The 71,360-nt window shown below is 44.2% G+C and overlaps 4 protein-coding genes across 6 annotated transcripts in view; 1 reads left to right on the top strand and 3 right to left on the bottom strand.

Annotated features, from left to right (window-relative positions):
- Positions 1–1,419: 1,419 nt before the first annotated feature.
- LOC119405390 (phospholipid scramblase 1) lies at positions 1,420–6,293 on the bottom strand. The gene is made up of 4 exons (XM_037672228.1): positions 6,044–6,293; positions 4,118–4,335; positions 3,102–3,428; positions 1,420–1,491 (listed from the first exon to the last, which is right to left on the bottom strand). The coding sequence occupies exons 1-4, from the start codon at positions 6,291–6,293 to the stop codon at positions 1,420–1,422; spliced, it is 867 nt and encodes a 288-aa protein (XP_037528156.1).
- A 21,545-nt stretch (positions 6,294–27,838) lies between these two features.
- LOC119404735 (cysteine protease ATG4D) lies at positions 27,839–40,013 on the bottom strand. The gene is made up of 5 exons (XM_037671402.2): positions 38,847–40,013; positions 35,037–35,455; positions 33,726–33,802; positions 31,595–31,740; positions 27,839–29,109 (listed from the first exon to the last, which is right to left on the bottom strand). Exons 1-5 carry the CDS (start codon positions 39,623–39,625, stop codon positions 28,935–28,937), a joined length of 1,596 nt encoding a protein of 531 aa, XP_037527330.1. The 5' UTR covers positions 39,626–40,013; the 3' UTR covers positions 27,839–28,934.
- A 262-nt stretch (positions 40,014–40,275) lies between these two features.
- LOC119405389 (small glutamine-rich tetratricopeptide repeat-containing protein beta) lies at positions 40,276–52,763 on the top strand. Of its 2 annotated transcripts, XM_037672227.2 has the most exons (10): positions 40,276–40,368; positions 41,842–41,993; positions 42,464–42,582; positions 44,822–44,897; positions 45,500–45,599; positions 46,447–46,551; positions 47,659–47,791; positions 47,936–48,040; positions 52,533–52,570; positions 52,673–52,763. In XM_037672227.2, exons 2-10 carry the CDS (start codon positions 41,894–41,896, stop codon positions 52,743–52,745), a joined length of 849 nt encoding a protein of 282 aa, XP_037528155.2. In that variant the 5' UTR covers positions 40,276–40,368; positions 41,842–41,893; the 3' UTR covers positions 52,746–52,763. The 2 variants fall into 2 exon arrangements, with proteins under 2 accessions (XP_037528155.2, XP_049274951.1); XM_049418994.1 differs by lacking the exon at positions 47,936–48,040.
- Positions 52,764–60,050: 7,287 nt separating this feature from the next.
- The window catches only part of LOC119404734 (ubiquitin carboxyl-terminal hydrolase MINDY-2), a 14,864-nt gene continuing 3,554 nt past the window's right edge, over positions 60,051–71,360 (bottom strand). The window contains exons 2-10 of one of the 2 annotated variants that reach the window (XM_049418993.1): positions 71,270–71,360; positions 70,251–70,397; positions 69,369–69,475; positions 68,024–68,214; positions 67,356–67,498; positions 67,011–67,177; positions 64,464–64,583; positions 62,058–62,208; positions 60,051–60,599 (exon numbers count right to left, since the gene is read on the bottom strand). The exon at positions 71,270–71,360 is cut by the window's right edge and continues 160 nt beyond it. In XM_049418993.1, the coding sequence (XP_049274950.1) occupies positions 60,585–60,599; positions 62,058–62,208; positions 64,464–64,583; positions 67,011–67,177; positions 67,356–67,498; positions 68,024–68,214; positions 69,369–69,475; positions 70,251–70,397; positions 71,270–71,360 (1,132 nt within the window). In that variant the 3' untranslated portion in view covers positions 60,051–60,584. The remainder of the gene's footprint in view (positions 60,600–62,057; positions 62,209–64,463; positions 64,584–67,010; positions 67,178–67,355; positions 67,499–68,023; positions 68,215–69,368; positions 69,476–70,250; positions 70,398–71,269) is intronic. The other variant, XM_037671400.2, reaches the window with a different exon arrangement.

The raw sequence follows: 71,360 nt of genomic DNA, 5'->3' as shown, positions 1-71,360 counted from the left end.
GAACGCCATAGCCTAATCTGGCCCCGTTCGCATCGCCTTCTCAATCGCTAACCTGTCTTCGCTTATTGACACCTCAACCGTACTTCAAGGAAAGGAACGTTTGTGCGCGTAACATGGGCCGTTTCAAACTATGCTAGGATGCCTACTGCGAGTACAGTTGCGAAGTGCCCACTACAGCATAGTTTGTTTTGTTTTACGCATAGAGTTTCCTATAAATACACTAGAGGGAACTCTGGCGCTAGTGTCTATGGGAGCTGCAACGCATGGCGCTTCAGCCAGCATGGGAATGATGGGTAGTACACGGATTTGTCTAAGCTTCGTTCTTTCGGCTCCGTTTGGCTCCGCGTCGCCTGCATCCGCTTTGTCGCAAAACGAAGTTCAGCAAAAGTCAGCAGTTCCACTTCACTACTTTAACCCGTTTAGGCTCACCATTTCAAATCTGGTCACGAAGTTCACAACGATCCATTTTTTTTATCCGAAATAAAACCAAAACACAACAATAAAAAAAGCCACAAGTGCGTTCGAAGCCCGCAAGCACGAAGACTAGGCAAATCCGCGTACTACTCATCATTCCCATGGTGGCTGAACGATTGCAGCGCCAGAGTCCCCTCTAGTTAATTTGAGGAAACTCTATGGTTTTACGAATTGGCGAAGTACTCACTAAGCGTTCGTAAGGCAGCACACGCACCTGCGCAGCTGCACACTTTGTTGATGCTTTTGCTGCTGATGATGATTAATTATGCCTGAGCGCGTTGTAATGGGTAGGCCTTTGAAACACCCATTCGTTGCACAATTCACAGGTTTTGACGCCTGGCGCGATTCTACGCTTCTGACAAGCAATATTAGATGTGTTAACGTGTCTCCTCGCACTATATAGCACCTGTGTAGGGTTTTTTTTTCTCTCAGTTTCAAGCACTGGCACGGCTTTGTGGTAGAACAGTTGCCTGCCACACAGAAGACCTGGGTTCGATTGCCACTCGAATCGAAGAATTTTGTTTGCATATATTTCGATTTTTCGCTCACAGCCAACGACGTCGACACCGACGCCGATACCGATGCCAACACCGGAATTACTGCGAAACGAGCTCTTTAACGCTATCGCGTCAAAAAAAATAAAAAACAGAGGGGGGGGGGTGCCACAGGTGAAGCTAGCTTACGGTGCTTTATGGGATAAGGCCGGCCTTGCCAGTGCGCGTAAGGCCTGCACTATAAGAAAAGTACACATTTTAAAAAGTATATACTTAGTTGCGGCAGATTTTTTTTAGTCTTTCACTATACGCCTCGAAAACGTGTTTCACGCCCGAATGGCCAACCTATAGTTCACATGACGTCGATGATGGAGCCATACTGGCCCAAAAAGAAGCTCGGTACAACGCCTGGTAAAGGTGCGGTGACGTCATCGAAGGACGGCGAAATACATTAGTTTATTACGTTCCCGGGAAGATCCGGCACATTTGGACCGCCGGCGCCGCTCTCGAAGAAGATGAAATCCTGCGAATGATACCGAAATTTCACGCAAAGCACGCGAGAATTTTCAAAATCATTTTTCTTAACGCAGTTTTAAAACTTTTCGGCACAGCGACATACCACAAAGTGCCTCTATATGTCGCACCTGTAAGTGTAAATAAACATAAATATCAACGTATATACGATTTTATTTTAATTAGTGCATTCAGATTTTCGACAACCAAAAAGCCCCTTTAACTCTAACTTCTCTGCAATAACTGTCTAATTGGGGAGAAGCCCACATCTGCAATTTTCTGTTTTACAGGAAAGACAACTGTCAGAAGCACGCATGTAGACTGGAACGTCACCAATGATAACCATGGTAATGATGGACGTTACCAGATGTTGTTATTGGTTGATTAAGGCTTGTGGAAAGCCCCGTATTACGTCACATCGACAGGTTGTCTCGGGCCTACTTGACGACTAATCTGTTTTACAACAATGAGCCAGTGCCGCCCTTTGTATTTGGCTTCTGAAAGGTGCTGCTGCCAATATAGTAGAATTTCTTTGATACCACTCGTAATACGTTTCTCAGGATAATGTGCCCTTTGTTTGCCACACGTTTGCACATAAATAGCACGACTGCAGAAGTTGATATCTTTATTGGTATTTCTAAAGCTCGTAGCTTTATATCACAGTGTATTAAATAACAGTCGACCCACGAATAAGGTGCGACACGCCCACAGCAGTGCATATCCTGCGTCAACAGTGCCGATAAATCGCCACCAGCCGAGAGCGGAGAAGGTCGCTGCCACACCGACGACTTGAAACGCCACACGAACCTTTACTATTGAGTTTGTTAACGAGCACGGCCGTCTTCATATTTTTTGAAGCCCGCTTTGGATAATACGGTATTCGCTTTATACGCTTCGTACTCCGGTTCCCGTATCAACGAGATATTTAGCAACACTAATTAGCGGCTCAATCTTGTTCCATATGTGTCGTATACTACTGCAATGAACCTTGCGTAAACGAACTTCTAGATTTTGATTATCATAACAATGACGATGCAGAGTTAGTCCAACTAAATGTTGCATGCCAATGAAATGGACTTTCTGAGCGCTAACCACTCCACGAAACCCTCTAACTTGCTCTTTAACTTTTGACCACGTCATATATATATATATATATATATATATATATATATATATATATATATATATATATATATATATATATATATATATATATATATATTATATATATATATATATATATATATATATATATATATATATATATATATATATATATGTAGATATTTCTCAATAAAAATCAGTTGATAGTTTTCGCTGTGCACGTGCGCTCCGTTCCTTGTCTCCGTTTTTCGTGCTACTTTCTACAATGATGCAGTACCAGCTCGCCAAACAAGCTGCTCTTCTAAATACCCCCCTTCCCCTCGGGTCTCCCCCTCCCCCGCATAAATGGGAAACCTACGCCTTTGCCCCCGACTACGGTATCGGTGTTTCTCACAGCAAGTTGGTTACGTTGGAAAGTTAGATGCAATAAATAAATAAATAAATAAATAAATAAATAAATAAATAAATAAATAAATAAATAAATAAATAAATAAATAAATAAATCGAGTCATTTACGATCAGGAACAGAGCGGCCAACAGCATGGCCTTCAACCTGACGTCCAGGTCTATGGGAAAGGTCACCGTGAAGTTGTCGATGTCCGTGAACGCCTCGCGGAGCACGCCGCCCCAGTTCTTCGACATCGTGCCGATCTTGACGTGGCCGTTTCTGGTGAAGATGTCGAAGACGACGTCGTTGCAGAACACGGCCGACGTGCAGAAGGGGCCCTCGATGGAGAGGACCGCATTGCCGGCGCTGTCCAGCACCGAGAAGCGAGGCAGCAGGCTGATGTCCTGCAGGATCGAGCCGATGACGGTGCCCGGTGGAGCGTGCACTTCCATCAGCTGCATGCACAGAGTAGGGTGACCAACCATCCCGCGACTCGCGGGACTGTCCCGAAAGAGGTACGAAAATGTGGGCAGCTTGCACTGGTGCTGCGAAGCTGGATTAAGGGCGGAGCTTGTGGCCGACCTAGATGATTAGCAAAGTCTTAATTAACACGATGCTAATTAGTACACCCGTAATTAATATAATCATAATTAGCATGAGCTTAATTAGTCAGTGACCTGTAAGTGAGTTACCTGTAAGTGAGTATTCTTTTGGTTGCCGAATTTTTATGCAGATATCAAGAACTTTGTTTCGTGTCGCAGCATATTACAGTGATGCAGAGAGTATTTGCACGGACAAGCATTTGAACCTAATTTGTATCAGTTAGTCCGTTTCCCTTTTTCAGAGAAGGTAAAATATTGCAAGAGGAAATTTCTCGCCACTGGTTAAATAATAAATTACTCTAGCCTCCCCCCCTCCCCCACCTTTACTTCCCTCCAGGTCAACGTGTCTCGCATTTCGCTGGTAGGAAGGTGCTCACCCTAACATAGCGATCTCTGGCCTGAAGACTTCATCCGCTAGCGCCCCCCCCCCCCCCCCCCCCGAGTCCCCCCAACTCTTTAGGGGGAAATATCCTGGTGCTGCCCCCGAATAGATGGCAACTTTCGCGCTACACTTGGCGTCATCGTGAACCCGCAAGAAATACCTGTAGGCAACACAAGCAAAGGCAGGAGGTGCAACGCAGCGGTCGGAATAGGCGCATCACTTCGACGCTGCGGTAGTCGAACAGCGGCATCTCGAAGGGCCGGCAGTTGCCGCAGCAGCAGCGGCTCGCCAGGTCGCTCTCTTCGATGGCCATGAAGACGAACTGGCCCATGCTATTCTTCACCACGTACCGGTTCTGCTGCTCGTACGGCACCAACACTGCGCGCGCGCCACCAGTGACAGGAGACGAAAACATCGCCGTTAGTAATTGACAGTTATTCTAGCTTGGATTCTGCGTGAAAAAAAAAAAGCATGGTATGATTATAAGGCACCCCGTAGTGAAGCACTCCGGAAATTTCGACCATCAGGTGTTGTTTAACGTGCACCGACATCGCACAGCACAGGTCCTTCTAGCATTTTGATCTAATCGAAATGCAATCGCCACAGCCGAGATCGAACCCGCGACGTCCAGGTCAGCAGCCAAGTACTGTAACCACTGTAACTTCGCGGCGGACAAAACGTCGACGTTGTAGCCGTAAACGGTAAAGGAACTCCAATTACTTGATAGCCCTCCACGTCCTTTCATTGCGATTTTCCGTTCACACCCTATCTATTTATTCCATCGATTAGGCCTTGTTTGTCCTATAAAAATACGAAAAACGTGTAATTGACCTTTCAAATCCAGGCACTAGCTCCCTGCCTTCTCACCCAGGTGGCATCGCGCTAATCACCTCTCCCCCCCCCCCCCTCACTTCCTCCAGCTCCCCATTTACTTAGGGTGACGACGTCTATAAGATCACCCCCGCTCTGGCAGAAAAAGAAAAAGAAAAGAAAAAAAAAACTCGCAGGGTCCCTCATGCATTCGCCTAAGACGACTCGAAGGCGAAAGCCATCTTCTTAATTTTCTTCTCAGTCGATGCATTGATTCTCCCCCACCCCTCTTCGAATGCTTTCTGCGCCTAACGTGGTTTTGCACTGCCTCCAGGATCGGAGGAACCTCACCTGGTTTTGCACTGCCTCTGTGATCGGCCCTCCTGTGACCAAGCTACGATGTAATGTGACGACGTCATCATGTGACGCTACGCCACGTGACGTCATAATGACGTCACAAATTATGGCGATCTGTGCCGTCATGATGTCATCATATGATGATTTTATTTCATTACTAGTGTTGTACTCAACGCCGCGGGACGGCGACGTCACCGGTCAATGCTCGCGTTTGATGAGGCATCTAAGGCTTTCACCTTAAAGAGAGGAGGGAGGGAGGGAATATAACGCCCTGATTCGATACATTGGGTGGCAGATACCGCTGGTGTCTTAATGAATGCGAGGTTCGTGACAGTACGACGAAAAAAAAATCCCTTTCGCTCTTTTTGGCGACTCCTGACTTCTTACATATATAACTATCTTTAGAGATCTACGCTAGCTCTTTTTGGAAATCGTTAAGCTCTCTTCGTAGTGTCGTGGGAGGCGCGACTCTCCAAATGAGAGTTAATGTGCGTCTTTAAAGATACTTATACATTTGACAAGTCGTATCCTGGTCTATCTTTCCTCAGCATCGTCTCTTCAGAGGCTTTCGAATCTACCTGTCCTCTGCGCGGAGGTTAGTAACTCTAAACACATGCTCTGGCGGTGACCCTCGTTACGGGGGGCCCTAGTCGGCTCGCGGAAGAGGATTGGGACTCTGGCCTTACGAAGTCAAGAGTTTCTACCACAACTATACGGGCTGTCCTAGAGAACGCACGATGTGGTGGTGAGGCTAAGCCTCCCCGTCCCCACGTAGGAGCGGCCCGTAGCGTTGCTCTAAAAGAGTACCGTTTCTCAGGACACAAATAAAGTTCTTTGCCTGTCTGTGACAAGTCGGCAATCACCAGGAAGAGTGACATGAACACTTTCTTCCTTTTTTCTTAGAGTGAGGCGCTCGTACTCTCCAACACTTGCAGCTGCTGGTGCACGAGGAGTTGGTCCACGACGGCCAGGTACTCCAGACCCGGGGGGCACCCCGGAATCGGTTGCATGGCCGGCTGTAGCTCTAGCCGTGGTGCGGACGCCAGTACCAAGGGCCGAAGCCATACCGGGCGCTGACGTCCAGCTTGTGGCGGCGGCGGTGGTACTACCACCACCTGGGGCCTGAACGCCGCGGTTTGAGGCGCCGGCACTGGTAGAGCGTATGCCATCGGCGGCAGCTACGCTCCCACTCCTCTCTTCCAGGGCTGGGCAAAGATACTTTGAAATTGTATCGAGATACGATACAAGATACTCGGGCAAGAGGTATTTGAGATACAGATACAAGATACTTCCGGAACTATTGTATCCGATACGATACTTGCCATTTGTATCTTAAGATACTTCGATACATTTGCAAATTTGTTTTATAGATGTATATAATGAAGCAGCAAAGGCCTACGTACAATAGTGTTTACTTGGAAACTTCTTAAATGCGACCAACTTTGTTTAATTTTAACAAAATATCTGTTTGTATATCACACGATTTCTGTCCTTCTTGCTCGAGGTATATTACTTTCATTCCGAAACGACTTATTGGGATTTGTTTGACTGCTTAACATGACAGCTCTTCAACCGCTGCGCTCTTAGTGGTTTTTGCTTGACACTTTTGCAATTGATGGATGCCCGTGCTCCACTTGACGACCAGCTAGTGTATTGCCATTTACTTGCAAGAACGTCATTAAAAAAGCCTCCGCACGACGGCGCAAATACCATTGTACCTATAGAGCAGCAACCGCTCATTTCGCCATGGTCTATGCGCCGGTTTTTCGCTGGAAGCACGTTTGAGAGCGCTGCCGTACGGTAGGGCACGAGGGCAGTAACGTGGTCATATTGCTCGGGCTTTCATTAAACGCCGGAAGAAATTACGAGGCAGCATGTACAGTCGCGCTAATATGACTTCCAACACGGGAGCGCGTGGCCTCTTGAGTCCGTATATTGCGCATGACTTCCACTTGTTCTCATTTCCGCAACTAAATGATATTTTCTTATTTGTGACTATACCAAAGTGAGAGAACTGCTTTTAGTCATGGAAGTAAGGGCTAGTGAAAGCCATGAGTACAGTCTTTGAAAGCATATATTGAGCGCGACTGTACGTTTACACTAAAGAAATTAGATAGGTCGTTTCTGAATGCCCCCTACAACATAACGAAACGCACTATGCCCTAAAGTGACATCGTAATAACTTTTTCCAGCGCAGACTGGCACATGGGCAAAGAGAGAGAACGACACAGCGCTGGTGTTGTTCCCTCTCTTTGCCCGTGTGCCAGTCTGCACTGGAAAAAGTTATTACGATGTATCTGTACCAACTAGCTCGCCTTTCAGCATTACTCCCCACAGTGAATATAACAAATGTTGCATAATTCATCTTAGTTAATTAACAAATTAAGCGCGATATAAAAATATCCTAACGAGAGCCACATGACGGCAAACCATGTAATATTCAGCTGAGGTAAACCACTACTTTGTAAACATTTGGTTCCATTTACGTGAAACACCCTTTATATACACGATACAGGCGGCACCCCTAACAGCTCTGACAATAGAGCATGATGTACCGTCAACTCGCGTGTTATGGTCTGACAATAGAAAACTCAGTTCTAATGGAAAATAGCATAAAACGGCTCGTGAGGACGCGAATGAGAAAAACAGAGTACTTGGCATTATGTTTCTTAAATCCCCTTCCTACCATATTTAAGATTTCTTCTTATAATATCCAATAGTATAACGCAAACTCAATTTCGCCATTTTGCTAAGTCGTAAGCAGAATTTTTGTCACCAGTGTATACTCTAGGCACGCTAAGATTATTTTACATTTGTCCTTAACATCGCCATGACATGAAAGTAAATTCACATGGAATGTATATATGTAAATAGTAGCAATGATACAGACAATTAAAAAATAAGAATAAAACAGAGAACGTACGTGTTTTAGCGGCAGGTTACAAAAGATAAAATACAATAAACAGACGGGCAAAAACTATGCAGATGACTAGGTGGGATGCAAACGAAGGACAGCAAAGAGAGCACATTTGCTAACAATCAAATTATGACTAAAGAACTTTAATAATCAAGCAGGAAGAACAAAGATACAGTACGTCAAAATATTTTCTGTTACGTAAATGCTTGTTCTATTGTATCTAGCATCCGCGCCGATAGTGCGACGGCTGTTAGAATCTCATATGCATGTAAGTCAATCTCATCCATAGGCGTGCGCAGGGGGGGGGGGCGCAAAGTCAGCCCTATACATTGTAGGGGGGGGGGGGGCAAGAAGGGGGGGCGCAAAGGCAGCCGCATACATTGACATAATAGGGGGGGGGGCGCTGCGACGAACCTTCGCCCCCCCTGAAGGGGAACCCTGCGCACGCTTATGATCTCATCGTGTGTAAGTCAAGCTTACATCCACAAGATCTTTCAAATTGCTGATGTGTGAAAGCCGCGAGACGCAAAGCAGCCCTATTCTTGTGTTCTTGAGACTTTGCAACGATGCACCACGCAAGACAAACTTAGATAACGACAGTATAGCGGCATGAGAATTTATGGGAAAGACGCCGCACGCATTGCGGTACGCACGCAGCACGGCACAGTGGCTACGAACTGTCATGGCACCCACACAAATAAAGAGAAATTAAACATCGGGAAACAAAAGGTAGGCTGGGTGTAGACGTTCGCGCGCTTGTTTTTGTCGAGAATGGCTCGAGCGCCATCACGGGACTCTGCTCCACCAGGACGCGTACACCTCATCGCCTGTGCTCACTGGAGCACTCTGGCGGAAATATGAAAGATTTTCACTGTCGTTAGTTTTATTCAGGTGACTTAGTGGCAGCAATATCAGCTTGGGAACCGGAATTGAGGTCGACGTTTATTGTTTCGCACGGTGGTGTTTCTATAGCACTATCTTGCATCTTAAGATACACGATACATTATCGAATGTATCGGAAATACAGATACAGATACTCGTTTTGCGAGACGTATCGCGATACAGATACAAGATACCCAAGGAGTATCTAAGATAGTATCGAAGATACATGTATCTTCGATACCGCCCAGCACTGCTCTCTCAGAAGATCAGCGCTGTTTCCTGGATGCGTAAGTCGAGCTTCATTACACTGATTGATTGATTGATTGATTGATTGATTGATTGATTGATTGATTGATTGATTGATTGATTGATTGATTGATTGATTGATTCACATGCGGACCAACTGGCTGTGAGAGCAGTGTTCGGGCTGGGTCAGGTCCCCGACCTTCATTGTTATCGGAGATGATGTCACCAAGTATCGGTGCACAGTGTTTCATAAAATGTTTCCGAAAATCTCGTAAAACATTCGCGCATTTTTTTACGCACAGCTTATTTGGACACAGCTGCGGTATGCACTGTAATATGGTGGTTGGTTGGTTTATGGGGTCTATTGCAATGCGATATAGAGAAAGAGAGAGAGAGAAAGAAAAGTATAATACGTCAGGCACGCACGCGTCAAGTTGCGCTTGCTCCCCTTTTTCCAATAGGCCAAGGGCTCCTGAATATCTTTTTCTCTTTCGGCTAAAATAACAGTAGACAATACCCCGAAAAAAGTCACAGTTTCGCCGCAAGGGCAAAACAATAAATGCGATAGCAGCAAATTAGAATGCCACTCGAAGAACGGCAAGCAGCTCAAAACTTGCAGCGCGCTGGTCAAACACAAAACGACGCACGAAAAGAACATACACAGGACGATCGCGAACTAACAACTGTCACAGATCAACACTTGCAGTGCTCATACACAAAGAAGGACGCACGAACAGAACGCATAGGTATACACAGAACGAGCGCGTACTAACAACTGTCACAGTTGTTACTTTGTGTTTGAGTAGCGCGCTGCAAGTGTCGACTATGCACAATCAACTAGTCCATACTTTGGCTCCCTCCTTTCGCAAACGCAGCCAATGCAGCGAGCGAAGTGCCTATAGCTTCAACGCAAACTTTGTGGTGAAAGCACAAGACGTACGAACCTCCTACCTCACGAGATAAGCGCGCGAGCACGGGTGCCCTGTAGGGCTAAGGTCGGACGCGCGCACCCCAACTGCTGCGAAACACAAGCGGGGCGATGACCTTTAAACCGCGCTCTTCGCGTCATCTCGCGGGCGATAGTGAACACGCTGAAGAACCTCCGAGCTCTGCGTACCGCCAGCGGCATGAGTTTGATGCCCAGCGGTAAATGGTACATACAAATAGCTCGCGTTAATATGCAGGAGGACGTTCGGCGCGGGGCAAAATGGTCTGACGGCGGCGCGCTGCTGAGCGAGGGGGTCGCAGGTTCGGAACGGTCTCGCGCTTCGGAAACTTTTCTTCTTATTTATTCTTTTTTCTTTTTGGCTTATATATATATATATATATATATATATATATATATATATATATATATATATATATATATATATATATATATATATATGACGCTAGATGTGGTAGACGTGCTGTGGCTCAGACGCCATACCTTTTATTCTATCCACGCGCACTTCTTCCTCGTCAGCTTCTTCCAGCCATTTCTTCCTTCTTACGGCACATATATATATATATATATATATATATATATATATATATATATATATATATATATATATATATATATATATTCGGAACATGACGGCGAAGGCAAAAACTTGGCCGCGTTGTATCTGCGTGCTTCGCTGCAAATGTCGTCGAAAGACGATAGTCTTCTGCCGGCAGTACTACATGAATCCTGGTCTCATCCGCGGCCACCCGTGATGCTGTTCCCAGGACTGCCATGTGGCAGCACCATATCGTCGGCAGAGGGCTTTTTCGTGCATAGCGTCGCATTTTCAGCGAAGCCTAAGAAACACTAGGGTCTTTAGAATTAAGCACGTATGTATTTTCTAGTAAAGGAACACACCACCTAATACTTACGTATTGATGTTGCGCCTCAGATATGCGTAATATTTGCTTTTTGATCGACAATGTTCACAAGTATGAACGCAGCTACCAGTTCAAGATGGCTGGGCGTTCAGCAAGTGCTTAAACTTTGGCCGGGTGGCTGAATCGTGTGACACAGACAGACAGACAAAAATTTCTGCGTTCAAGTATCCCAAGAAAGACTATCCTCTTTAAAACCCGCTGTGTCCATACAATTGCTATCGCAAATCTCCCCGAAGGGAACGCTGATGGGATGCGAAGCAGCAGCGTTGCGCATGGGTGGCGTCACGGGTTGAACGGCGCTAACGCGGGTGCTGCGGTGAGCGCTGGAAGATCCGTTTGAACCGAAACTCGGTGTAGCGTTTACTGGTGTAAACGTTTGTTTGAAACGCGGACACGGGAGGCGAGCGGCCGTCGGAGCCGGCAGCTGCGGCACTCCGGTGGGTGAGGGAGAGAGTGACGTACGCGCGCACCTGGGCAGCGCCCTCTAGAATATTTTTCTAGGTGGCATTGACCTGGGAGGGAAGCGTGCGAGGGGTGCGTGACGTCAACGCCCAGCTGCGGCGTGACCTACTTGGCAGCGCTCCAACACCTGCGCCGAGGGAAGCGCGTTGCCTCGCGTTTGTGCGGACGGAAAGCGTTACACAGGCTAGTCAAAGAGCTGCTACGCATCTAAAAAAACGGAAAATTCCCTGCATGGTACATCACTGCTCACAACGCCGCCTCGGAAACGCTTCGCAACGTCCACAGGTCAACACCTTCCTTGAAAGACAATGCACGTCATCTGTCAAATCGCCCGTACAAATGTCATCTCGGGCTTGTGATTGTACATTTGCGCTGTTCGGTTAACAGATTTGGGCTGTGTGCGATGTATTACTATCTTTAAACCGTAACTTGTTGTACTATACGGTATGAAGGGACCTAAGAAAAAATGAGCTGTGGTTGCAGTCAGTGCTTTTGCGGATGTTGCATAATGAGGCTTGATGGTGCGGAGCAATTTGCGAAACTGGCTCCGTTGGTCGTGCGTTATTGGCATCTTCATGAAATCGCACCGGGGCGCCCCGGTGCACCGTTTCGTCCAATCATCGTAGCGCATTGGTGCCCCGGTGCGCACCGGGGCGATTTCTCCAAATCCCGGTATCTGTTCATTGGCTCTCCGAACTTAGCTCCGTTTCCCTATTCAACCAGCCACGTCTCTTCGTATTTTAGGTATATTATACACCCACTATGGCATTTGTGACTCCGTTTGGTCAACCGCTCTCGAAGAAGTAAGACAAAAAATTCAGGACGCACGGGATTTCGACTTTCCGCTTCTCGAGCGAAGGTACCTTGCGCAGACTGTATTTTGCGGTCGTACTTGGTACCTCTGTCACGTGGTGCAGCCGCCTTTACGTATCGTGCGATCGCTGCAGTCGGCATTGTGTTCCTTTTTTTGGTCAGGTGGCACTGAGTTGGTCTCTCGCGCGGCACTAGGACAGCAGCGCGCCCAGGGAGGCTTTGCTTTCCCTTCGGTGTCTATACGCTGCCGGCTGCTGGCACTGCGCTTCCTGTTGCGCCTTGTACAAGGGGAAGAATCGCCCGCGCGCACTCTTGCGTATTACTTTCTGGGCACTCACCTCCGGCATTTGATGCCTAATATGTATCTTAACAGGGGCCCTCAATCAATAACACTCCCTGCATTTTATGCAACAGCTGTTGCATTTTTTCGCCATGTCCAGTTGACCTGTCCTGGAGTAGATGTGCAGGACAATCCTATTGTTAGCACAACAGCTGCTTTGTTGCTCCCGTTAGTTCCTCCGGCTCGCCGTGCTCGCTCTAGTCGTGTGTCTTGGAGCGCGCTAACGGCATCTTTTCTGCCTGGCCACCTGCGGGACTTCGTGTGGCGCCTGGGGTGGGGTGTGCTTCCCACTCTCGACCGCCTCGAGCGGTGGAGAATGGTCCAGTCCGCAACATGCCCGAACTGCTCCCTGCAGGAAACAAATCAGCATGTTCTGAAGCAATGTGTTATTGCTCGTATTTTCTGGAGGGCCGTGCATGTTGGATTTCGCGGGCTCGGAGTAAATCGCTTCGTTTCTTCTGGGCGTTGTTCTCGAGGCCGCTTCGCCTGCCTTCTCGTTGTTGCCGGTGCTTTCTGTCTTTGGCGCAACCGCTGCGAGGCGGTTGCAGCAGGCCGTCGCCGTCGCGCTCTCTTCCCGATCCTAGAGCGACTGTACTCGGAGCTTCTGTCTGTTCTGTCGGAGGAGCTCTTCTTTCTCGGCGAGGAGGAATTCCTCCGACAGTAGTCTTGCCCTTTTGTGTTGGTCTGTGACAGACGCGTGAAGCTTGTCTTTCGGCCTCCCTGGTTCTGGTAGGCTGATGTCTCGTTTGGTGCCGGTCGAAATACCATGTAAATACGCAAAATGTACATATTCACGTTTTATTTGTGCTTTTTGTTTGCCATGTAATGTACATATGTATATCCATCTTTTTGTGACAAATTTGTGTGTGTGTATATATGTTTGTGAAACATCGATTGTACGTGTTGCCTCCGTCATTTCGTGTTTTGTTTCCATGTAACTGAAGTTTGTTTTGTCATTCTCGTAAACGTATGTCTAGCAAGCAAATGTTACGTTGAATTGTTATTGATGTTAACCGTCTGTGATAATAAATTTTTCTAAACACAACTCTTGTTCGTGGTTTTCGTAAATGAATGTCCGGTAAGGGAATATAGCACTCCGAAGCAATCCCATTTTTTTTTCTAAACAACATTTGGAAATGCAATGACAGCTTACTGGTACGTGCTACTCCCACAGTAATGTACTTGGAACTGCGAAACGTGCAAGATTTTACATGCGTAAGCATTTCTTTTATGCCGACTCAACGAGAAGGCTATCCGTCACTCTGTCACGTAAGACGATCATCGCCATAAAGAAATAAATCAATGAACCAAAATAAATTTTCTTATCCGGGCTGGGCTTGAACTCGCGCCCCTACGCTCCGAAGCCGAGTGTCTTAACCACTGGGCTACACTTTATTTTTTATTGGTGAGCTACACAACCACGCTTGCAGAATGTGAATGTGTCTGGGACTCTAGCTATATAAATGCCTTGTAGCTGCGGTGCAAAATAAACGCAAGAAGAAAGAAGAGAACGCGTTCTGCATAGGTTGGATTTCGTGGTTGTGGAATAAAAACCCTTTGAAGGACCTACAGGATTGTACACATCAGAAAAATTTCGACATCGCGAAAATTTAACGGCAAACTGGCGTTTCGGTTGCCGCGGGATGCGCCTCATGAGGGGACGCTGACGAACGCTGGAAGGAAGATTAAGGACGCCAAGCCGATGCCGCTCGAAAGCAGCGTTCTAGGGGCGGCCACATAGTAATAGCTGAGGTTTAACGTCCCAAAACCACGATATGATTACGATGGACAGCGTGGTGGAAGGCTCCGGAAATTTCGACCACCTGGGGTTCTCTAAAGGGGCCCTGGCTGCAACACTTATTCAAGTAATCAGTGAATGGCTTCACTAAAAGAGCGCATTGCCTCACGAATCGATTGCCGCAAAGAATTTTTAGAATCCGTCAAGTACGAGTGGAGTTACAGGGATTTGTCGCATGCTTCAAGCGCTTTCTCTCTCCTCTCGATCGTACCAGCGAGAGCGCTGAAATTTATGCAGGGAGGAGGGGGGGGGAGACAAGGGGGCAAGAAGATGTGTCCGTTCGACAGCGCGCATCATGACCTTGAGCACTTTCGTTTCGTTTTTTTTTTTTTCTTCGAACGCGTGGCTTACTTTCGGTGTGATCGCGAGCGCGTGCACGGGCACGTGGCGGCATCCCGTGGCGGCCACGGTAACTATGCAGCTCACGGCGCTCAAATCAGCCAATGGCCGTGGACATTGGGTTTATGGCGCTGTCATTTTGGTTTATGGCCTCATTTGTAGAGAGAAGAGGCAACGATTTCTAACTGACTTTGAGAATTAATTGTAAATTCCAGGCCGCGTGTCGCGTGTTCTCAGGAGCTTCGACTACCGATCGGCAGAGTTTTCTGACCAAGTTGAAAAAGTGTTGCAGGGTCCCTTTAACGTGCACCTAAATCTAAGTACACGGGCCTCAAGCATTTTCGCCTCCATTGAAAATGCGGGCGCCGCGGCCGGGATTCGATCCCGCGACCTTCGGGCCACAACCTACAATAAAACGCTACGCTTACGTGACCTAGACAACTCCCAAACGGGATTCTGTGGGAATTTTGTTTTTTCTTTTTCTAAACACGACCTGTTCAAGGGCAGCTTACCGCTCTCGAGCAGTAGGGCGAATCAAGATCAGAACAGATATGCCCTGGTCACTATTCGCGATTTTGATGAAACGTACTTTAAACGCAGGTTTTGGACACGGAACAACACTTCCCAAGTTAGTATTGTGAACAAAAATTTTTAATGTCTAATAAAATATATACAAATTTCGGCCGCTTGAAAACACTTTTCCGTCAATTTCGCAGTTTTTGAAATTTCATCGCACTTAGCGAAAAAATGAAACACTTTTTGACGGCAACATTTTTTTTCCCAGCACAGTAGAAGTGAAATTCAAGCTAATTAGGATTTGATTTCACTTTCCTGTGGACGAAATTCTGAGCAGAAAAAAAAAGTCAGAAACATTGGTAAACGGCTCAAGATACCTGCAATTCGGGAATTCATTGCTTTAGACACGTTAAACTAAGGATAATAAAACTTATTGGTGGACATTGTCTTTGACAGTTGCGTTTTCTTTTGAGATAATTTATTGGCTTTGCCACGCAGCGTTCTACTTTAAAATTGAAACATATATGGCCTACCAAAACGTCGAAGTTTAAAATAGCTTTCAAAGAAAGGTCATTTCTCTTTTTTTTTAAAGATGTATCTGATTAACGTGAAGGACGCTGACTGCATAAAAAAAAGTGTTGCATTATTTAACAAGTTATAATACGTCAAATGTGACTAACTCAGCCTAGCGGCCACGTCGATGCGGTTGCGCTTTTAATTTACTCGCAGCCGCAAGGCTTGTGTTGAATATTACGGACATAAAAGAATTTCGTATCCGTGGAACTTCAGTCACGTGACGACTCCCCTTTTCCATACTCAGATATATATATATATATATATATATATATATATATATATATATATATATTTATTTATTCGAAATACCTTACAGGCCCAACGGGGCATTGTGTAAGAGGAACATCAAATTGTTATCAACATGGCTACACACGACTTCAATAATAATACAAAATGTCAATGGTTATATAATGTTGAACAGTTACAACGGTAAAGAAAATGCAATGGAGACTAAATACAGAATATGAAACATGCGAGATAGTGACTATACAACAGCTATAAAAATAAATATTCTAAAAAGGCATGGAGTTACACAGTTATATATATATATATATATATATATATATATATATATATATATATATATATACAGAGGTACCCGTATGTTAGCCTGCTTTCTAATCCAATCAAATGTAACGAAATGCATGCACGGAAGCTGCGGTATTGCCCATGTGTGGCAGTTAAAAAGTAGCATTCAGTAACGCCGACGATAATAACACTCACCGAATTTGGCCGGCAGAAGGTAGCGTGCGTCTTAGTGAATACGCGGAGTGCCTTCATACGCTTTCACATGCGCTGTAACCTGGATGATTAGTCCACAAAACGCCAACCGATCCGTGGGGTGGCTTGCTTGCTTGTTTGCTTGCTTGTACCTTGAAACTCGGCTCCTACCCACTACGAGGGATTGGTAATGGAACCGGAGGTTAAGATAAGGGGGGAAATTATTGAATTGAGACGAAGGATAAGGAATAAATAGGTTGCCTATGGCATAAATAATGACTAGTTTATATAGCAATAAAGATGAACTGTAATGCTATAATATGGAATACGATCAAATAGTGAAAGGAATTCCGAAGAACCAAATTTTGATGGGGACAATATTAACAAGGAATTCTCCCAAGAAAATCGCATATGGCTAAGCAGACGTCCCTGTTGCTGTAGTTGAAGACGGCCGAAAGGAAGGGATACTATTTTGAGAATTCAGAGTAATTATCTCGATCTCGCGAGCTGGCCTTTTATTCCTGGTCATGATGATGATGGTAGTCGTAAAGATAGTACCCCATCCTCAATGGGATGGGCCGAGAGTCAAGCGGATAGATCACCCTTGGATAGATGCATAAACTTGGAAAACCTGCAAAAGGTTAATTGAGAAACCTCTGTTTTACGTTAAATAGATGAAATCAATTACAATGGTGGAGGTCTTCTTTGCACTGACAATTAGATATAACAGTGGGACAGAAAGAACCCTTGTGCTTGGCTGGCACCTTTCCCTCATTAACCCTTTGACACGCTATTTGCAAAATTGTGCACACCACTTGCTTTTGCTATTTGTAATAACTAGGGGCTAAGAAAGAGCGAGATATATCGAGCTTTCGATTAATTGAACCTCCTGCATAATACGTTTGTCTTCATTTAACTTCATTTTGCAGTGTACTGTTTCATATGATCACTGCTGGAGGCACTACCACGTTCGACGTGCCGCTTCCCTGCAAGCCATGTAAAAAGTATTATTTTCTTTTGCTCAAAATGGCATAAGCAAAAATGAACTTGCACTATTCTTCTAGCCTGAGATTTCATTCTATTTATGCCAAAACAGAGTATCAAATGACTTCAGGATAAACAGATATTGAATTACAACTAAATTAGGATTAGTTACTATAACCCACATAAATTAACATATTATGACATTTTTCTTTTTTTGCAATAGGCTATTGAGTGCGTTGAAATAACCTTGTAACGATATGACACGTTTACAGACCGTTCATCATAGGTGGCGTCTGAAATTTAGGGGTTAACTTACTGGCACGTGTCTATTGTGATGACGACTGACGAATATGACGTCACAAAAGGCAAGGACGCTTACCCAATGACTAGCCAGGAATCGGCCGACGTTCATAAATTTATTGGAGCAGTTAAAATTGATGAAAAGTAAGTGCGTGGCGGCCTAGGTGTAATGTGATTTAACCACCTAAGGGAGGCTCCGATTCTTCCCCATACCATTACTCACCTAGACCTGACTTGTCACTTCAATCTGTAAAGTTACGGCAATGTAGGTTTTCGATGACAATAGCGGCGAGGACGGCTGATGTTGCATTCCGAGAACTGTTCCCACCTTTACCCACTTAAAGCCGGGGACTAAAGGCAGGCCGTTGTGAGGAACACCTTTCATCGTAAATTTAATTATTGCCATTTATGCGCCCATTGCCAAGCTTGTTTTCTTTGAGACACGAACTGAAGTCTAGGGTTTGACGAAAACTCGTCTGGCGAGGAAAAAATTATGGTTGAAGAAAACGTACACTCGCCAACTAAAATAAAACAGAATTGACGTTTCGGCGCCCAATATGGGTACCATGCATTCGTTCATTGTGAACAAGGCACCCGTATTGGGCACCGAAACGTCAATTCTGTTGTTTTATTTTAGTTGGCGAGACACGAACTTTTGTGGCCGGGGGGGGGGGGGGGGGAGCGCCCCCGCAAATTTTCAATTTCTCATGCGTATCCGGGTGATTCACTCAAAACTTTCTGGCTACGCCACTGCAACGCGAGGCCGGTACACAGGCCGTAAACGTTCCATCGGCGTCGTTAACACAATGAAACAATGATTAACCGCCATGTGATTATCTGCCTTGGCGTCATCCAAGCCGCCATCTTGCCAGTACTTTAAGAACCTGCGTCCATGACGTCACGTGCAAGCTATCAATAATAATTACTCGAGCCTTGGTTTCTCGAAAAATGTTTTGTAAACCACTGCGGCGTGCTCAAAATCACTGGTAAATAACTGCGTAAATTTGCGGTGTACTGTTGTCCCGTTGATGGGGATTCACGGCACACAAGACTGCGCGTGCTTGCCGCGCTGCAGCGCGAATTCCCTTATCTGCATCGCTGACGCATGAATTGCTATAACAACGGCTCGCACGGTGATATGTTATCAACGCTAACTGGCTTTCAGTTCGAGAATCTTTCCCTATACGTATGGGACTCTAGCGATCTACAAAAAAAAGGCTAGCCTGCACTTCGCGGGTTTCGCGCCAAGCCCCCGTAAGCGAAACCGCACACGCAAGATAAAGGTTGGATGATTTGCATAAACAGTTGTAACTTGTCACGTGAGGAGCGATTTCTATGAAACGGGGTGTTTTCCAAACCGGGTGACTGAGCTGCGCAGCCAGGATCCGTGGGCGGAGGGAATTACCTATAGTATATTTATGCTTAATTGTATGCGCGCGCGCGCGCACACACACACACACACACACACACACACACACACACACACACACACACGCACACACACAGTAGAACCTCGTTCACACGTTTTCGAAAAAAAACATGCGGGAGAAAAACGCACTATCCGGGAAAACGTACAATCTGCATTCACTAAACATCGCGCAGTGTCGCTCGATAACGATATCGCGAACGTTGGCACCGAGAAATCGTACGAAACGGGAACGTATCAACGAGGTTCTGCACGCGTACAAAACAAAGCTTCCGAGGGAGGCTTGAACCTTCCTATTTCATTAATCACCTCTATCATATCTTATCTGACCACTGTTGATTGCAAAGAAGGCAAGTGATGCTGTTTCGGAAAAAAGAAACGAAAGCTCGCATGACAACCGTTTATTCAAATAAAAATATAATAGGCAGACACTTTGCAAAGCAGGTACCACTTGAGAGAGAACAACCCACGGAGTATGTCCCTCAGTTTCATAACTAATGCATTTAGTGTATAATGAGCAGTTGCACTACAAATGTATCACTGAATCATCGTAACGAGTGATAAACGATAAAAAGTCGACAGCAACCAAAACAAGTTCAAGATGGTTGCCGCACGGCTTCCATAATGTATATATATTAAGATATATATATATTCTTTCTACTGTCTAAAATCAACAAGTGCAATGAGGCAGATACATTGTTTGCTATACGTGTGGTGCGCAAAAATTATCTAATAAAAAGACTGAAAAACGAAACCCTTTGCCACACGTACCATTTAAAGAGATGACACACGATTTGGGGTGCACTTATGTCGCAAGTCTAAGACTCCTAGTATCATTTAACAACGCACAAGAGCGAGCTTTAGTACTGCTTTAGTAGCGTCCATAACGGTGTTGCTTACGTAAGAACGCAACGTAGAGAGAACGCAACGTTGCATAGAGTGCGTGCGCAGAACCTTTGCTCATGTGCACTATGCGAAACGTGGTGTTCTTACATACACAAGGCCGTTACGTATGCAACGTATACAGTACTCTGAAAGTCATCATTATCGGGATAGTTGCCCTTTCATTACTGAACACATAGGGCACGAGAAACATGAACACTGGACTGAGAATGAATGAGACAGACAAAAGCATTATCAGCATCAGTATCATGTGCTCCTGAAAAAAAAGAAAATACTCACCATTCTAGTGAGCTTCATCTAAAAGAGCGATCACTCTTTTAGACATTATCTGTAGCTAAACAAACACTGTGCTTATCAGTGTTTAGCCTTTATCAGTCTAGCCATATGCCTGTCACCATAGTAAAACAACACCTGACCCAGAAATATGCAACACTTTTCAATTGTGAATGAGAAGGATAAGAGGAATAGAGGTGTCAAGCCTTTTTTTGGAAGTTACAACCACAAGAAGCAAGCAGACAATGAATTCATAGAAATCATAGAGGAAGTTAGCTATTACGCTTAACTGATATGCAGAAACATTAAGGGAAACAGAGAAATGGAAGTTAACGAAAAGGCAAGCTGTCACAGATGGGAACTGAAACCCCATTTCCAGCATCACGCGTGTGGTACTTTGCCATGTGTGACTGGGTTGATCTTATCCATTGGTATAGCATTTGCAGCTGCATTATGCAAGTGTGGCGGTATTATTGGGTTTCTTGTTTCTACAAAAGACTAGTTATTCCAAAATAAAAAGAAACGTAACGATACACTTGAAAATGACATCAGCGACATTGCCGTCCCCATTGAAACGTCCATTATCATAATCATATGGCAACAGTAACGGGTATACACAAGGTTAAAAAGTTCTACTAATAACAGGTAGTGTACCATAAAATCACTCTTACTATTGTACAACAAAAGCACACCTCAGAAAGTGTAGAAAGTTTCAACTGCGTTGCACGGTTCTCTCTGTCGCACTGTAGTCGTTTCTTTACCACACCTAGTGAAACCGAAAATACCCGGTAGAGATGTATAGAGTGCTTAGTCTAAAGTGTTATTGCAGTAAATCAAACCCCCGATTTCACAAGGCAATGGCACCCTTTATTACAGGGGACTATAGAAGGGTAGCTAGATCAACTACAGTTGTAGCTTAGCAGATGTGAATCAAGAGGTACTCCACAACCATGGACACCTTTCCTCAGAAAGGCAGTGACTAGAGCTATGACATTGACGACACAAGAAGAGTCGAAGCGAGGGATTAGATCATGTTCCTTAGGACGAAACTTGCAGTGATCTGTGCATCCAAAAAGTTGTTGCTCCCGTCGACAGACATTTCGATGCAGATAACTGGCTTTTGCAAAACGTCCATCATTTAACGACGTGTTACAATCTTGTTAAATTTGATGATTTTGATGGCAAAAGATGGAACAAGTAGCCAATGAGGCAGCCAGCCCATCAGTACTACTTAGTGAAAAAAAAAAGATAAAAAAAACCAGAAAAGGGCTAGAAGGTCCTTGCAAAAGGAGCACGAGCTCCTGTGCTCGTGTAATGCAAGAATTCCTTTCACTAAATTCTGTTGCTTTCTCACAATACACAGCTAACAACTGGCAAATCTAGGGCCAGTAATTTGTAGCAATGCCTTAGACACATTTCTATGCCAACCTTATCACTCACTGCCAGCTGATCCCACTGATAACATGAGCAGACCTTCTCTTGGACCACTGATAAAGAGCAAAAAGCACACAAAGGCATCACAACAAAATGATAACCCTGGTGTCAAAACAAGTTAAGAAGAGACTATGTTAGAATCATTACATCACTTCGGCCCTGCATGTTCAGAGATAATAGTGGGAACGGAGCACAGAAACCTCTGCACCTCAACAACTGAGTCTCTTATCTTCACAAAAAAACAAAAACAAATTTGACTCGGAATGCCAAGCCCATTGCATGGACATGGCTTCTCAGTAAAAGACGGTAAAGTGTCTAAGAGGCAAAAGCATTTATCACAGTACGATACTAGATCAGGCTATATAGAAGCTCTAGCCTTGGCACTGGAGATTAATGTTACGGTGCTTTATCCATCACAAGTGTAGAAGGGAGTGTCTCAAAATCCTTGCAAACCACCTCTTACAGTATGATCCAAACCACCTCTCTCCCCACCCACCCCCCGGCCCCCAAAAAAAGGCATTCCCTATGAAATGTGTTGGTGAAAATTCACCAGTAATTTTTTTACTTGAAACGTAAGTCATTGCAGTGTGCCCAGTATCAGGTTCCAAGTTCTGAAGCATTTGCAGTGCACCTATAATTGTGCATGGTTTGTCTCGAAGACATGGTCATTCTATCCTTTCATATTCAGGATGTATCATCATTACATTTTTTTTTTCAAGAGGATTGTGCTTAGATCAGCGAGTTCCATGCACTTGAGGTTGTGGTATGTTGATAAAGTGTGATAAAGTTTCAGCACTGTACATGTCAACCTTCCCTTCAAGTTTAGTTCGTTGACACTGTTGACCACAACAAAACTTGTAAAACATTTATATCTGCCATTAACAACTACAGCACAGCACGAGATTTACCAACGTGTAGCGAGAAGTGTAAGTATGAAGACTTATGCAAAAGCTAACAAGTATTATGGCTGCCCTTGCGTTTTACAGCCATACCAAGCCAGTGAACCATGTCGTCATGATGCACCCCCCTGGCAACTGAAAATGGTTTGTAGTAACAAGTACGCTGTCAAATTATTTAGGGCTCATTATCTAAACCGCTCAGCGCTTGGACTTTCATTTAAAGGGGTCATGAACCACTTTTCCAAGTAATGATCTAATGACCTCAGTATCGGAGTGTACTGCCTCCCGAATCGATTGCCGCAAAAATTTCTCGAATCCGTCAAGAATCAGCGGAGTTACGGGGGATTGGCGCCCGCCCCAAGCGCTTTCTCTCTTTCCTCGTGCCGACGAGCGCACTGGAAGCTAGACAGGGAGGGATGGCATGGGGGAAAGAAGTTACGTCAGCGCGCGTCATGAAACGCGATCGCTCTCCCGCTGTGATTCGCTTGCGCGAGTGCGGCTACCGTGTAGTGAGGAGTGCGGCGCCGGCAAGTGGCGGCACCCCGCGGCAAGAAGCGCATCTGATCCGAACGCCGCTCTCGATTTACGTCGGCTATCGGCCAATAAGCATGCCATGTCTCTTGCGACGTAAACTGACAGATCCGCGACGTAAACGGACAGACGCCCCGCCCACCGACGAGAGTGAGAACCGGCCTCTGTTTGAAAAGAGGGTGCCTGGGGAAACGGCAACTTCGCGCTCTGCTTGTGGCCATTACACGGCGCGCACGACTGTAATATTTGGCAGAGCAGTTCATAGCCGTGTCAGCTTTCCGCAGGATGTGTTTTTTTCAACAAGCCCAAGGGGTGCTTCATGACCCCTTTAACACAAGAACAACAAGCTGAAATTGCCGCGTCAGTACTCCTTTGAGGCAACATTTGCCATTCGCAGTCAATGGCTACATAATGAAAATGATATCAGTAAACAACCAGCCGTTAACCATCCTACGCAAATATCCCCTTGCTAGTTTACATGCACAGCGAAGCATATCCACTAAGATGTCAATAATAAGCAGTGTGCAAGACGGATTAGGCTAAGTGTCAATTCACTCGACTTAGCCGACCTGGCGATAATAGTTAAATAAAAAGCTACAAGCATGTACTGCAATGAAGCTAGAAACACCCACTTTAAAGCTATTGCATGACAGCTAAATTGTTGGATTGTATTTCAAGGGGTGCAACAAAAGAAAAAATCATCTTAAAAAAACAAACAGTTGACACAATCCAGAAAATTCGAAATAAAAACAAGTGATAAAGGCGCTCTCAATCAGGTGAACTCTTTCTTGAAGATGATGGCGTGTAAATAGTCACGCTCTTTCTGCTCACCCCCTGATATCACCAAACTAGACGATAGAGATGATGCAACAGTGTCATAGATAAAGCTGGCCGTATTGTCTATAGCTAGCACAGCGGTGGGCTACACTTTATCTCGCTTGCCTTATCTCCAGCAGCTCAGTGAAAGCTGTGAACGGAATTTCGAAATGGTATACGGTGATGTCACATACCTTATGCAGAGTTCCGATTGTGCACGTAAAAGAAGGCAAGCTTACACGACACAGTGGCCTGTTTGTCATCCAATACCGCAGTAGTTAGATGCGATGATGCCGTACGGTTACCCCATCAAACCAGAGAGAGCCAAGAGAAAGACTGAAATAAGTAATGCCACGTCTAAACGCTGCAAGAACGTCAGTTCTTTTTTTTTCAGGCGTCAGCTTCCATTTTCTCTATGTTGCTGCACAATGTCTCGTCACTGCATATGGTACTTTAATTAGCGCCAAAAACTGAATAATCCATAAAATTAACCGACAAGCAAGAATTAAAGCATCTACTAAAGAACCTCTACACTATCCTTAGAGCAACACTTTCTCTCAATGTTTCTCAAGCACATACAGTGAAACCTCGGTGATACGATCACAGTTCATACGAATTTCGGGGTGATACGAATTTTTCTTGGTCCCTGCAAGGACCATTGGCCTGCAATGTAATGCAGTACGGTTGTTGCGAACCGATTATCACCCAGCGACGTTTCATACGAATGTACGCTACCGCCCAGGTAAGAAGAGCTGCTGTCCGCGCTGTCGCAGAAGACGCGCCAAGCATGTGCGAGTGCGGGAACGCAAGCGTGGGCATGCGCGCCGCACGCACCGCCAAATCGTCAGAATCACGGTGTAATAAAAACACTTTTCTTACGGTCAGAATCTAATCTTCAGAGATGCGTCACAACCTCCGAGATTCTGTGCGCGAATCTCTGAGGCTCTTATGTGTCTCCAGTGTGCCTTCGCGTTTAGATTACAGAGGACAATAGTGCCATGCTTTCTTTTTTCTATCGCATCGACGCGAGCTGCTGTCGTTGTACTGAGTTTACACGTGCCTTACTCGTGCATCAAACATCCTATGAAAGGTGTACTGAAGACCGAAAGAAGGCGAGGACGGTCTTGGTGAAGGAGTCAGGCTTCACAACGTCAACATGCGCGACCATTCGCACTTTTGCGGGCATGGCCGTAAGTTTCCCCAAAAACATCCCAAACACCTCCGCAATAACAAAACGATAACACAGGACCATGGTTCTGTAATTTTGTGGCCTTGATCCATCGCGTCAAAGCGTTTCTTTTGTTACTTTTGCTTGCAGTACTCCGTTGTCATGCAAAAAAGCATACTAAAATTTGGAAGGGGCTACTGCTGTCGCAGGGTCATAACGCACCTGGTTAATTAATTAAGTATGCGCGGACAAGCCGTATATTTACGAGTGCTTGTATAATTGCCGACATCTAAAAACTTTACTGACAATCATTAAGGGTTCTTCCCGACGTTGCTGCGGCCCAGAAAAACAATCAATGAAAATGTGCGCCAGCTTTCTTTTGTCGCATGCTAGTTTTCCATGCTTTCTGGTGATACGAATTTCGAATGATACGAATATTTTAGGTGGTCCCGTGAGATTCGTATCACCGAGGCTCCTCTGTACATTCAATTTGAAAGCTTAACAAAAAGGTAAAATTTATCATCATTCAACCAAGAAACCAATTCGGTAAATTGCCAATGCACTGTGTTAACAAAGATGTAAAGGTGCTATTCATGATGTTAGCATGCGTTTCCATGTACAGCGAGAACGGAAAGACATCACTGTGTGGTAGTGGCGCCATCACCAGCAGTTTCTTTATTTCTTGGACAGATGAGAAGTTTAATTAAATAATGGGGTTTCACATGCCAAAACAATGATATGATTATGAGGCACACCATAGTGGGAGATTGTGGATTACTTCTGACCACCTGGGGTTCTTTAACATGTCGCACCTAAACCTAAGTCACACGTGTATTCTTGTATATTGTCTGCAGCAGCCACAATAGCCAGGAGAAATAACGAATTTGACGCTGGTGCTGCCACAAATACTGAGAGGATCTACAACGACCACTTCGTACAAATGAAAAAGGAGAGTCAGAATTTTAATCTGTGTTAGAGGGACCCTCTAAAAAGCAGCATCAATAACAAGTTTCTGTGCTTAACGCAGCAAAAGATCCAAAAGGAAAATTGAAAGACGAGGTTAGTATTGGAGAACTGCATTGAACATGACTCAATCCCTGGCAACATTCATGAAATATAAAGCCTTCCTAAGCATTCTTTCTGGCTTCTTTTCTCCACATAAAAAATAAATAAAACCAGAGCAATAAAACTTATGAAAGAATATCTAGATCAAGATCCACTAGAATCAAAAGATGTGTAAAAAGATGCTTTGTGACAGTTATGATGGCTGAATAAAGTAATGAAACAAAAGGTGTGCTAATGGCTATGGTACCTAAATGTAGGCACTTCACACAGGTGTGAGGTGCCCATCAAATGGCTTCAGAGCTCCCTACATGCTATAGCAATTTTGAGAGCAAAAAAGTGTGATCAAGGTGTATCAAATACACAAAGCCATTGCGCAAACATCCAAAACATGTAGCCTAGGATACCCAGTAGGTGATTGGTATTGTGACATCCATTTTATGTAACATGTCTTGCAAACTGCTTTCACAGCGCAGTCCAAGATTTCACAAGTGAAATCTTTGGTATTGCAGCCCAAATTAAAGGGGCCCTGCAACACTTTTCCAAGTAATCATCGAATGGCTTCATTAAAGGAGTTTATTGCCTCCCGAATCGACTGCCACAAAAATTTTAGACTCCGTCAAGTACGAGGGGAGCACACTTACAGAGCTTTCTCTCTCCTTTCGTACCAGCAAGTGCGCTGAAAGCTACGTAGGGGGGGGGGTGGGGTGACAAGGGGGCAAGAAGATACATCCGTTCGTCAGTGCGCGCCATGCCCTTGAAAACTATCTTTTCTTTTTTTCTTCGAATGCACAGCTTACTTTCAGTGCGATCGCGAGTGAGCGCACAGGCATGTCGCAGCACTCCGTAGCGGCCGTGGTTGCTACGCCACTCACTTCGCTCAAATCGGCCAAAGGCAGTGGACATTGGGTTGATGGCGCAGTCCTTTGGGTATATGGCATCATTTGTTGAGAGAAGAGCGAGTGATTTCTAGCTGACGGAGAATTCATTGTAAATTCCAGGCCGCGTGTTGTGCTATAATGCTTGGCTCACATGTCCTCAAGAGCCTCGACTACTGATCAGCAGCATTTTCTGACCATGCTGAAAAAGTGTTGCAGAGCCCCTTGAAAGGGTGCTTACATTTGACAGCCAGTAGCTGTCCACACTAATAAATTATATGTCAAAGTGCATTAAAATAGCATAAAAAACAGGTTACTCAACTTTAAAATTGCATAACACAATGTTCCTCCGCATAAAATATAGCATTTAATCACGTTTCTCCAGATTAACATAGAATTTGTATCTCTGGAATAACATAGCATTAAAATGTGTTTCTTTGCATTGAACAAAATTACATCACCATGGGCATTCTTGTGCCTGTTGTGACGGTGGTGCAGCAACACATGACGTTACCACACGCTTCTTTCATCAAGAGTTTTCAAAGTTCACTACAACGCAACAAAACGCACTATAATTATTTATTACTAGTGAATTCGGTGAAACAAGCACACACACAATAAACACCAGCCCTTCTAGCAAAGAAACAAGAAGAAGACTATGGGGAAGAGAAATTATTTTGGAAAAATATTTAATATAACCAACCCAAACAACAGGGGGAAGTACAACTAAAAGATCAACGACTCTCTTTACAGTTCCAGAGTGTTTTTATACTAGAGCGATACTTTAACACTAGTGGTATGCACACCAGTATACCATGTTATCTCCGGAGCACACTTGTGCAAGCACTGGACCTCACCAGTTCTCTCGCATTATGACGAAAGGCAAATGAATGATGAAACACTGAAAAACCATATTTCTTTCCGAGAATTTCCTTTTTACGGCCGCATCACCAACTTCCTCAAACATCAACTGTGCCCCATCATCTTGGTAAGAGAGGCTAAGCAGCTTGTATTTTTACGCATTTTTACGCTGCCAAGATGCTGCAACCCTATTAGTAAGCACACACCACGTTACCTCTGTATTCCGTAATCCCGCATGATGAAGACGGGAAAACTTTATAAGGAATTCCTGCTAAAAGGCCGTATAAAAATATGTCTCTACCATAAACGGAACTCGATACCAATAGTCATGCGTGATTATACAAGTTCTTTGTACAGTATGCCAACATAAAATCCTGCTTAACAACCCGTAACAATACCAATTAACTAACAGTTAGTAAGGATAGTTGAACAATCACAGAACACACAAAGTCATAGCTGTTTTATACAAGATCTGATATAAAAATGGGTAAAAATGTAGGGAATATCACATACGGAAGTTATGGAGGCACACATTTCACCCCATCACATGGTACTACCGCGCGATCATATAAGATGCCAAGCAAGGTAACGCAAGTTTCTACATGGGAGGCACAGAGGTTTTTCTATGATACATACTATAAATGGGATAATATCAGATACGGAGGTTACGGGGTGTGTGGCTTTGTTTTCTTAATAGGGAGACCTCAGTTTTACGTTCAGCAGCAAACACCTTTTCAGATGAAGATGGCTGCAAAGGAGCAGGCACTGGGCAAATAATATCAAGCCAAGAGCAATGCTCAGAGTATGATGTACTCTTCCGAGTGCCGGTGGTCCAGGTTCTCCCTCGGACCCTGGAGGTAATGGGCAAAGTCCGCTCCGTCGGTGTCCGATGTGTCCGTATGGTCCGCACAGCTACCTTCGGACACAAGGAAGACCGGGTACTCGTGCCGCGACTCCGTTGGCACAGGCCAACTGAGAGGGCCGAGAAAGAAAAATAACAGCATCGAAACTTAGTCACGCATACAATATCGACATCCTACTCCAGCTCGAGCTTAACCCGCACATATACAAAAGGCATTTGTGAAGCTTCGATTACTAGTACCACAAATTTGGAACACTCATAGACTGGATGTGTCAAAACGAGTCTACAGCTCTCTAGCATGAGTGAAGTATAAAGATTGTGCCCTAAATGGTACTACGGAACGCTGCTGGAACAAAAGAATATCTATTTATATGGCACAATCTTTTGGGAAAGCTGGCTGAAGCATGAGCAGTGATCCGTTATAACTAAGCAAAAGCAAAATGATTCGTGCGTAGCTGGCATGATTCTCTCTATGATTTTTATGAATACCCCTTTTAAGTGAAAATGTAGAAGAATCGTCAACCTATGCATGTGATCTTCTTGTGAAGAAGGAATCCCCCGCAAATCTACGATGGCACAAGCACTGCGTAAACTGAACCATACTATGCTCTCAACTTCTCAAACCGTCATTACACCTAAAGCTACACCATCCTCCAATGACTGAACTACCCCTTGCACACTTGCATTGCGAACTTCAAAACCGTTAAATATTGCACACACATGTAAACGGGCATTAGAAGATGCCTTAAAAGGCTTTTTCTGACCAGAAACCTTCTCCGAGATATGTTCGCACTTTATTTACAATAATTTACCTTTATATGCACCACACAACCAGCAGCAAACTAAGAACACCTTAAATTGTCAATGAAAAAAATATACATTTTTTCAGACCATAGTGACTTTTTCAGCAACTGTGGTGTCCCTACTTCTGTTTGCTATGGGGACTTGATGGAAGTGAACATTCGTTTGGTGTGTTTTCACTATTCAAGAACTTGCAAGAGCACAGTTGGAGACAGGTGAGGTAAAGTTTTATCATGAAAAATGTTCTTTATATTGAATTTATGCAACATTTGCAACATAGAAGAATGAGCCTGAACTTCAAACTTCATGAAAAATTTTGGTCAGTTGGCACGCATTAATTCTCTAGTAACGCAAATCTAGTATTTCAGCACATTAGCATGTGTGTACTATTCTTTCGTAGGCTTGCCAACTGTGCATGCTGAAATCTGCCCTAGTTACTACATATGCCCTCAGCACCAAATCTGCTACATCTTTAGAGACAACTAATTATCTATTCTACACACTTTAGGCTGATTTACTGCTACTTAATTTTTCAGAATATACCACACAAGAAGTAAAAAAATGTATCTGCTGTGCAGTGCGCACAGACACTGCGCTTTTTTTCAAGATAATCAACACAGTGCGTCCGCAACAGCAGAAAGAGAAATCTGCGATTGTGGACTATGTTAAAAACATTCAATACAACTTGCAAGAATTGCAATAAAAAGGGGCATATGTATCAAAGGCACTCAAATGCTGTCTGATTACTGCTGCGACTTCCAAGGATTGCATAAAAGGGCCTAACATAGCACGGACAAAAAAGACACCGTTATCAGATACCATTGTCTACTGACATTTCCCTTTTACCCCTTTGCGACACAGTGCCCTCATTTGGAAATGCAACTTACTTTTGCCATTTCTGAGCACTATTGGCAAGGAAGAGACCACAAACAATGATGGTAAATTAACCGTTTTTGTTGTCTAATGTATCTTTACATCACTTCTGGCTAAAATATTTTGCTACACACGATCGCTTTGGTGAAGGCAGTACCATGTTTACTGCGACATTGGACGCGAGGCATTTCGGCAGGAATCTCAAAATATCTTTTTTTAACCTTTTTAGGAATGCTTGCTGCCCGCAGATAGCAACCGGATGTGACATGAGTGGGTCGCTCAATTCGGTTTATGACAAAATATAGCATGACTGACTGTACAATATTTAGATAATTATTTATGCTGTAATCACAATTAATTGCTGTAAAATAAACCAATTCCACTTGCTTTAAATTTGGTCTCCAGATCCTTGGCATCAAATTATGTAAATTCCATGCATTTACAGACAGTTGATCATAATGCATGTCGCAAAGGGTTATACTCCGACTATGTAGAAAGTACGTAAGTCTGACAATGTACAACAAAATTCTTAAAGCTTTTCCATGGGTTACTAGTTAAATGCCAAAAGGTTAAAAAAAAGATGGAATTTGTGGCAGTGTGTCAAGATGGAGTTTGGCACAGTGCAAGGAAAGCCGTCAGCCCACCTACAATGACACAATCTACAGCAGACTCTCAGTAAACAAAAATCTCTTAAACGGAATTGCTGCCCACTTGGAACAGCTGCCTCTAATAGGATTGGTTTCATCCTTGAATTCTGCATTTCTGTTCCATCTCTCAGTAGAGGGAACCCCTGTTAAACGGAACATATTTTCCTGGTCCTTTCAGGTCCTGTTTAATGAGAGTATACTGTACGTCGAGTCACGGAAATTTACGACGCAAAACTTATTGTATAAGTAAGTAAGCATGACTGCTTGAGAATACCGTCGACGGAGTGTTGTTTCACTCACCTGCTTGACATCCTTCACAAAACGCTCAAACTCGTCCTCTGTTTTGCAGTAGAAACCCATGGTGCAGCTTGGATCCATCTTGTAGAAGGACATCTTGCGTGGCCACGAACAGTGATAAGACTGCGATACAGAAAATTCCGATACGAAGGCGTGAGGTTCTGGCCATACTGTATTCGTTTAAAGGGACACTAAAGGAAAATGTTAAGTTGACGTTGATTGCTGAAATAACGCTCCAGAAACCTCGTAGTGCCTGTTTCGTGCCAAGGAAATGCTTATTTTGAAAGAAAATCACGTCACAGGCGTCCGCACAGTGTTAGCGCACTTCAAATCACCCGCCTGAAAAGGCCTCCTGATGTAGCGTTTGCCTTGCCCAATGTTGCCTGCCTTTACTGCCCGGCAGCCGACGCTGCGGTGGCTGTGGTTTCTACTCTGAAGGGCCCATTACAAGCCTCGCCCAAGTTGCAGTTGATCTCGTAATCCTTTGCACAAAAGTGTAGCGAACACACACGCAGATTTCTTGGTTGTTTAGCACACTGTCGCAGTGGAACAGCACTCAGCCACCTTGGCGTGGGTTCATTTGCGGCACCTAGTGGAAGGTCACATTGGTTTCTTTGCTGGAGCTGCTGTTGCTCAAGCGGCACACACCACTCAGGCATCTGGCAAAATAACAGGGACGTGGCATTTTGTTGAACTTTTTGTTAGAGCGACTTTCATGAGCATGCAAAGTACACGCAACAGTACGCGATAATGAAACTACCACTGAGACGCGACCGCTTGAGCGGAGAGGAGCCCGATGAAAATGGAACTTTTAAACCACCCCCGCCGTTCTCCTCGGTAACGCCAAGTTTTTTTTTTCCATGAACGAAACAGAAACGCACAAGCAGTATTTTATAAAGTCTTGTAATGTCTGGAATGTTATTTTTTTATTATAAGTAGTTTGAGTACTGGTGATTAATTGTATTCGGGACTCTTTACGTCATTGGGCTCATTCCAAAATGTCCCACTGGTGGTGCATATTGTGTCCTACATTTACCTTAATCTCTCAATTAGTAGAGCACCGCTGTTGATAATACTCACGTTTTAGGTGTTCTCGAACATTCACCTTTCACTCTGACATAAATTGTTATTTGCCTTTAGTGTCCCTTTAAACACGAAGAACTGGTTTAGCATTCCTGTCGGGTGTCGACACGGCCATCAAAAGCACCATTATGGAGGTTGCTTCCGATTTGATTGAATGATTGATATGGGTAAGACACCCAAAGAAACAGTGATGCGATGGGAGATGCCATGCTTTGGATTATGCAAATGAACTCACACAATAACTCATAACGTGCTTCTTACAAGCTGTTCTTAATGCTTTTGTATGTTGTTTGTGGTGAGCCCGAAGTTAAATTTGCCTTTAGTATACAACTTGGATTTGTTTCACACAGACTTGAAAAAGTATAATGTTTTTCATTAAGTGATGTTAGCCCCTGCCAGCATTTTGGGCAGGGACATCACATTGTCACTGTCATAGTCCTACGAGAGACTAATGGTTCCATTGTACCCGTGGTGACTGTCACATTATTTGAGAGGCCTTGGAAAATGTCCGGTTCATTATCAGTGGAAAGCCAGGCACCACGTAAGTCTGTGGAACTGATATTAACATAAATGTGCTAACTACTAGCTTGTAATAAATTAAGTAACACAAAATTGGTACTAAAAGAGGTCATGAAATATTTTGAAAGATTTTTCATGTCTGGAAAGCTCTGTGAATAGTTGCAATACAGAGGCCTCGCTTCAAACGGTGAAGCATACATTTTAATCTCGTCTTCAACAAACTCTTCTTTGAGCCCTTTCTCGTTGTTGATTTTGAAAGAAATTTTAATTCAATCATTTTGCTGATGTGAGTTCATAGACCTTTTTAACAATTCAATGAAATTTTGCTGTCCTGCAGTGGTCAAATTAACAGGAAGTCAATAGCATCTAACTTTATCCAGACCACAGAATTGGTTCACAAAACTTGTGTTCATAAAAGCCTGAAGCAATATGTACATATATAACTAGACAATACACGGTGTGCATGAACTTCAGAGTGTTATAAAAATATGGAAGGTTTTACGTACATCTAGAGGAAAATCTTGTGGGCCTACATCAACTGCTTCTTGAACATAGTGAGGGTCGAGGTAGATCACCTTTTCACCTGAAATAATGCAGCGAAAATGAGCACATTTTGATATGCAACAATATTAAATCCAAGTCCTCATACTTAGCAGTGCAATGCCATAGCTGCTAAAGCATCACGGTTACTTTGACATCAAAAGCACATAAGCAGAGTTCTTCAATCACACTAGTTGCGAAACGCCATTCCCAAGTCAGGACATACCCATGGACAAGTTTGCAGAGGATAGCAAACTTACACGCCACCTGGGAGTGATGAAAGGAAGTGCCCCACATCACCCCCAATTACTGCAGTTATTGCTATCATCACATGAGTTGTTGCAGCAAGAACTGGGAGACATACTTTCAAGAAAGGACCAAAAGTTCTATGACCCCAGTATCATCTGCAAAATGTAAGCTGCAAATGTAAACACACTGCATGCTTCATAAATGTGGCATCGCATACAGGCTTGAGTAACACAACACACAAGAAGGCCATTTATTTGCTTGTTTTCCTGCCTACAGGTGGTGCCCCCAACCGGTTAACCACCGCAATTCCGACCAGTGGTGTACTATCTGGATTTTGATACACGTGCCGATGAACCCGCCACGGTGGACTAGCGGTTATGGTGCTTGACTGCTGACCCGAAGGTTGCGGGATCGAATCCCGGCTGCGGCGGCCACATTTCAATGTAGGCGAAATGATAGAGGCCCGTGTACTTAGATAAGGTGCACTGAAAGAACATCAGGTTGGAAATTTCCGGAGTCCTCCACTACAGCGTCCCTCATAATCAAATAGTGATTTTGAGACATAAAGCCCCCAACAATAATTATTAAAACATCCCAGGTGGTTGAAATTTCGGGAGCCCTCCTACTGGAGCCAGCATCCAGGTCGCTTGTTTATGCAATAACTCGGCTAAGATTGTGTACTAAGGCTAACAAAAATGTGCTCATTTGTCCTGTGTTACCTCCTTATTTTTGCTAGTAAATACTTACCACATTAGATATAGTTGTATAACCCAGGAACATAACGTTTGTATTTTGAATTTTATTCCCTTTTCCTATATAGCATTGTTTATGACTACTCACCTCAGTTATGCCTTCGACCTTGAGGGCATCAATTAATAAATAAATAAAATAAAATTATACAGGTGAAAATGGGGAGTTTCTCAGCTTTTACGATTAAAGAACTCTGCACATAACTGACCCTCACACCTTAGCGATGAGACTGCTTCGACACTCCGTGCTTTCTTTTTCACATTCCAACATGACCGTACCTTGCCAGCCTAGAAAGTAGAGCGAATGACGTGGTCGGCCTCCGATGACGCCTATGCAGTTGGGGTGCGAGAGCATGCCCTTGACGCATGGGATGTACGTGGTGTTTAGCTGTTCACCGCCCAGGCGCACGGGCACCAGGATGATGAGGGCACGCCACAGCGGTGTCCCGTTCGACCTGGTGCCCCTGCACAGCGTCCGCACATCCTCCAGGTAGATGGTGCAGTCCTGTGCGACGTAGATGCGCAGGTCTAACAGCAGCTGCTCCGTCTGGCAGGCGCCCTCGAGAGCCTCCTTGAGAATGTACGCGGCGCTGGACGGACCATACCAGTCACCCGCCTGCTTGCCGCTCTCGTAGCCCATCTGCACCAGCTTGTGCAGCGAGAAGGGGCTCGCGTCGGCCGTCCGGTCACCGAACCACCTGTTCGGAGTGTGCAAACCATGGTCACGAAGGTCTTCAAAAACGTAAAGCTAAAATTCATTTGCAGCTTAAAGTTCCTCATAGAGAACTGTCACACACAAAGCATAATTTGTAAGTGCATCTCTTAACCAACATATGGCAACACTAGCCAGCATTCGCCATAATTTAGCCAACAGTAGCCAACATTGGCAGTTATTTATCCGGAACTAGTCAGCATTAACTCAAGGAGCGTATGCTGGGAGGCTAGTTGGTAAGATATTGTTATGAGGACTTAAACTATGCTGGGGACGAGATGCCAGCGTAAAATAAAGACAAGACGAAGTTGTCAGAGTTGTGATGTTATTGCGCATTCATCCCGTCTATTTCTACTCTGGTGTTTCGTCCCCAATACAATTTAAGTTCTTATAACAGTCTGCATTAACCAATGTTTTGCTAAAATTTAGCCAATGCAAGCTACAATTAGCAAACGCTAGCCTGTATGTTAACTAGGGTCAGTTGCGGCAACTTTAGTGGTCAACCTTCTGGGCCAACTGTGTTACACTTACATGCTGTGACAAATACACACACTTTTCTAAAGAATGCTTGCATATTAAGTATAATGTGAGCTGAACTAGTAAACTGCTGTCATGTACCACCACAATCGGCCGGCAGTCTTGACAAGTTATAAAAAATTGAAAAAACGATAAAGAAGTGGTGGTGACACCTTTGAGTTATCACACCAGCTTGTCAAACTCACGTGAATTCTGAGATCTGTTAGGCCCCATCCACTTTTTTATCAGTAAAGGTTGAGTACATTGATTCTTTTGGAGCTGTAGAGCGAGTTTTACAGCTTTCTTTTGCTCAGCTACAGTGACAATGAGTCCAGCATTTCGAGACCAGCGTTGTGCAAAACATAAGACTCTCATAAGAAGGGGTATTTGAATTGCAAAGTTTTCAAATTAAATCTAGTACGAATTCTCGTGAACAACTATCTTTGCATATCAAATTGAACACGAAATATCTATATTTATAAGTAAAGTGAAAAGTAACGGCTCCGAAAAGCTAACTGGTCTAATTTTGTTGAGTCTAGGACACTGGCCGAAGTTTTTTCAACTTTGCATGGGTAATATGCATAAAGGGTGACAACTCCCCTGCTCTAGGCGCTGCTACAACCCTGTTTGTAAATAACTGTTCTCCGGCAGGATACACATGCTCTTATCCAACAGTGTGCCTGCTCTCTCCCCCTTCACCTTACTAGGGCGGAGGAAGTTGTGCTTAGGAGGGCAGGGGTGCTCCTTACACAGACTGTCATCTCAACCTGGAACAGGTTGCATTTACAGCTGGTGCTACGTGTCTGTACTGCTCTATTCCAGTGATGCAAACAGATGCATACCATCTTATATGGACATGTCAAGAGTTACAGTCGGAACGCTCCTGTCATCTCCTGCAAGCTGGCCTTCGCTACAGTGACACAAACAGTTATGACCGATGGATACATGACAACACATTCCACAAGACACTTCTTCACTTCATACACAACACCGGCCTCATGGTGCACATTTAATACAAATATACAAACAAATATTATGCCTTAAGGGCAAGTCTATGTCGCAAATAAAAAAAAGGTAAATAACAGTGTGACTGTTCTATCATTGATAGTATAGTTCTAAACTGCACAGTCTCCATTATTGCTCGTGTTGTGTCTTATCAACATAACATATTGACATACAATTTGTACCCACTCCCATTCAAAAGCCTTGGGGGCCCTGAATGTAACAAACTACATAGATTCAAAACATAAAAAGCTAAATATGGCAAAAACATCAATCACTGACAGCTGGAGTTGTTCAGCACACGGCACAACAACGGGGACCAAAACAGCTGACACACAAGTGCCTTGTTTGCCAAATACAGGAAGCATCGGTAATCTTGCGTGCCTTCTCATGGTGGTTACGGCAGATAACGGTGGTTTACGTGGGTCGCCTGTGGGTCTCCTGTGGGTCGCCTTGCTCTTCCTAGATAACACAGCAAGTCAAGATCTCCTCAACAACTGGCCCCATATAATAACTGTTGGGGTTTCATCTCAACAACTAGCTTATACCTGTGGTTTTGTAACGTCAATCCGTATCTTGAAGATTTACAGTGGGGCAGAGAAACGCAGCGTGTAACATTCATCGTGTGCAACTTTAAGCGTTTCTTACAACTTCCCTAGGGTTGTCGGACAAAGGTAAACGGTAGTTTCTCAGGCTGACATTTCTGTTTTTAATCATCAAAGAATGGCAGTGGTGCGCTTCTCACAGAAATTGGTGGAATGAGTTATTACAACACAAAGCTCACAAAAACTGCGACGGCAACATTAAATCAGTTTATACCAATTAAGTGTTCTATTTAAGCTATATTTACATTCATTCCCAAGGATACAGTTGGTTACTGGAACAGTAACTCAAATGTTTCCTTTCTGTTCCTGTGGCACTGAAAGATTTTTAGGAACTCGCCAAGTTCAGTCCTCAGCATTTTTAGAGTAAGATGTGGTGTTCCTTTACCGATAGACCGTTAAGGAGACCATTACAATCTACGGCGCGGCCCAGCAACGAGCTGCCACCTAACTTTACACTTTTTCCTCGAGCTTTTTTGTCATATTAAGAGAAAGCTTCCTTGGTATTACACAGGCATATATGACTCATACAGCTCAATTGATTTTTACATTTAGAGCCACTTTAAAGAAAATACATTAAAAAAATAGCCCCAAGTTAATGATAGGTTGGTGTTTGAATATAACGTAAATGTCAACTTTGAAGTAAAAAAAAAACGTTTATTAGACATGTTAGCTGCACAAGCACAGGGATTTATTGTGCTTGTGCAACACCACAGTGTCCACTTCCACGATTGTCACGTGTCCTGGGACTGTGACATTCATCTGATCAACCACATGACAGGAAAGTTGCACTCCAATGAAGCATCATGTTAAATGTAAGGGCAAGCGAAAGAATTACCAAAAACGACTGAACAACAATGCGGCCTCATTTATAATTTTTGCAGTGCTGCTATATTTAACAACTCATTATAGAACGGCTAACAGTTGCATTCCCTGTGTCGCACACTGCCCATTAAACCTAAGAAACTGTAATGGTTTGATGTGGCCGCGATGATGTAAAAAGAACGCGAACCACTTTTGGCAGCAGCAAACGGCAGTCTCGCATCCAAGTGCACACGAAACCCTCGGTATAGCGTATCGGATCGATGCGTGATACTCGGTAAAGCGAATTCACATGTACAATGGACGCTGTTGTGGTAAATGTCACACTTATACATACAGTGAAGCAGGCGAGCAAAAGAATCGCATCGCTGCGGAAGCAATTCGACGGACCGGCCTTCACGAGCAAGGCTTTCGGCACGCGTTACGCAAACTGACCTGACGACCTGACGGTGGACGTAGTCGGAAGCCTCGGTCTGGTTATTCCTGCGGTAGCGCCAGTGACGGCCCAGTACATGCGTCACGACGGCTTGCGCGAGCATCATCTGGCTACTGCGAAGCATGCAGCCCCAACCGCAGTCCGTTGTGATATCCGTGCCCGGGATGGGCGGGAACTCGCGCCGGTACGTGAACCACAGGCGACTCGAGAAGTCCTCCAGGAAGAGTTCGTAGCTCGCGAGCCTGCCATCGTCGTCCTGCGTCGTCGCAGACTCGGACTGGCCCCAGGTCGTCCTAGACCCGAGAGCCACGGGGTTCCGAGACTTCTGCGAGGACGTGGATGACCAGAGGGGAGCGGAACGCTTCGTCTGTATCTTGCGGTGGTACATGATCCCCAAGAGCCAGATGGCTTCTTCGTCGCTGAAATTGGCTTTCTTGCGCATCGTCCAGCCGTAGCGGACGTTATTCCACACCGACATTAACTTAGTCTTGACCTTTTCCGGGGACGGAGGACGCTGTTCTGAGGCTCCGGCCGCAGAGGCTGGTACTGGTACGGAAGCGCTGAACAACGAACCGAACGAAGACGACAGCGACGAGGAGGTAGACTGTTGGCGCTCGTCCTCAACGAACCTCAGGTCGTCGGACGAGCTGGCGCGCCGATGTCTCACGACGATCTTGTCGGAGTTGGGCGTGTGGTCGCAGAAAGCGAACATCGGCGGCAGGTTGGGCGCCGTGGTCTGCGTCGTGCGCCTGGCGAGTACGTCGGCACCGTTAAACATGGCTGTTTATTTGGCGCGCCGGCGTAGATAACGGGAAGAAACGAAAAAAAATTCCAGGCCACTTTCCAGCTATAAGTCGATCACACGAACACGGCCAGGCACTGCGTTGCCGTCGCAGTCCCTACTGGGGTGTGACATATCAGCAGGTGACAGGAAACACAAAAACAGCTCAGGTGGGTTTACGAGAATTTCTCGACACGTAGCTTGTCTAGCGGTTGCTTGGAGGAAATGGAACTCAACCTAGACTAGTCAATTTACGCGAAAGTGACTTGCTCTTCCAGGGCTATCGTTACTTTTGCCCCATTGCCGACCGAAGCGACCGAAGCTTTCACGGAGCTAACGGAGCCGTCCTTATGGAAACAAAACGAACAAACTTCTTTCGGCAGCCTCCTGCGATTTGTAAGGCTTTACCGTTGTCTATCTTTTTTTATAAAAAAAGCTTGATACATAGGTAACGCTAGCAGCTAGTTTAACTTTGTTTCATTTGATGTTTCAAGCACAGATCTAAAATAAAGGTCAAGATTCAGCTACAAAAATATATACCAATTGTCTAAAAAAGAAATCTTTAAGATTTGGTAGTACAGCGGTAACAGTGGTATGCCAGCAGCGCGTACGGAGGCGTTTTACTACGCAACAGTGCTGCCAAACTACTGGGCCCTAGGTGCTCACGAAACAAACGCAAAGTCAAGCCTTATCATTTAGTGTCCACTGTACGCCTTGTGCACCCGGCTTGGCCCAGCAAGGTATGTTGGTGCTTTTCTATCATCGGTGCTAACTTCCGTGAGTGACACTGCATTAATGAATTAAGCGTCAATCTCAGTACATTCGTGTTCTTACTGCCCGTCCCGTTAGAATTGTGCCCACTGCGCTCTATGAGGAAGCGATAGCAACTTCATAACTAGCCGCTTTCGGCGAATCGACTTCACATGCTGCGGTCATTCTCTCTTGCTTTTTATTTTTGATATTGCGTGTTCTTGATGTGAGCTCGCAGTCCTCCAGGCAGCAGCGTTATTTTGCAGTAGTTCTGGAAGCCGTGAAAAATCTTTTGAACGCTTTTTTTTTTACTTTCAAGGATACCGCTCTAAAGTGCGACGCTTGTTTACGTCCGTTTAACAACACCGAAACGCGAAATTCCTGAAGCCCATCGCAACTGTTCCTGCTAGTTTTGTGAACGTTGTGACCTTTATCAGACGAAACGTAGCCTTTGAGCGCGTGCTTCGTACGTTTGACGCTTGAAACTGCGGTTTCTAAACTTCAAACGCTTAGCCGAGCGGTTTTAACACGTGTCCTAAAGTGGTTGGGAGTTGAGCCGTCGCGAATAAGCAAAAGAAAAATCCAGTCAAAGCAGATGACACCTGCTTTCATTAGTGATCAGCGCATGGCACTGACGAAATCGGTTACGCCGTCTAATGCAGGTGGTCAACAAAAATGATATTCGTGCTTATTTATTGTGAAACGTTGTGACCCTTACCGCTGATATCATTTTGCGCCAGTTTTTCGCTTTTACGAGTACCGAGCCGCAATTTGACTTGCGACGACTTGTAATCCGTGTGCCGATTTCCCGGGAGCGTTACCCGCGTAACTTCTTTTCATTCCGAGTGACGTTGGAGGAAAATCTCATTGGCACGTTGCGATTGTAGGGCATCAAATGTCACTTGTATCCATGGTGGAAACACCTGCTTTGACAGAAAAACCACGCGCGACTAGTGGCGACGCCACGTTGAGATTTCCGCATTAGTGTAGCTGCCGCTGATGGCTGTCAGTAGACGGTTTTAGTTCACTTGAAAAATCGAAAGATGTCGTTTTGTAGGCGCATCATGTAAAAAAAAAAAAAAAAACAATAGACTTCCCAATTCACGGAAAGATTGCGAAATCTGTGACGTCACGCAGTGACGTCATTGCTTCGACCAGTGCGCGAGGGAAGTTGAGAAAGGGAAGTCTGGCCATGAGAATGCTGTTTAATCGGCCCAAATTTGCTACCTTACATGAAATGGATTATCGTTATTCAAAGAAAGTGAAATGCTCGCATATTTTTACATGTTATGCGGATGTAGAAGGTATGTACAGTCGGCCACAAAAGTTTGCGGGATCTGTAGCGTGTGGCGGAGTGATGGAAAACTGCGTTGGTGCGGCACCTGCTGTCACACAGCGTGGTATTGAGGCTGTCGACACTTCTGTGCCTAATTGCTCGCACTTCTTTTTGTCTCCTCCTGAAGATTAGTGAAGAGCAGGTGACTGGGACAAACGAAATTTTCTCAGCGATTGGGAATGTCGCACGTCAAGAGGCTCGTGCTTTCCATAGTCCAGTTCCTACGTCAGCAACTCCAGACCGCTGACCTGACCGCAGACGCCAAGGAGAGCTTGGAAGGTTTGTTGTTCATTTTAAGGTGTCAGCATGAATACAGAATCACCCTAAAAGGGATGTAGAAGAGAAAAATTATTTTAAGTGACCCTCTCATGATATCAGAAGCACCAATCTTGCCATGAGAAGGTGTTTGATACGCCAGAAAACACGCTTCTTGTATGTTAAAGGGCTACGGTACTTTGAAATTTGTGCATCACACCGCTTTACTGGCTCCAGAATTAACGTACGAAATTCAGGGTATTGAAATTTGTCCTACCTTTCCTTTTTATCATTTAGCTTACCACAGTGAGAGTTAAGCTGTTTTTGTCAGTGTCACTGTTGGTGACAATGTTAGTGCCACTGACAGTGACACTAATGAAAATAGCTTTAAAAGAATATTTCATCGATCATTGCTGAGTTAGTCATTTAGCAATGCTGTAGGAAAAAAAAAGACAGCACACGAGGTATCTAATCTTTGTTTCAAAACTGCACAGTTGCTGTACAGTGTCTGGAGACTGCCTACGGAGTCAGCCCCGAGGACCTTTCAAATGAGAGCCTGGTAGTGTCGAGGTCGCTACTAGAAATCTTCCGTGACGCACTTCCTCGAGAACATGTAAGAGTCCGTAATTTTTGTCTTGCTTCCTCTTTCCCTACAATTTTTGTAGCATTGTCTGCAATGTATGAAACAGAATTACACCAGACTCTTGATAATTCAAACAAATCTTGAAATTCTGCTTGGCCCACCATGTTTTCAATGTATTGCCCTATTGCGCACATTCGGTTAATTCAAAACTTTTTACTTTACCATGCCTGGAAATATCTGCTGCCTTTGTTGCTTCTAGCTGAACACGCACATTTTTATGTCACTAATACCTCTGTCACACGGCCACCACCGAACTCCATTTCACTCCGTTCGGCATTTAACTACCTGATGGAGCATTACGAGAATGGAGTTGTGGCCGACGGCTCGGTGCAAGCTTTCGACGGTTGCCGCATGGGGCAGAAACAGCGCTGCTGCGCTCATCGAAACGTCCAATTTTTTGCCTGTGCAGTCGCCTTTAAAGCAACAAAAACGTGTTTCTGTGTGTTGACGAAGTGCTCGGAATCACCATTGCTGTCACAGTGCTTGTGCGTGCGCCTCACACGTGCAGAAACAAATATCGCACGACGCTTCACAGCGGCGGCTTGGCGTGGCGTTGGTGTGGAGAGTACAAGCTCCGATGTCCGAAAAAACACAACTAAAACGTACATTACGGGGCGTGATATGCTACGCAAAAAAACAGCAAAATTATAATTGAGCTCATTAGGACGATTTTGCTAGTGCCGTTTTCAGCGTAGCAGTAGCTGGCTGGGAACGAGAGTACTCCAACGAGCCGAAATGGTTGTTACCGAACTCCCTCCACCAAAAGCTCCATTTAACTTCCTCAGCGAAATGGTGACCGTGTGACATGAACCCCATCTCCCTCGAGGAAAAGACGAGGGAGTTAAACGGAGTTCACGGGTGCCCGTGTGACAGGGGTATAACAGTCTCAAATATAGTCGATTGCCTGCCTACAAAATGGCCAAACCTAGTGCACCAACAATGTCATACTAACTGAGGAAGAAAAAAAAAAACTGAGGTGGCGTGGCGTTAGTCTATCGTGTACTGAATGTTTCTTAAGGTCACTTTCGCCACAGTACACTGACTGGTGTAATTAGGGATAGCATCATAACAATGGGAAGGGTTTACGAGCTGTCGGGGTACACAACACGTTTCGTCTCTTATTTACACTCGCGTGGCATTGTATAATGACGAGTACCAGTATGGATCGCTTATGTCTAAAAACTTTACTGACAATCATGCAGAGCTGTCTATGATGTTGGTGTGGCACTGGGTAACCATAAACATCACAACACCAGTTGGTATGTTGCCCAGAGTCATATTTATGAGAATTTCTGATGATTCAAACTTCTGATAATTCAAACAAAATTTTGAGGACCTCTTGAGTTTCGATTATCGAGAGTCTACTGTAGTAATAGTGCACTAAGGGGAAAAAGGACACTTAGGGGCAGCACCCATGTCACACCTTTTTGTGTTCGTCATCCTTAAAGGACCCCTGAAACTGTTTTTTTTAACTATACATGCGATTAAGCTATAACTAGAGTGGGTCATTTGCCATCTTCCTAATCTGTGTCGAGCAGCTAGAGCTATGCTATACAGTAGACTCCTGTTAAACGAAAGCTGAAGGGACCAGGAAAATATGTTTCATTTAACAGGAGTTTCGTTTACTGAGAGATGAAAAGGGGTGCAGAATTCAAGCACAAAACCAATCATGTTACAGGCAGTTGTTCCATTTAAGCAGCAATTTCATTTAAGAGAGTTTCGTTTATTGAGAGTCTACTGTACTTGTGATCCACCGCCATTGCTCAGTAGATTGCCAATGCCATGCTCTGCGTTTGTCTGGTTGATCTCTGCACCCCAAGTTGCCGCCGCAACATCGTCCACAAGGCAGCTCCCTTCTCCTTGGTAATAAGAAGCCAGTAAAAACGGACACAGGTGTGACGTCGCAAAACAGTGCCACGTCTAAAAACAGCACTGGTTGGAAACTTGTCGTGGTGACATGCTGCCATGTGTTGTTGTGCACACATTTAAAGCCTTGTAATAGCTTACATACATTACGGAGAATGCTTCACTCAGTCTGTTAGGATCCAGAGGATCTACAATACCAATTCAGCGAGTCTGTAAAGAACTTTCAGGACAATTTCAGGGTCGCCTTAGTGAGCCTATACCATGGAGGCTCTAAAATGCTCCTGGTGGTTCGTGGAGATGCATTTTAAAAGAATACTTACATGTCCTTTTACCCTGCTTCCAGGTACAGACTAGCTGTGAAAATGTACCTGAGCCAACCGAAGCACAGAAAGTTGAAGCTGAGAAGTACAAGCAGGAGGGTAAGTTGGACTGGTGGCCCACACTAAAGTACTTTGCTAGTCCGTCTTTCAACATGCGCGATATTGGAACACTGAGAACATGCGACAGGACACGGGACAGGGCTTAACAGGCAAAATAGCATCGTTGGAATGTGCATTTGTAATTAGACTCAAATTGAAGGCACATATTGCACATATTGTGCATATGCGTTTTGTTACCATCTTGTGATGCCCGTAACAATTGATGGTGACTGGACTGTTTTGTGATGGTAGGTAATTGCAAATGTGGTTTTCACTTTGCATAGAATTGGCACCACCCAAGCATTTTTCTGCTGAATTTTCTCTGAAAAAAAAAGATGGGTATTACAATAAAGAAAACACCGGGATAATTTGGTGCGCGGTAGCCATCTCGCTGAAATATTACAAGGCCAGCTGAAAATTCGTAATGGCCTGTGTTCAACACATTCACCGCCAAGATGGTCAGACCACTGCGGTCACTAGCAGTGGTATCTCCTAAGCGGTGTTCCGTTTTTTATTTTTTGGTTTGGTTTGCATCTATCGACCGGTGTAGTACAGTGGTGCAAGTGTTGATGAAGAAGCTGCAACTGTGTTGTTCTTTGCAGGCAACAACATGATGAAGCTTGAAATGTACACAGCCGCTCTGGAGTGCTATACGAAGGCCATTAGCCTGGATGGACGCAATGCTGTCTACTACTGTAACAGGTGTGATTCCTTCTTGTACACTAATACTGTTAATCTGTTACCACCTAAGAATAGACATGAGATCCGCCTCCAGAACTGCAGTGCGCCTGCCAATCATCTGTGTAAGAGTTTTTAGTTGTAACCATCGGTTCGTTTTTGCTGCTAATCTAAATGTAACGCATATTAATAATTGTTTTTCGCCCCTACCTAAAGTATTACGTTTCCTCGAGAGGTGATGTCGGAATCTTCCCGAGTTTTCCCAAGAAGTTCATGTTTTTCGACCGAAAACCAGTGATACAAACATGTTTCTGCATGAGAAAATCGCCTGTCTGGAAGGTACTTGACCTCACGGAAGTGAGCAAATGTGATTGGATGGGTTATCTGTGCAAATTTTTGCTGAGTGGGAAAGCCACAGCTGCGGGCGGAGCCTACATTTGTTGTTAGGTTTTAACCGGCTATAGTAGACCATACACAAAATGTGAGCAGGCTTTCACGCACTCCTTAACTTGCCCTAATCAAAATTGTTGAGCTACCACTAGTGCTAGAGCACTGCTAACGAGCTGGGAGAGTCATTTTGGGAGCGTGGATAGTGCAAGCAAGCCACAAGAGGCCAGCAAGGCGTGGTCAGATGGGGTACACGGGGGTGTGCATTTGTAGCTTTTGCACGTAATCTGTTCGTTCCATATTACGGTTAATGTTCATGAGTGGCCCGGATTAAGAAGTTACCGTATTTAGTTGCATAATGCCCAAACATTTTGTGTGTGTGTGGGAACTGATGGAAAGCTGAGGGTGTGAAAACCACATGGGTATGTTGCATTTTTCGTGTCACGAATAGTATACGCAATTTGTTTATTTACTACTTTTGCAGAGCCGCAGCCCACAGCAAGCTCAATAACCACCTTGATGCCATTGAGGACTGCCAGAGAGCGTTGGAGATCGACCCCAAGTACGGCAAGGCATATGGTCGAATAGGGTAGGTGCCACCGGCTGTAGAGATGCCACATCTATCATTCTTCGTTCTCATGAACCATTGCCATTGTTCCAACATAGTTATAGTATGTTTTACGGTGTTTACAGTGAGTAGGTAATTTTACGCCCCTATAGGTGGCTTGCACATGACGTCATGGATGCCGCTTCTGAAAGGAACTGGGACTCCATGATGGCGGCTTTAATGGCAAACAAGTTGCGTCTGTGTGAAAACGATGTGGCAGGAATGTCTCTGTGTGTGAATAATGAAAGAACCTGCATGTGATGTTTTGATAACATTAATGTGACATCAGAAACGTTGCGTCCCCACATGCTTGTGCTCCAACATGACGCTTTCAGCAATGTTAATGCAAGCCATCTATACAGCCACTTCCACTTATTCATCGTCGGTGACGGTGACTCTACCATCGTCACCGCTGCATCATTCACTTGTTTACACTCAAGCCAATTGTGTAATTAAAAAGAAAGATAACGATTATAGTAGTAATGATAATGAGGCATTCAACATGTTTAACAGGACACATGTTGTAGGATGGCCAGTTGAAGATGCTGCCATGTGCTAATTTTCACTTTTTTTCAAGTTGATTGCGACCTACGCCAATTGCTTCTCATGTTAAATGGACAGTGCCACTAACAGCATTGTTACACTTCATAATCACATTACAACGGTTTCGAACCTAGTCACTCTACACAAAATAATGTTTAGCACATATTAAAGCCAGATATTTCGACAAAAGTGCACCAATCAAGCTAATTTGGGGCAGGGTAAATGTTTGGGTTAATTATTGATCTAATATCGCAGTCACACATCCTCTGTGATGACCGCTGGACCAAGCTGTTGCCGTGATACCTTGTCTAATGCCACTTCTTTTGGTAATCGGATTGGTAATCGGAACAGTGCTCTGTCTACATTATCTTTTGAATCAGCTGATGATAGAAGTGGTATAGAATCAAACAGAATGAGTTGCTACAAAATTGCTGCCTGGTATGCAAGTTCCCAGTAACGTTGTACATAGTGTGTCTTAGGGAAAAGGTACTGGTGATGGATATGATTTGTGGGAGTGTACTGATGTTTGGATTTTGTTTCTTGCAGTTTAGCATATGCCAGTCTAAACCAGCACCAGAAGGCAAAGGAATGCTACCAGAAGGCAGTAGAACTCGACCCTGAGAACCAGAGCTACGTCAACAACCTTCGAGTTGCCGAGGAAAAACTCCGTGAGCTGTCGGTGAGTTTTTCACCGCAGCAGAGTGAAAAAACAGCTGTCGATGTTTCTTTTTGTGGCACCAAGGTTCCGCTTGGGTGACCCTTTCGAATTTACGGTATAGGCACGAGCGTAAAGCCACCTAATGGCGCTGTGTGCACTTTGCAGAGCCCCGGAAACGGCGATACGCAAAGGCCCGCAGGTGGTGGTGGCGGCGGTGGTGGCGGCCTAGACTTTGGAACCTTACTGAATAACCCCACGCTCATGAACATGGTAAGCACTCTGGCCTAGACGCACGTGGAGGCTTGCTTAGGATGAACGCAGTTTCGTAGTACACTTGTGTATTGGCTCACTTAGTTTAAAAAAAAATAAAGGCAGAGAGATACGGTGACGGAAACAGTGGTGTTTTGCTGGCAACTGGAGTACTGAAACAAAATTTTGAAGGCGAGATAACTGGTGGGATAGATTTGTGTGTACACACACACATCATCTGTAAAATATCAATGGCTTATGTTGCCTAGGACGTATTTAAAGTCAATTTTAAAGTGTATGTCGCATAGCTGCACACAAAATGCCCCACTTCACGACGTCGACAACGACTAGATTTTATTTTTAATAATAGGGGTGTGTGAATATTCAAACTTCAGAATATTTTTTTAATAGTGTTTGCTATTCGATTTGATTCGCACCGAAATTTTACTATTTGAAGTATTTGAACTTGTGGAAAATAAATATAATGGTTCCATTCGCTAAAAATCAAATCAGAGTACTTATCTTATAAATGATGTGTGTAAATCCAATTCTCGTTCGACCTATCAGAAAGGTTAACGGCCGTCACCACACCCTGACGCTATTTCACGGCAGGGTAGCTTGATCGATGCGCTCAGACTAGGAGTGCAGCGTAAAAGTGCGAAGCACAGCATCTGCTTATACCGTACTTAATCGAAAAAAAAAAGGGGGACAAGCACAATGCACTTTCACGGCAAGCGAACTGTATTCTGCTGGCAGTTCCTTTCGTTCAGTGATCCAGTTTTGCTAAGTTTGTGGTCACTTCTGGAAATGCTTCGATTGCATGCCTATTGAAGGGCCATTACCTTGACAAACTCGGTCTACACGGAGCTGCTTCAGAATGCCTGCAAGCTTGTCATGGAAGTCCGGTAATTTTCCCATTTTCAGCCTGGTTGTAGCATTTCCTGATTGACGTGTAGCTGAAGATCCCCTTCCTTCGTTTGCACCACTCACGGACACAGGCTTTCGGGCACGTAAAATGGACGTGACATAGCTCCTCAGCATGCAAACTTTCCTTTGATATGAGCTTTTATAACGAAAGGGGCGTGCACCATTTACACTTCGCTGGGAACGAATTTTACGCACACAGATTGTAGTCGAGCCGAAATCAGCCTGTGCAGACGTTGCCATTTTGTGATGGCGATGTCCGCACAAGCTGCTGCCACTGACAGTCAGCTGTTGCTAATGCCGCGGACGTGGTTTCGGTTTCGTACTCGATCGACTCATTTGCGAAACTTGCTTTCCGGATAATGTCTTGGCACAGTGAAATCGGCCTGTGATATCAAATTGGCTAGTATCACCCGAAAGACAACGAAGTATCAAGTTATCCAGGCTCGTGCTAATACTGCACACTATGTCCAACGCATCACTATGTGACAGCTAGCAAAACAGTTTCGTTTTCATGCGGCGGAGAGCATGTTGCCGATACGTCTACTACAGGTTACTGTGCAAAAGGAATCGTTTTGTTTTTGGCCTTGTTTTGCACTACATTTTAGCGCAGAAGTGTTACTTAGCCAGGTTCACGAAAGTGTGCACTTGTCCGGCATCCGCAAAAGTCGTGTGCGGAAGACACCATCTCCCACCAGATATGATGCCGGTGCCAACAACTGCCGCAGAAACCACTTGCAGTCGCAGAGTGGGAGAAGGAACTCCCAATTTAAAGGGAGGGCGTCCTTGCCCACCACATCAGTTGGCCTTCAACTTCTGTGAAGGTAGTGTTGCAGCAGCATGCATACTAATTTTGCAACACATAGCTACAGCGTGTCAGACGCCAACGTTGTAAACTTAGCGTCGACATCCGCAGAAAATTCGTCGATGTTGCGATTCATAGTACCTCGACGGCGAAATAGAGGAAGATATATAAAGTGTTGTTGACAACACTTTGATTGTATTGAACCATGTAAATAAACACAATTGAGCCTCCTTATTTCCTCATTCTTTGTAACGCAACTCGGGAACACCACTTTGCAGCACTCCTCTGTAACACCAACCTAGCCAAAAGGAATGCTTTCATGCTCCCATCTCATAAAAATATGCTTAGGAATCCTCTGCAACTTTTTTCTGTAATTTGGCTTGGAGGTATTTGAAAAATATTTGAGAATTATTAAAATATTCGACTCAATTTGCACTCAAATTTTAATATTTTAAATCTCTTCACACCCAAAATTTTGCTATTGGCACAGCTCTAGTAAACGACCAACAACCACCTGCATCACGAGATTGCGTTGGCTGCCATGGTCCATGCAAGCTCTCCTAGCAGACCTTTTCAATGGAAAGGGGGAGACCTCCTTTATGGACTTGCACAGGAGTACAAATGCTGATGTCCTTGCCTTGGTAGTGCATATTTGGGGGGTCACGCATACTTGCAACATCCTAGAGGGTGTTGTAGCGGCACCCTAAAGGCCTTCGCTGAAAAGAGTTGTGAATGCAGTACTCATGGGCACACAGTTTTGTGTGCTCACATAGCCAGCTACATTTACACAAAAACCACTCTGGGTCCCTCCTCACTCGGCACACTCTGAAACTGAAACTGCGATCGGGCACTATAAAAACGCCTTCAAATAAAACGTTGCGTGCTCGAGCAAACAAGGTTTCCAGCCATGATAAGTGAGTAGTTAGCTATTTATTGCAACAGAATAGGCATGATATAGAATTTTTGTGCCAGTACTCCTAAAAGCAGACTGGTGAATTACACCTAGTGAGTAAAACTTATCCTTATTACTAATTAGCTGTGCCGTTTTCTGAGCTCAATATGTCTTACTGTGCATCGTAATCTCAAGCTTCATGTCCTAGTGTTTCCAGCTCGCTGCATGTTTCCCAGTTCTTATTTTTTTTTTTTTTTCACTTTTCAAAGGAGGCATTGTTTGCTGCTGCTGCAAGCAAGCAGCTTTTTGAAGGTGTATGTCAGAGCCACGCACCCCAGCTTAGAGCAGTGTTGCAAAAGTAGTACATAACAATGCCTTTTGAGAGTTCTGTTGTGCGCGGAAGGCATGGGCACGTGCCGAGTATGCACTGTTATTTGTGTATTCCACGGTGACTTTGAAACGTAGGAAAGAATTACTAGGAAAAACGTTGCGAGCTTGAAAGAATTGGACATTTTATTTCTAAATGTAGAGCACATTTTTACATGTGAACTGTGACGGTTATCAGGTAATGAGTAAGTCGGGTAAACTCTCTTCATGAATGAGTTAATCATTACCAATGCAAAATTCATCTTCACGAAGTCTTTTGCAAACAGAACGCTGTTTGTCCCATCGTTGCATATCGTTGCCCTATGTCCAGTCATAGTCTTGTGTCGTGTGAAATCTCGCGAATGTGAGTAGTGTCTCCGATAGTGATTGCACGAGCGAGAGTGCCCTGCTTGGAGGCGCCTCAGATTTACTTTCAACTGTACAGTGCCCCACGAAAACATGTGCACCTTGTTCGTGTTATCAGTACGTGCATTAAGCGCTCACTAGGCAAGCAAGAAAGGCACTCCTTGTTAACATAGAGGAAAGTGTCGTTCAAACCGATTCTCACAGGGAGTGAATTAAGATTTTCTCATACCAGAAGAAACTTTTTCACACAGTTATGCGTCATCACTTGGAACATCTTGAAAGCCCGGTTGGTTCGTACTAATGACTTATTGGTAAATGCACCAATCAGGAAACAGTACACCGCACAAGAGGAGATTAGCAGATTGAGCACACTCAAATCTCTGTGTGTCTCTTCTTGTGTAGTGTACTGTCTCCTTATTCGCACATTTATCAAGAATTCATGTTATACAATAGACTTTAGATAATTCAAACTCCAGTAATTCAAACAAATCTTGAATTTTTGGTTGGCCTGCTATGTTTTAAATGTAGTATTTTAAGTTTACTTAATTCAAACTTATGCTTGTCCGTGCCTGGAGATGTCTGCGGTTTTTGTTGCTTCCAGCTGAACATTCGCGCTTTTATGTCACTAACACTTGCGAATAAAGCCGATTGCCTGCCTACAATATGGCCAGACTCGCCAAACTGTATGCCAACAATCACATGCTGACTGAGGAACCAAAAAAGAAAAGAGGTGGCCTGGTTTTAGTTTGTTGTGTGCTGAATATTTCCTAAAGTCACTTTCACCTCAATACACTGGTGTTATGCGGGAAAGCGTCCTTAAAATGGGAGAAGCTGTCACAGGACATCAACACATTTCATCCCTTATTTACACTCGCATGCGCGCGTTGTATAATAAGAAGTACCAGTATGACCACTTATGTCTAAAAACATTACTGGCAATCATGCAGAGTTGTCTATAATGTTGCTGTGGAACTGGAAAACAGTAAACATTGCAACACTAATTAGTATGTTGCCCTGAGTGATATTTATGAGAACTCCTGATAATTCAAACAAAATTCTGAGGTCCCATCGAGTTTGAGTTATGGGTAGTCTACTGTATCTTGTCCCGCACCTTGTAGGTTGTGAAGGGGTTGGGGGCTAATCTGTGTTTCTTTTTCCAGGCTGCCACACTAATGCAAGACCCCAACATGCAAAACATGTAAGTCTGCTGTCTCGTTAAAACGGTAGAAGTGTTGCTACGAAATTTTCCATGCGCTCCTCGGAGCAGTGTTCACATTCATTTCTTGTCTTTTCTCGGCAGCATGAGCGGACTCATGTCTGGCGGTCTGAGCCAAAACACGGGTGGAGGACTGGATGCACTCCTTCAAGCGTAAGCATTTGGCATCACTGCATATGTTTGTGGAGTGTTAATAAAGAAAGCTGATGAATGACACTAATGGCGAAAGGAGTAGAAGCAGGCAGATGAAAACGTGCTAGAGTTAAATTTGTGTGTCGTGTTTTTCCTTGTTATGCAACTACTGTGTGCAAGATTACCAAGTAATGATTTCAGTACAGAATTTGTATGGCTGAACAAAATTTGAGGTTCTCTATGTGAATTACACTCGTATGCTCTCTATGGCACCTCGTGTAGTTATTTATAATTTTAACTTGCCTGTCCTACCTATGTGATGGCATCCCTTATGGCTAAGGTCTTGTTTTGAGGTCTGTAAACCCTGTCTTCGAAGTTAGCTGACCCTAAGTGATGGCCACTGTCGCCATTTAACTTTTAACTGCTATGTTTTCCTTTTCTTTTTCCAAATGCAAAGAGAAGAGTAAGTAAAGTTGTTTTCTTTTACAGTGAAAGCTGTTGTGAGATCACAACAGCGCCGTAGTTTTCCGCCTGCCGCTGGTGTCTCATAAAATTAAAAATATGAAACCGCTATCGCGCGAAATAAGAGAGAAAAAGGTATCCAGGAACGGATGGGATTTGAACCCGGGCCGTCTGCGTGGCAGATTCTACCACAGAGCCATGCTGGCGCTTCAACTCCTTTGCAAAAAGACCCTACACGGGCGTCATGTCTGGCAAGGAATGGCGTTAACACACGTAATATAGCGTGGCAGAAGAGTAAAATAACAACCGGGCATCGCACAATGCTAATTGTGCAACGAGTGTGTGGCTTAAAGCGTCCCATCCACTACAAAGTACTCAGCCATAATTCTTCATCGTCATCAGCCGCATGTAGCATCAACAAAGTGCACATAATACCTTACAGATGTGTAGTGGGTGCTTCCCCACCTCACAAAAATTGATTTATGGCGTAGTGGATACCTTGCATGTGTACTTGCATTAGTTTCCCCAAGAGAGTTTAGAACGAGCTCTAGAAAGGCTGCTCTTCCAGCTTTGGCTGGGACTGTGCTGTGTGTTCTGCACAGCCCTCGCACTTTTTTAAGGGGGGACGAAGGTCTTGCAAAAAAAGTTTTGTTTATTATCCTATCTTGATTAAAATTGCCATGCAAGTGCATTGTTGAATGGAGATTCCAAATCTGCAAACAGATTTAGAAAGGAACTTAGGGCAAAATACCACATTGTAATGGGGGTAGTTTCTTGTGGGTTGGTATGGTAATTTACTATTCAAAAAGTTACGTTTCACAACTACATGGTTCTGAAAGCCCCACCCCACAGGCTGCAGCTAATTAAATGTCAAAACAGCGATTTCAATGATAAGAAATGATATTCAAACATGGAAGGTAAAAATTAGCTTCCATTAATTCGAATACTTTTCCAATAATTACAGTTGCATGAAGATTGTGAAGAAAAAAAAAGAAAAGCTTTAGCCTGTAGTTCAGTTGTTGCTGAAAAGAATGATACCAAGTTTGTTTAAATCTGTTCATGAAACTTCTGAAAAACTTCGATAAAGCAGATGCACTTCAGAAAAATAACGAAGTTAAGAAAATTGTGTTTTAGGTTTTGAGAACATTTGTAATCTTATGTATTGAGCTTTTAATAAAAAGGAAGGCTATTTTGCTAGTGCATAATATTTTGCCAGTGCATACTTTCGACTATAAAGACTGCAAGATCGTTATTTCTGAAAATTGAGATTTTTTGCTATATTGAGACCGTCATCCACCCTTAAAGGGCCAGTAAACAACCCCGATGTCCAAAAATTGTAATGAAAAGAAATATGCGCACTTCTGCTATGTGAACATGCTGCCGCAAGAATTTTGCGAGTACGTGCTATAATAAGGAAGTTACAGGGGTTAGAACATCCGTTTCAGATGGTTTCAAATTTTCGCGCGGCCTCACCACCCTTCTCCGCCACATGGAGGAAAAGGCGTAGCCCGTCGTCGTGACTCCGCCCACTTCGGCAACGTGACACAACGTCAACAATTGACGTCGTGGGCGAGCTCGATCAGTCGCAATGCACTTCCGCTTGCTGTGGCTCCTGGTTGTTTATTGTTTATATTGTCGCACATGCTCCGTAACTTGACGGGCAGTTTTCGGCTCTTCACTCTTTTTAAACCTTTGTGACAGTTCACAATGCAGCAGGAATGCGTGCTTGCTTTCCGAGACGTCGAAGGGGCGCGAGAGAAAAGCCTGGAGAACCCCGCTTGCCGCGCGAGCAAGCGCGACCCGGCCGAGCTACCGGAGATTCCCCTCTCCCCGCTCGATTTGCAGCCGGCAACTGAACAACGCTTCGCCGAAGTGCGTGCAGGTGCTATGCGGTGCGAGGAATATACGCACGACAACTGCGTGGCCGAAACCGCATCACCGCAGGGCCAAAAAACAAGGCGCAGTTTCGTAGCGGTGGGTGGGAACAGGAACTGACGTTAACTTGACAATTGTTTGTTGAGACCTGGTTTAGACCAATCGATGAGCTCAGTGCTACGTCAACTCGGCGATCGCCGAGTTGACGTCACTGCGCGTACGAGGAGGATTGGTCAGGCGCAGGAAAGAAGGGCGGGAATTGTTTTTCGAAATGAAGGGTCTGCGCGGCGCGCAGCGCTGTAATATTCGGAAAACGTGATCGCCGCGGTCTACTGTACGGATTAGCGAGCTTGTTTGGCGGGTGTAAAAAAAAAGTCGCAGCCTGTTTACGGGCCCTTTAATACCTCTGTCACACGGCCACCACCGAACTCCATTTCACTCCGTTCGGCATTTAACTACCTGATGGAGCATTACGAGAATGGAGTTGTGGCCGTGCTAGACGGCTCGGTGCAAGCTTTCGACGGTTGCCGCATGGGGCAGAAACAGCGCTGCTGCGCTCGTCGAAACGTCCAATTTTTTGCCGGTGCAGTCGCCTTTAAAGCAACAAAAACGTGTTTTTGTGTGTTGATGAAGAGCTTGAGCTTGTGGAGCAGCTCCGGCGCCAGATGAACAACAACCCAGGTAACCGCAATCCCTCCGACCAAGACGGCCCCGACAGGAACCTCTGAGAACCTTCGAAGTAACACTTCAGGAATCACTCGAAATCTTCTCTCGTTCCATGTCCTCGTAGCGAAAACCTACTCAAATGCATAAAAAAAAAAGGAATGCATAAAAACACGACGACAGGCATGTGTAGCTATGGTGTGGTGGTGTGGTGGAGATGGCTGGAGATGGACGAGAAATAAATGTTCATCCAGCGTTGCCGCATCACTCTGGAGATGGTTTTTCTGAAGGCTGTGCAAGTCTCTTTTTTTTTGTCCCGGCGTTGCTGCTGACGAAATTTGTATCATACACTCAAACCTCTTTGTAACAAAGTCACATCTGCCACAAAAATAACTTCGTTATATTCAAAAATTCGTTATAAACATTTATTTGTAACACTGTAGCTATGACAAGACTATTCTTCATTTACTTCGTTATATCCGTGCTCGTTATAACGAGGTTTGAGTCTGGAAGGGCTGTGCTTTTTTTTTTACAGCAGAGATGTTACACCGTTTTGTGTCGACAGAAAATGAACCAGCACGCGCTATCTTCGTCCTCTTCTTCACCTTCTGCCTCGCTCCCAGAACACGTGCGCCGATTTGTCCGGCGTGGGATGCAATAACTGATGGGTGAGAGAACGAGTAAGAGGGAGAGAAAGAGAGAAATTCTTGGCGAAAAAATGAAAGGCGTTTGCTCTAAGTTGCGCAAAGCTTGGCACAGCGAAGGTGGTTGAACTTCAGCTCGGCGTGCTGCAGCACGGGAATCACAATGCCGGCGGCGATTGGATCCAGCTTGCTTGGCTGAAGAAGTGGCGCTGACGGGCGGATCCGGAATACTACACACGATGCTTGCCACTCCGAATGTGTTGAAATTGCTATCCCTGAGCCGTGGTGTAAGAAACTGTGGCGGCTGCTCCTCAGCGGCTTGGCTATTTCTAGCACAGGCATGGCGCAGCAGGGGTTTCTTGTTAACGGACGTCTTACTGCCAGATTTAACAGCTTCGTTGTTAAAATATATTTCTTGACAAGGTGGGATTTGAACCCACGTACCCACGATCGGAAGGCGAGCATCGTAACCACTCTGCTATCCAGGCATTCTAGCATAGCATAACATAGCCTTGCATAGTATAGTACAGCAAGGCAGTGGGAAAGGGAAAGAGTGATGAGGAGGGGAGAATAAAGCATCGCATAGAAAAAAATGAAATATAAAGAAAGGTAAGAAACGAAGAACCATCGAAAGAGAAATATATGGACAGAAATAGAAGAACAGGAAGCTAGAAATAAAGAAAGAATAGAAATAAACAGACAAAAAAAGGCAGAGGAAAAGTATAGAGAAAAGAAAAACAATGAAGCCCACCCAGCTCTGCACTTCCTTCAGGCTTAGCATCACTAGCGCGAAGCTGCCTTAATAGTTTTTTTTTCCTGAGAGTTTGACAAAGTACAGTCCTTAAGACTCGGCCAGTTAGGTCTAAGTTATCGGACTAGTTAGTATTTCATTAGGTTTCGTCTAACAAAAGAAACAGGCCCTCAATTAATCCCTCCTCTTTCGGTAAATGGCAAAAGTGTACATGATGGCTTGAGAGTCCCCAAATAACACCTTTGCTCTGCAAGCCACACTGCTGTGGATGGTGACCACTGTCGTAGGTACCCCTCACTGAAAATTGCGGTGTATCTACTATTGTGATGAGCCATTTTGTATTGTTGGCTTATGAAAGCTTTGCTTGCAGAGTTCCACACTATGTGGGATCTGTATTTTTGTTTCTTTTCCATACCAAACAGGGCACAGTGCAGTATGGTATTTGTTTGCTGTTGTGGCCGGCTGTGTCAAATATTTGCTACAACAGCATAAACATCTTCCCATACTAGTGTCTCAACAACAGATGTGCCTGCCTAGAGTTGCGATGTTTGCAATAGACATTTAAAGGTGTACTGAAACCAATTTTTGAAGCAGAGTTTACTCCTGTAATACAAATCTCCTGTTAGAGAGATGGCTCTGACCAAGCATGAAGCTCAGTAAATGCTGATATCTTATTTTGACGTTAAAGTCCATTTTCGCGTGGCTCACCTACTGACCTAAACACTAGCGCGACGTCAGATTACGGTATCAATTCTGGCGACTTCATGCACCAGTTGTGATGACGTCGGGCACCAAAACATGCAATGTGGCTGCTTTTGCGGCACCAATGGAGCCACGGAGCATAGTGGCCGTGGAAATGTCGCATCTTGCGCAAGTACGTGACGAGAAGCTCGTACTGTGTCGTGACATCAAGGTACACTAGGAACCGAAACTAGCTCTTAAAGGGGCCCTGCAACACTTCAAGTAATCATCGAATGGCTTCATTAAAAAAGCTTATTGCCTCACGAATTGACTGCTGCAAAAATTTTTAGAATCTGTCAAGTACGAGTGGAGTTACAGGGATTTGTCGCACGCTTCAAGTGCTTTCCCTCTCCTTTCGTACCAGCGAGTGCACTGAAAGCTACGCAGGGAAGGGAACGACAAGGAAGCTAGAAGATGCGTTCCTTCGTCAGCGTGCGTCATGACTTTGAGCACTTTTTCTTTTCTTCGAACGCACGGCTTACTTTCAGTGTCATCGCGAGTGCGGGCACATGGCGGCATCCCGCAGCGGTCACTGTAACTATGCAGCTCGCGTCGCTCAAATCGGCCAATGGCTGTGGACTTGGGTTCATGGCGCGGCCATTTGGGTGTGGAATCATTAGTCAAGAAAAGAGGGAATAGTTTATAGCTGACTTTGAGAATTAATGGTACGAGGGCTATTCAAAAAGTAAGGGCCGTTTGCTAATATTTATATAATTACATGTCAGAATAAAGATTTATCTGTGCAGCGCCATGTGTTAATCCTTCGCGAAGGTACTGAAGTTATTGTTCTGACTCAGCAGTCGTCTGCTTCTCGGGAATGCAGACGACAGCGTCTGCGAAAATCGTTGCTCGCACCTGTTGTGAAGTGCGAGCTGCAATTCCATGTTTGCTTGCAAAAGGATCATCAGCTTCATTGCGGAGTTGTGCCTAGTTTATGGACACGAAGTGATGAGTGAAGGAAAGGTCATAAAATGGTGTCGAGACTTCACAAATGGCCACACAAATGCGCACGACGAAAAGCGGAGTGGAAGGGCCAGAATCCAGACCAATGAAGCTGTTCAACAAGTGGACCGGGAATTGCGATTAGATCAACGACTGACAGTTAGTCGTCTGTCGGATGAATTTCCTCTTGTCAGCCACACCACAATTTGCATGATTGTAACTGAAAAGCTCAGATATCACAGAGTGTGTGCAAGGTGGGTACTAAAAATGCTTACCGACCAACTCAAACAGCAAAGAATTTCCTAGGTGGCGAACTTCTATGCAGAGGGACTAAAACTGGTGTAGTAGTACAAAAAGTGCTTAGAATTTAACGGCGATTATGTAGAAAAGTGAAGTACGTAGTTTTGTGCTAAACTAAACCAGCCAATAAAAACTTTTACTAACGAATATTTATTTTTTGGGAACCAAACAGTCCTTACTGTTTGAATAACCCTAGTAAATTCTAGGCCGCGTGCTGTGCTCTGTTTGGCTCACATGTTCTCAGGAGCCTCGACTACCGATCGGCAGTGCTTTCTGACCACGCTGAAAAAGTGTTGCAGGGCCCCTTTAAAAATGTGTTCCAATGTTTCAGGGCGCACTCACGCTTACCAGTAGATATTGAAAGCTGCCGAGGGCTTGGCCTTTCATTTGACGTAAAAAAAAAGACAACTGAATATTTTCGTGTCAATACCCCTAAAGGCACCGAAGAACAGTTTGTATTTTTTTTCCTTTATGTAGCCGTGTAACCTTCTTTCAAGCATAGCAAAAGTTTTAGCTCAGAACAAAGAAAAATTGAGCCAGCCGGTAGGGATTCACCGGAGAAAAAAAAAAGGTGTAATGACACATACGCTAATGGAAAACAGCTGTCTGTTTCACTTCCCTTTAGTTTGTGTCTGTAAGCCTAACTCTTATCTATGATGAGCCCCAGCTCTGTTGCTAACAAGTATAGTAGTACAGTACAGTTCGCTGCTAAGGGTATCGCTTAATTAGTATTTCTAGACCGATTACAGCTCACTGACACGAAAGTCTTGGCAGTCATTTTTTAACTATACAGGTTTACTAAACACGACACATCAAGTAGTACTTTTCTGCTGCGAAGTAGATGTTGGCTTATAATCAGATTAGTTGCTACCTTAAAAAACATGACCTTACTGGTCTCACTAGAGCATTTGGAGTGCAGTTGACATGAAATAAAGGTGTCCACACCAGAGAATTGCGCATCAATCATGGGCTTTAATAATAACATCAACGTGATACAAAGAAACAAAACGGGTAACGACTCTGCTTGCCACGCAGAGAGCTGCATTTTGCCCCCAGAAACCTCGTTGCTAACCCACATGTTATTTATACACATATATATGTAGAGCGCCATATATTATCGTACTTCTATAATTCGAGGTTGGAAAGACCCCCGCGCGGCACTGCAGTGACCGCGTCCTGGCTAACTGGTCTTTTCTGCGTTCTCGACGATTGCAAGCTGTCAACAAGGAAGAGGTAGCCTCCTTCTCTCCTTTCCCACACTCGTGGTCTATAATAAAGCTGGGAGCCCTCGGCCTGTCTGTCTAGTACCACATGCACCATGCTGGCCTGATTTTCCCAGTGTAATCTCAATTCCGGAGACGACAAGTGTCCCTGCTTGTCCTATGTACAATGCGTAGTAAATGGCAGCGGCGGCACCAGGAAGAGGAGAAGGGTAGAAGGTGTGTTTGCATTCTGGCATGGTTTGCATCGGTGTGAGGAGGCCCACCTACAGGATTGAACACTGAAAAAAAGAGAGAAGACAGGTGACACCGTAAATTTTTGAGTTCGGGCCACCTGGCAATGGAATCTGGTGTAGCACCATAGAACCTCGATGTAACAAACTATGACGAGCTAGTTGATATAATGAAACACTGGGTTTATAATTAATCGGAGAAAGATGTAGGCTTCAAGAGATCAGAAATCCTTCAATGAAGAATGTCGCTGGAGGCAACATTCTGACATAGGGGCAGCTGCCTTGAAAAAGAATCCTTGTTGAAATGGTAGTTCCAGCAACATTCTTTGTTCAAAGATTTCCCATCTCTTGATATAGAAAACTTATTTGGAACAATCAAACCTCTATATAACAAACAAATTGCATGTAAGTGTATTATTGTCGTAAAATTGTGGCCGCAATCGAACTTGCGATCACATGCTCAGCAGCGTGACGTCGCATCCACTGTGCTACAACAGAAGGTTATAGTGCTTTGCTGCAGAGCACGAGGCCACAACCTTGCTTCCTTGTCATGGCAACTTCTTTTTAATAGTGGCACAATATGGTATGAAAGTGCTCACGAAGCTTGTTAAAAGTATAAATGGAAGGTTTGGGATGCATAAATTAATTGAACAACCTCGCAGCGTCGAAGACGCAGGAAGCGCTCGTAGTGTCTGCTCTTTTCCTGTGTCCTCGCTCTTCGACGCTGTGAAGTTATTCGGTCATGTCTTACAAACTCGTGCAAGCTTCTGTGCCTCTAAGCATAAATTAATGTGAAGCCCTTCATCATCACATGTACCCCAGCCGAGCTGGGACACTGCACCTCATACGTATATCAATGAAGCCATCTTGTCTTACTGACCACTTGAGAATAAAGTTAACGAATTCTTTTTCTAAACTTTGTGTAGTCAGGTACGAAAGAGTGAGTGCCATAGAATATACTGCCTTGAACTTGAAACTCAAAGTGTGCTGCAGCTGAAGGCAGTTGTAAAGTTTTATTATTTTAACTGGACAGGCATTAAGATTAAAGGTCACAGCAAAACAAACCTTTCGCTGTACCAACGGTGGCCTAAATGGCCTTGATCTTTCTGGAAAAACATTTAGGCATGAAACAACATGCAAAAGGCAAAGCAAGAGCATGACAAAACAAACAAGGGTACTTGTTAATAATCGCAAGTTCAGTTCACCATGGTTCAATAGGAAACTACTTAACAATGCCTGAGCAACCTGTCCCAGAAGTGGTTCAGTGGGCCTTGGATTGAAAGAATTTCTGACGTTACGTTAAATGTCATCATTTCTTTTGAACCCCGGCGAAAACATACTGGCTATAATCCCAGCACACAAATTTTGTGCGACAAATGCTCTAACCTGCGATCACCGTTTTGAAGCACTCTTCCATCTAAGTAACCAGGAGGCTAAGCGTGGGGCCGAGCTGATTGTCATATCGAAGTGTAATCAAACGCTTACTGCGACAGTCAATGAACTTACGTCTTTCTTGGACGGTGGGCTGCTGTTGTTTTGCCTTTGTCGCCCCGTTGATTCGATAGCGTCCTGCGCTGAACCTGATGCATTGCGTGCGGGGGGCCGTGACAGTGCCCTGTGGTGCTCTTCCTCCTGAAGTTGCTTCGCAAGCTCCTCGCTGCAATGTTCAGAAAGTGGTATCTATTGAAATGCGCTGCCGAAGTATCCATTAGCCCCTCCATGGACTATAACAGTCTAGCAGACTCGCTCGAGATGAACAACTGACAAAAACTACTCAAAACTATACTGCTGTTTTGTACTTAGACACCTGTAGCAGGGCAAATAGTGAAGTCGTGGGATTCACATCTTGCATTTCACAGCACTTGTAGTGTACACGTTATGATGCAGCATGCTAGCTGGAACTTGCGTATGCCATATGGAACGCGTTACAAGGGCATTTAACAAATTAGGAGCTGGCCAAAGTATGCTACTGCTGCAACACTCCACAGGAGCAATTCAAGCAAAGAAGGAGGTGTGTTAACACAAGAGGAAAAAGCTAGACGCATTAGAGAGAGCCATTTCGTTCCAGAACTTTGACATTTGTTTTGATGGTCAACCCTATTTTAACACTAATTTGCGTTACTTAATACTAGAAATTTGCAAGACAACTGTAAATTGTATTTGAAAGTTGAATAAAAGACGTTGTATTTTGCAAAAAAGCTTCACTGTGTAGACGTACATTTGGTGACACTGTTTGGAGTGTTGTGTTATCTTGTCTGGCATTCCATGTAAAACCCTAACTGTCCATCAAAAAAAAAAAAGACGCATTGCAATTTGTCGAAAACGCAGAAACGAACATCAGAGATGAATGAAAATGCACATCACTTTTCACGAAAAATTTTTAGGCAACGTTGATGACATGAGACTAAGAAAAAATGCACTTCTTTTTCTTTTTTAAATTTATAAGAGACCAAAAAGTTAAATAGTCCAAGACTGAACATAGAAAAACACACACACATACACGTACAACCATGCACACAAAATTGGGACACACAAAAACCTTGCAAACAAATGGCGACAGGCTGAAATGGACGACAAATCAAAAAGCGAGAAAGCAACATCACAAAAACGACCAAACCAGTGACGGCTGTAGCGACTACGTAAGAAGCCGCAAACCAAGGTAGAAATGGACAACAATGAAGGATGCCGGCATGTCATTTCGGTGCAGAACGAAACCAAAACGACAGCTCGCACTAGACAAACTTGCACATGTGTGACATGGGAAGCATCTGACTAGGGTGTCATCAGTCAACCCTCGTCAACATGAGCAGATTAACTAACATGGCAAGGGAGTGTCTTATCACTACCTGTTGCTAACTTACACTCAAAAACAGCTGCACTCTTTGATAACACTAATGGTCATCTATTTTTGCGTACCTTTTGTTGCTTTAAAGGGACACTAAACTGAGACAATAAATGAGTTTAGACTGATAAATTATGCTCTGAAAACTCTAGTGGCATTAATTTGACCACTGTAGGTGAATTAATAGATGAGAAAATCAACATCTAAAGTTTCACTTTTAAATTTCCCCCGAAAATCTTGATGATGACGTCACAAATTTCAAAGTGTTTTTTTGTATTTTGGCCCATATCAGCTCAACGAAATTTCCTGAAACTTATGTTAAGTCTCCGGCTCCCTCAGAAGACAATGTACTTCATATTTACCAATTAGGAACTACGTAGGCCTTAGTAGATGGCATCAAAATCGATGACGTCACGGCGACTGGTGCAGGAAATTCAAGATGGCATCGCCACCCGCATTTTCTTTTTGCACGTTTTTTCGCTTACCAAGCATTTTCTCACAGCAAGCGTGGTGTTTTTGTCATTGTGAAAGAGTAATTTACTAATACGAAAAAAGAGTTTTTCTCTTTACTGTCCCTCTAAAGCCATGTGCCTTGTACTTTTACGTTATGAATGACATAAAATCGTGCATGCACGATCGATTCCTCCAATTTTTCTGAACAAAACTGATTTGGCCTCTATATATAGGCATTTTTGCGTGTTCCTACCAATTTCTGTCCTAGTTTCCGTCATTTGTTCATTTTCCTTTTCTCTTTCATTCCTCCTATCTTTATTTCCTCGATTTACTCCATCCTCTCCAAAGAGTAGGCAGGTGTTACGCTCCGTTTGGTGGCAGTTGTCAGCCTGCTTCCTCCCTATTTTCTTTGTGTCCTTAGGTAAGGGCTAAGGAGCGTCGTACGGGCTGTAGTCTCCTTGGACCCCTACCTTAATCAGGCACTGTACGCGATGAACTGCAAATTTTCGCCAAAGTGCTTTGCCCGAACACGAGACTGTGAAGCCAACGCGTGCTCATGTCGAACGAGGGGGGACTCATGCAGCGGTGTGGCGTGCAGCCGTGCCTTCTCCGCTTACTCTGCGCGGATGGCGTTGTGGTCGAGCGGCTCGACTGGTTGGACGAAGGACTGCAAAGCGTCGTTTTTCGTTCGCTCATGGTGCACTTGCTCGTGGTGCAAGCTTAAGGCAACCAGGTAGCTGCAAAGAACCAGTGCCCAGCACCCCACGGCTCAGGCCTCGGCTGGGCCGGAACACTTGGGCTTACCACTCTAGCACAAGTTTTGAAAGTGCCACAAAACGTGTACAAGGAGTACTGACACCAATTTTAGAAGGTGAGCTGACTCTGCCATACAAATCTCCTGTATACAGAGACGGCTCTGAGCAAGTGTGAAGCTCAGCAAATGCTAATAAAATGATTTATTTGAACATTAAAGTTGATTTTCGCATGGCGCACTACTGTCAAAACTATCATGACATCAGACTAGAGTGTCAAATCTGGTGACTTTGCGCTCCAGTATGGCTAGTTGTGATCACATCAGGTACTAAAACATTCAAGATGGCCGCTTGTGCATTCGCCAAAAACATTCAAAATGACCTCTTGTGCGTCACCAATGGAGCCACGGAAATATCACAATAGCTTGTGCGAGCATGTAACGAGAAGCTCATACTGTGTTCTGACATCGAGGCACAATAGGAACCGAAACTAGCTTTATAAAACATACTGTAATTACTTTTTCAGGTTGCACTTGTGCGCTTACCAGTATATTGTCTAAGCTCTTATATGCATGGCCTTTCATCTAACGCAAAAAAATAAAGACAACTGATAACTTTTCGCGTAAGTACCCCTTAAAGGGCACTTCAGAGCACTGCTGTTATTTAACTGTCATGATACATACACAATGTTCAAAACTTTTAATTGTTCTTTCTTCTTTTTTCACTGAATTAAATTTATTGTTTTCTGCTGGTTGTTTGTAATCAGGCACATATCCCTACTGTCTTCATTCTCGTGTCAGCATTCGAACCAGCTATAAGTCCAAGAATCCAGTGTCAGATGTGCCACCATTGAAGTGAATGAAAATTTGTAGAGACGCACCAGCCAGTTATATTTGCTGATTTCTGTGACATTGCAATGAATTTCTTTTAATAAAGGCGTGCCTTGGGAACACTGAAGAGTGTATGTACAGAGGGTTGATTCAGTTCTGTGCACATAGCCTTTAGTGATGTAAAACCATCTGTAAATTGGCTGTCAATGGTCTCAATGGTATTGCAATGTGCATTCCACTATTAAACTATTGATAGTACTACTATCAATAGCTTTTGTTACACTATCACTGCATGTAATGGTATTGCACTAGTTCTGCAATTCTTCGCAAGCATGGTTTTGGGACATTAAACACCAACAATTATTATTATTAATTATTCGCAAGCAATATTACCCGAAACTGTACAATGCTTATATGACCATCAGCAACACTCAGTTTATGCAGCTGAACACAGGAAGACGTCAGCACAAGCTTATGCTGCAGCGTTTACGCAACATATGTTGGGGGATCTGACATTATCGACACTATGCTTGATGTGTGCTGTCAACCATAGTATGAGGCAGCTTTCAAACTATCATAGTTTGATAATCACTTGCATATCAATAGCACTGTGGTAGTACTAGTGACAGTTTTGTATCACTAGTAGCTTGCAGTGAAAAATCTTGCGTTGTTGCTGGGCATAGTGTTCCTGATGAGTCGCAGTCAAGCAACACGTGGTAAAGGTAACAGCATAAGCGTGTTTTCCGACAGAACAAAGCGCAAGTGTGAATGCATTTCAAGAAAGTATTGCCACAAGACAAGACAGAGGGCTGGTTCTGACATCTATACGTGATCTTTACACAAAGCACAGGAACGTGTACCACATTTACTGTATTTTACTGGATTGCTCTAAAGCAGTTTCTGGCAGTTCAACAAAGGCATTCGTGAAAAAGCGCTTTGGCACACTTGTCTCTTAATCCTGGAACTAAACAGGTAATTCAAATAGCGATTCAGCTTCAACAGAACACAAGTATTTGTACAAGAGTAGTCTTATATTTATGTACTCTAGTCTCCCATTCATCTCAGCTCGGACCGAGAAGCAAATAAATGGACAATTTGAAATGAAGTGTTGCATCATTGTGAGCTGGAATGACAGCTCATTAAAAAAAGTTATATTTCTCAAATCTATGACTGCGTAGATGTCATGCTAGAAAACACAGAAATAATGTGGCTTTAGAATACTTCGGCAATCATTTGAATCTTTTAATTGCACAATGCACCAGTAAACAAGTAAACAAATAGTAAGACTGCAATAGTTGGACAGGCTCTGCGGTCAGATTTGGACAGGTGAACAAGCACGTAACTATACCGTCGTTAGTACTGTGCATTCTTTTTTAACAGCAGAACAAGGGCAGTGTCTAGCATTTTGAGGAGAAAAAAAAAATAAATAAACCAAGGAAGGGAACGTTCCATAAGTTACTTGCCAGTTAGGAACAAATAATTTTCGAGTGACTGCAGTATAGGTGGTTCTTGAATGAGGCAGTTCAAACAGTTGTACAGCTATACTGAAGCACGACGATAAAGTACAAGAGACTCCACTCACTCCCGATCGATTTGTTGCTCGGTGGTGAGGCATCGAGGCTTGGGCGGGTTCACGACGAAATCGGAATCCGCAAACTGGCCGTCACCCTCGACGTTGATCAACGACTCCCAGACTACGTCTGGTTCGTTCAGGAAGCCCTGGTCCGTGACCAGCTGATACAAGCGGTCCTGTTGCGATGCGAGGACAAAAAAGAAAGACATTGTGAAATTAAATTTTAGACCTTGTTAGAAGGCTCATCTCTAATAGTGTAGGTACACTGCGGCCTCCCACACACAAAATTTTGCGCTCGAAATGAAATATGAGAAAAAGAATACTAATACTAAAGGAACAAAAATGGTGATTTACCTTTTGTTTATACATCGTGATAAAGTGGTTATTCCGAAAGAGGACACACAGTTCGTCTTCTGTTACCGTGGAGTTCAACTCGCACAGGCCGTGGTAGGTCAGCTGTGACGCTGTTCGCTCCAGGAAAGCTTCAGCTAACAGCGCTGCAGAAGAGAAACAATAAATGTTGGCTAAGACATATTTCTAGCTTTGGAACAAGCGCTATGTTACATAAAAGATGTTTAGAACCTCTGACAAGAGTGTTACAACATAGCTAGCTGTTCCTTCTCTCTTAACACTCATTAGTGACAATAATTAGCATAATAATTAGTAATAAATGTGCTAATTAGGTAGCATAATAATTATGCAGCAATGATAGCATATTTAATAAAAGTATGGTAGTACCCTGAAATGGTAACCGGCAATTGTGCACCAATACTGGTAACTAACTTGTAACAACAAACTGGTTATACTGACTGCAGTACAGCACTAACAGGCAACATAATGCTACCACTGTACTCGTGATAGTAATCAGTTACTGTGTGCATCAGCACAGATAACAGTAATTAGTGACGTGCCGGCACTGTTATCATAAACATACGACATACTGGCAGCAGCGAGAGTAACATGTACAAAATGGCTGCAGCTAATTAATCTATGCAAAACATTAAGTACAAAACGTGACGTGCCTTCAGTGACCAGCTCTGGCTTTGTAGAAGACTTGTTGTTGATTATCTTTTCCACGAGCTGGTTGTAGCTGCAGTTGCCAACAGCTGCAAGGATTTCCGGCGATTCGGGGTCGAGGAGCCAACCGTGGTAGAGAGGAATTCGCAGCAGGTCGAACACGATGCACTCAGGCGTGTACTCGAAGTCCTTTACACTGAAAGGGCAAAAGAGCACTAGAGATTTGTTTTCAGGAGACACAGAAGTGGATATCCACACTTTGCAGAGTGATTTTTTAATATCGCTATTCTTTCAGTAGCTTATGTGAGCCTATAGATGATTTTCTGCAGCTGGTTTGTTCAATAAAAACTAGATGGCGTCACCGCACCGTGACCTTTGGCAGTGCTGATCAATATGTCTACATACGTGTCACATCGTCTGCTCGGCGTCCCCATAGCGTCTGCACGCACGCGAGTAAAAACGAGCAGACTGCAGCGCCAGACAAGTTAACATGGCAGCACCTGTGGATGCAGTTTCCTTCTGCCTACCTTTTGTGGCCAGAATTGTAGCGACATGATGCGTTTATCTTGAGCAATTGTGCATACCACTCATTATACTAAAAGTTTCGATGTCATGTTTCAACCTATGAGAACTATATATAACTGGCATGGTTTCCGTTTTATTTTTTGATAGCCTCCCACTGCACTGTCACGTTAACATTTCATGTTTCATTTAAGTACCACATCGCATATTGCCACACACGCTCCTTTCTTTCTATGTTTTCTGTTATCGGTCCATTGCACGTGTAACTGCTGCCTTGTGCAAAGCGCACCTGAATGTCTGGGAATATTCCAGATTGTAGTAGATCATTTTGTTAAGGTTGTGCACATGACGCGAATAGTCTAGATTATTCCAGAGCTTGCACAACCACCGATGATAAGGCTGGAAAGTTCGATGCGTGATTTATAAAAGACCGCGCATCCCAGCGATGTTCAGTTTATCGGCGGCCGACGCTTTGTTCGCCGCTATCAGCGTACAGTATTTATTGCTGTAGTTTGACTTTTCGTTTCCCGAACACAAGTTAGGCCAAATAAAAAGTTCCATCTTAGACATGCCAACTGCCGCCTTCGTCGACGTCACGACCTCGTGACAATATCAAGTATAATTACAAAAGGCACTACATAACTAATGTGCCCAATGTTGCTGAACTGAATGTATGGCACATTAAATAACTGGCAACCAGAGCCACGAAGACTTTGAAGTCGCAGTCGCATAGTCGCGAGTCTGGGAGGAACACCGAGGCATAACTGACAATTCGAAGGAGTCATGGGAACACAGCACAGAATGGGAGACTTGAACACACACACTTACCCTGTGAATCGAACGTTTACATCCAACCCTGTTTGCAGCTTTGGCAGGATGGCAATGGCATCGTGCATGTTTTGCTCATAATTAAGCTGCGCACTTTCTGGAATGTCCTGCAAACGAAGCAACAATGATCAATGTCCTATGCGAGGCAAACTGCAGCACAACCTTGTCAATGCAAGTTAACCATTGCTCACTGCTTAACATACTGACCACTAATAAAGGACGAGGGCAGAGAAAGAAACAACAAACCAGTAAACTTTCAAGTGATTTAGTCATGACAACAGTTAATCAGTAATAAACACCAACTAGGCCAAACTCAAATTTTTCTGAACCATTACTCAGGAAACAATGAAGCAAATAAAGCACTACAAGGTAGGCCGAGTTTGATGCCTCAAGATGCCACACGCCAAACTGAACACAGAGCTCCGAATTGCAGTTTTATATGCTGCAGACAATTAAAAAATTAGTGACCAATTAAGCAATCACTGCACATAAACTAAGTCCTAGCTCAAACATTATTTCATCATTTTCCCCAAAAGTACACTCTCAAAGGCTCAATATGAAATTTACAATTTACCTCAAATTCCTCGACGTGAAACTGTGCTTAGGCATCACAAGGTGCCTGTGCTTAGGCAACAACAAAAACAATTTCTTTTACAATTTGTGGACAGTACAGCAGTGCCTACAGTCAGAGGAAAAACTAAGTGAAAAACTAACTGTGCTTAGGCATCACAAGGTTAATAACAACAAAAACAATTTCTTTTACAATTTGTGGACAGTACAGCAGTGCCTACAGTCAGAGGAAAAACTAAGTGAAGCAATATTAATCACAGACTCTGGATGCTTCAACATACAACGCCTAGAGAGACTTTATCCCATGCCTACCTTTGGTATAGAGGACAGTATGCAGTCCCCCAGATGCTCCATGAGCTGTTCAACGGTCACAATGTCGAGCGTGTGTGGAAGCTTGATGAGACCTTTCAGCGTGAGGACGTTGATGATGGCAATCAGGGGACAAGGCCCATTCTCGTTCTGTGGAACACACAGGCAAACAAAGGTCACATTTTGTAAGATGCTTCTGCTAACCTTCTCTAAGTGACGCACACTAAAGGTTTCAAGAACTACTGTGACACATTTTTTGAAGTTGTAGAGATTCTACCACATGCTTCTTGCCCATAAGAGAATCACAGCAGGCCTCGTGTAGGTTAGGTAACAGCAATAGTTTAATTTGGCACTGAAATTGATGTTATTGCAGTGGTGTTGAGCAGAGGTAAATCTGCTGACATTACGTAGTGATAAGCCTAAAAATGATGATGGTTACATCTGAAAGCCACAGCAAATGCGGGAACATAGCCAAACTTTGGTGATGTAATGCCACATTCAAGCTATGGGTACCTAAACCAAACCTGGCCCATTGAAACGTGCTATCATAGCAAATTATTTCTTTCACGCTCCCCAATTCACATGCAGTGGAAGCCTTTTCTTTTTGTTTTTTAATGTTTTGATTTGCCTGTCTTCAAGCATTCGCTTATTCTCCTAATGCACAGCACCCGCCACGGTGGTCTAGTAGTTATGGTGCTCGACTGCTGGCACGAAGGTCGTGGGATCGCATTCCAGCCACGGTGCCCGTATTTCGATGGAGTTGAAACACTTGAGGCCCATGTACTTAGATTTAGGTGCACGTTAAAGAACCCCAGGTGGTCGAAATTTTCAGAGCCCTCCATTACGGCGTCCCTCATAATCATCTTGTGTTTTGGGACGTAAAACCCCAACAATTATATGGTGTTACATAATAATGATTGTTATGCACATCGGTGTGTGCTTATTATGCCCACCTGCTCACGCACACGTGCGCAATTAAGAATACTTCTCAGCTCAGATAGTGCAAAGAAAATCGTCCTTGCCTGTGTGACGATGGGCGTCTTCTGATTGTTCCACCGAACCCACTTGATGTGGTAGACGGACTGCGGTGGCTGCTCGACACTTGGGCTGGTA

Source organism: Rhipicephalus sanguineus, chromosome 9, assembly GCF_013339695.2.
Source record: "Rhipicephalus sanguineus isolate Rsan-2018 chromosome 9, BIME_Rsan_1.4, whole genome shotgun sequence".
NCBI classification, from domain to species: Eukaryota; Metazoa; Arthropoda; class Arachnida; order Ixodida; family Ixodidae; genus Rhipicephalus; species Rhipicephalus sanguineus.
The sequence above is the reverse complement of the archived record's forward strand: the minus strand, read 5'-3'. Positions and strand labels throughout refer to the sequence as shown.

Excerpts from the sequence above, each read along its gene's own strand:
- LOC119405390 (XM_037672228.1), bottom strand. The coding sequence starts at position 6,293 with ATGGCATACGCTCTACCAGTGCCGGCGCCTCAAACCGCGGCGTTCAGG. Across the intron at positions 4,336-6,043 it reads GCAGCTGCAAGTGTTGGAGA|TGTTGGTGCCGTACGAGCAG; the intron begins GTACGAGCGCCT and ends GCGCGCGCGCAG. Across the intron at positions 3,429-4,117 it reads TTTGCTTGTGTTGCCTACAG|CTGATGGAAGTGCACGCTCC; the intron begins GTATTTCTTGCG and ends CTGTGCATGCAG.
- LOC119404735 (XM_037671402.2), bottom strand. The coding sequence starts at position 39,625 with ATGTTTAACGGTGCCGACGTACTCGCCAGGCGCACGACGCAGACCACG. Across the intron at positions 31,741-33,725 it reads CACAAGATTTTCCTCTAGAT|TCTTATCACTGTTCGTGGCC; the intron begins GTACGTAAAACC and ends TCTGTATCGCAG. Across the intron at positions 29,110-31,594 it reads GAAACAACACTCCGTCGACG|TTGGCCTGTGCCAACGGAGT; the intron begins GTATTCTCAAGC and ends CGGCCCTCTCAG.
- LOC119405389 (XM_037672227.2), top strand. The coding sequence starts at position 41,894 with ATGTCGCACGTCAAGAGGCTCGTGCTTTCCATAGTCCAGTTCCTACGT. Across the intron at positions 41,994-42,463 it reads CGCCAAGGAGAGCTTGGAAG|TTGCTGTACAGTGTCTGGAG; the intron begins GTTTGTTGTTCA and ends AAAACTGCACAG. Across the intron at positions 52,571-52,672 it reads GACCCCAACATGCAAAACAT|CATGAGCGGACTCATGTCTG; the intron begins GTAAGTCTGCTG and ends TTTTCTCGGCAG.